The sequence below is a fragment of the Sciurus carolinensis genome, chromosome 1 (genome assembly GCF_902686445.1).
Source record: "Sciurus carolinensis chromosome 1, mSciCar1.2, whole genome shotgun sequence".
NCBI classification, from domain to species: Eukaryota; Metazoa; Chordata; class Mammalia; order Rodentia; family Sciuridae; genus Sciurus; species Sciurus carolinensis.
In genome coordinates, this window is record NC_062213.1 from 136223132 (window position 1) to 136282796 (window position 59665).

The following is a 59665-nucleotide window of genomic DNA, read 5'->3' on the forward strand; positions in this document are numbered from 1 at the left end:
GGAAGGCTTTCAGGCAGAGGCCACTGTGCACAAGTTGAAAACTACTGTGCTTAGTGGATCTAAACCAGGTCCAACTTAGGTAAAGATTCTCACTTGCATCACTTGAGAGGTTTGGGTTTCCTTGCTCTGACTGGGTCAAGGAAGAGCTTTGAAAACGTCATATGTTGTGGATTCATTTTTGTGTGTGACAGAAAAAAGTATGCAACCTATCAAACTGGTGTTCCCCAGATACTACTGGTAAAATGACATCATTTATTTTCTTTTTCCTTTGAATACATTTAAAGAAAATATTTGGGAAATTCTACAGTGGGTATGTACGTGTGCCTAGGCTTGTCATATGTATGCATGATGTAGTCTATGGTGGTACATCCACAATCATTTCCTTCTTTTTAAACATCAAATACAATTTTGTAATAATGTTTAACTATAATATCGGAATTCCATTATTGATTAACTTTCTCTGTGTTCATGTTTCCAGTTCAGAAGATTATAAAATGTTGGGAAAATCTTTCCCTCATGCCTTTACCAGTCCCAGAATTATAAATTTAAAATCATTTTTGCAGCTTTTAGTGGTTATTGGTGGTACTCACATTTCATTAATTTATCTTCTTTTATTTTTAGTCATTGCTTTTGTTACTTTTTGATTTCTAATATAATCCTCTAACTGCTTTCCCAAGTTAATTACTTAACTAATTTATTTTTGTTTATTTTATTGTTGTTTGGAAATAAAGTTAAAACAAATATATTGAGTACTATTTTGGCCACAGTGTTGCCCATGAGTTTTACTATAACATATTCCAGGGTTGACAATCTCTTTTATTCACTGATATACTTAGCATTTGATTCCACATAGTTTATAAGGTGAATTCAATTTTGATTTCCTCTCTAATTCTACCCTAGATTTGGGGTATTTGGTGCATTTAGTGCGGAGGCTATTTTGCTAAAATCCTCCCAGTCACCTTGAATATCATACACAAATTCAAGTTTGATTGTCCTCATTTTTATTTCCTCCTTAATAGTATCTTTAGGTTTATAATACAATATTACAAAATTGGCAAATGCTTATTTTTTCAAACACAATTACTTTGCACTATTCCTACAAAAATCTTTATTATGTATAACCCATTTATTCAACTTCAAGATATAGTTTTTATTATTTAGTTATTATTATAACTCCAAAAGGAAATCCATTTGTAAAGTTAAATTAATAATTGATTTCAATATGATCAATGCAGTCTGTATGCATGTATAGAAATATTATAGTGAATCCCATTAATAGGTATAATTGATATGTTTTAATTTAAAAAGAAAGGAAAACTGATTTTAGTAGGTAACAGAGTCAATGCTATATTAGTAACAGATTGGTTGAACACTTAAGATCTTAGGAGAACTTCCCTTTACTCTGTTAATAATTCTCTTTTCTACTCTTTTTTATAGCTCAAACAGACATTTTATTGACACAATAACACTTTTGTTCAAGAGCCATAAAATAAACGTATTTGTATTTTCCATGATAAATTCACCTTGAAAGAATTTCCTTATATATTCTTCACAGGGAGTATGATTATGCCAGGTACAGAAAATGAGGTGCTACATTTTTGTTCTTCTTCTTTTTTTTTCTTTTTAACATCCTATACCAGTCTTCTCTGGGGCTTCAGATGAACAACTTGAAGTCTCTGGGGAGTGTCACAACTTCTGATTACCTTGGTTTCAGTGGGTTCTTCTCTCATGGAACTTTAAAACCATGGGTCAGTCACAAGCTAGGAGAGTAATAGCAACTTTCTTTTATTACGACAGGAAGATTTATATTATTATTGAAGTAGGCATGTGGTTTATGATTTCATTTTTCATTCCCCGGAAGGAATCATACTTATAAGATTTTTAGTTTAAAAAAATGGGAAGAGTTCCTCTTTGCAAAACTGAGTTACTCACCTTTACATGTTTTCTGAAGGTGATACTGAATTTCAGTTATCATAAGTTATTCACCATTACCACAGAACCTCAGATATAAATGGGCTGGAATTAATCTAAGAAGCTTAGTTTCTTCCTCCTTCTCTTTGGATCTGTCCATCTTCAGTGTGTGCATTCTGCTCTGAATTCCTTGGGCTGAGCACACATGGTCAGGGTCCTTTCCTGCCTTTGAGAGGCAGATCTGAAAACCAGTTTCTCTTTGTCCTACTAGTGTCTAATTAATGTAAGGTATGATTCCCTTTGTACCTAGTCAGATAAGTGTCTTCCTGTCAGACAATGCCTTTGGGGTGATAAAGGGAGTGTATTTCTGATTTCCAGACATGAGGAGAATCATTAGAAATCCTAAGTGTGACTTTAGATCACACCACACTTGTTAGTTTAATTTCACCATATATACAACCAATGTTTTCATCATCTGCCTAACTTCTATGTCTAACTTCCAAATTAGTTCCAAACTCTGAAAGAAAATGGCCATGTTTTGTTCTTGCCAGTTTAAAACACGAATACACTAACATAGGGAATAATAAGACATCACATACTTTTATATATTCTTAGGACATGCCACCATTAAGGATTGCTTGTTGGCCTTTCAGTTTTCTTAGTCTCTGTTCCCTCTTTCCTTAATTCTCTTCTTCCATCTTGGATTGCTAAATTCCTGGAACTCTAAATACCTTCTATCTATTCTACAAAATCATACTTCAACTCTTGAATGTTCCTCCCAAACTTGCACACTCAAGCCCACCAAGGAGAGGTGATTATGTTTATAAAGAGCTTCTTAAAAACTCTTGGAATTACTTGTGAAATTGCAAAACATTTTCAAAGGGTTTTAACATTCTAGTTCAGAGGATCTTAAAGTGAGGTCCTTGGACCAGCAGTACCTATATCTCCAAAAATCTAGAGATCTTTTGAAATGTAAATCTCTCATACTGCACTGAGAAATGCCTCAGCATTCTGTATTTTGACAAACTCTCCAGATAATTCCCTTGCATGCTCAAATTTGAGAATGCCTACTATAAGCCATTGTTAATCACTAATACCTTCTTGAGTAAAGGCATCTCAAATTCACTATTTCCCAATTAGCTAAATATTCATCTGGTAAAATGCTAATAAGTCAAACAAAATCTAGATAAGTTATAATGTTGTGTAGATGATTTTGTGAAAAGGGAAAGAAAAGTCAACATAGTTGTGGAAGTATTTGCATACCCGAAGAAGGTATTGAGGGGCACCTCAGAACAAATTGCCGACTCTAGGTGAAGACAGAATTATAAAAGGACTGAATAAATTTCATTGTGAAAGGTACTGATAGAAATCTGTAATAATTCAGATGTGTCTCAAATTGCTTATTTCCTTGCTCACCTCTTTCTTTATTGGCTCTTTTTAGTTATACATGACATTACAATTCATTTTACTATAATTGTACAAGCATGCAATATATCTTACTCTAGTTAGAACCCCATTCTTTTGAATGTACATGATGATGGGATTCTCTATGATGTATTAATTTCAGTACATAGGAAAATTATTTTGGATTCATTCCACTATCTTTCCTTTTCCTATGTCCCCTCCCTTCCCTTCATTCCCCTTTGCCTAATGTACTGGATATCTATTTTCCTCTCTTCCCCTTATTGTGGGTTAGAATCCACATGTTAGTGAAAACATTTGACCTTTGGTTTTGGGGAACTAGCTTATTTCACTTAGCACCATAGTCTCCAGATCCATTCATTTACTTGCAAATATCATAAAGTCTATTTTATTTGTGACTGAGTAATATTCCATTGTGTATATATATCACAATTTCTTTATGCATTCTTCCGTTGATGGGCATCTAGGTTGGTTCCATAGCTTAGCTATTGTGAATTGAACTGCTATAAATATGATTTGGCAACGTCACTGTAGTATGCTGATTTTACACCTTTTGGATATAAACCAGGGAATGGGATAGTTGGATCAAATGTGGTTTCTTTCCTAGTTTTCTTCATACTGCTTTCAAGAGTGGTTGCACCAAATTGCAGTCCCACCAGCAAAGTATGAATGTACCTTTTTCCCCACATCCTTGCCAACATTTATTGTTACTTGTATTCTTGATAATTGCCTTTCTAGCTGGAGTGAGATGGAATCTCAGTGTAGTTTTAATTTGCATTTCTCTAATTACTAGAGATTTTGAACATTTTTTCATATATTGTTGACTATTCATATTTCTACTTTTGAGAATTGTCTATTCAGTTCCTTTGCCCATTTATTGATTGGGTTATTTGTTTTCTTGGTGCTAAGTTTTTTGAGTTCTTTATATATCCTGGAAATTAATGCTCTGTCTGAAGTGCAGGTGGCAAAGATTTTTTCCCATTCTATAGGCTCTCTTTTCATGTTCTTGGTTGTTTCCTTTGCTGTGAAGAAGCATTTTAGTTTGATGCAATTCCATTCATTGCCATTCTGACTGGAGTGAGTTGGAATCTCAGTGTAGATTTAATTTGCATTTCTCTAATTGCTAGAGATTTTGAACATTTTTTTCATATATTTGTTTTCCATTCGTATTTTTTCTTCTAAGAATTGTCCGTTCAGTTCCTTTGGCCATATATTGATTGGGTTATTCATTTGTAGCTTTTTTTTTTTTTTTGGTGCTAATTTTTTTTGAGTTCTTTATATATCCTGGAAATTAACACACTATCTGGAGTGCAGGTGGCAAAGATTTTCTCCCATTATGTAGTCTCTTTCTTTACACTCTTGATTGTTTTCTTTGCTGTGAAAAAGATTTTTTCTTTGATACAATCCCATTTATTGATTCTTGATTTTACTTCTTGCACTTTAGGAATCTTGTTAAGGAGGTCACTTCCTGAACCAATATGTTAGAGTGTTGGGTCTATACTTTATTCTAGTGTGTGCAGGGTTTCTGATCTAATTTCTATGTATTTGATTCACTTAGAGTTAAGTTTGTGTGGGGGGAGAGACGGGTTAAATTTCATTTTACTTCATATGGATTTCCGGTTTTCCCAGCACCATTTGTTGAACAGGCTGTCTTTTCTCCAATGTATGTTTATGGTGCCTTCCCCAAGTATGAGGTAACTGTATTTTTGTGGGTTTGTCTCTGTGTCTTCTATTCTGTTCCATTGATTTCCATGTCTGTTTTGGTTTGACTACAATGCTCGTTTTGTTACTATAGCTCTGTAATATAATTTAAGGTCTGATATTGTGATGCCTCCTGCTTCACTTTTCTCACCGAATTTCATGACTTCTTTTTCTATTTCTATGAAGAACATCATTCGAATTTTTATGGAAATTGCATTGAATCTGTTTAGGATTTTCAGCAGTATGACCATTTTGATAATATTAATTCTGCTTATGCAAGAACATAGGAAGTCTTTCCATCTTCTAAGATCTTCCTCTATTTTTTTTCTTTAGTGTTATATAGTTTTAATTGTTAGAGGTCCTTTACTCTTTTGTTACACTGATTCCCAAGCATCCTTTTTTTTTTTTTTTGAGGCTATTGTGAATGGGATAGTTTTTCTAATTTTTCTTTCAGTTGATTCATTGTTGGAATATAGGAATGCAATAAATTTCTGGGTGTTAATTTCATATTGTACTATTTGATGAATTCATTTATAAATTCTGTAAGTTTTCCGGTGGAGTTTATTAGGTCTTTTAAACATAGGATCATCTCATCAACAAACAATTTGAGCTCATTTTTCCCATTTGTATCCCTTTGATTTCCTTCTCTTGCCTAATTGCTCTGGCTAGAGTTTCAAGGACTATGTTGAATAGCAGTGGTAAAAGTGGGCATCTCTGTCTTGTTCCTGTTTTTAGAGGGAATGCTTTCAATTTTCTTCATTTAGTGTGATGTTGGCTTTGGGTTTGTCATATACAGATTTTACAATGTTGAGGTATGTTCTTTCTATCCCTATTTTTTATAGTGTTTTAAACATGAATGGATACTGTAGTTTGTCAATGCTTTTTCTGTATCTATTGACATAATCATGTGATTAAATCTTTAAATCTATTTGTGTGATGAATTACATTTATTGATTTCCATATATTGAACCAAACTTGCATCCCTGGGATGAGCCCTTGATCATGATATACTATCTTTTTAATGTGTTTTTGTATGTGATTTGCCAATATCATATTAAAAAGTTTGCATCTATGTTCATCAAGGATACGGGTTTGAAGTTTTTTTCTTTAATATATTTCTGTCTGGTTTGGGTATCAGGGTGATACTAGCTTCATAAAACGAGTTTGGAAGAGTTCCCTCCTTTTCTATTTCATGGAATAATTTGTGAAGTATTTGTATCAGTCCTTCTTTCAAGGTCTGATAGAACTCTGCTGAGAATCCATCCAGTTCTGGCCTTTTCTTTGTTGGTAGGGTTTTGAAGGTGTCTTCAATTTCCTTACTTGAAATTGGTTTGTTTAAAATTTCAATATCCTCCTGGTTCAATTTGGTAGGTTGTATGTCTCTAGGAATTGTTTGATGTCTTCAAGATTTTCTAGTTAATTGGAGTGTAAATTTTCAAAGCAGTTTCTGATTATCCTTTGTATTTCAGTAGTGTCTGTGGTGGTATTTCCTTTTTCATCATGTATTTTAACAATTTGAATTTTTTCTCTTTTTCTTTTGGTTAGCTTGGCTAAGAGTTAATCAATTTTGTTATCTTTTTCCAAGAACCAACTTTTTATTTCACTGATTTTTTAATTGTTTCTATAATCTCAATTTCATTTATTTTGGCTCTAATTATAATTATTTTCTATCTTCTACTGATTTTCGTGTTGGTTTGTTCTACTTTTTCTAGGGCCTTGAGATGTAATGTTAGATTATTTATTTGGTTATCTTTCTATTCTATTTTTTCCCTTTGGTACCGGGGATTGAACTCAGGCTCACTCAACACTGACCACCAGTCCTTTTTTGTATTTTATTTAGAGACAGAGTCTCACTGAGCTGCTTAGCACCTTGCTTTTGCTGAGGCTGGCTTTCAACTTGCAATCCTCCTGCCTCAGCCTCCTGAGCCTCTGGGATTACAGGCATGCCCCACGGCACCTGGCATTTTTCTGTTCTTTTAATGTATAAGCTCAGTGCTATGCACTTTCCTCTTAAAACCACCTTCATGGTGTCTGAGATTTTGATATATTGAATCTATTCTTGCTTGCTTCAAATATTTTTTATTTCACTCCTAATTTCTTCTGGTATCCATTCATCATTCAATAGTGAATTATTTAGTTTGCAGTTGCTAGAGTAGTTTGTATTTTTTTGTCTTGTCGTAGAGTTCTAATTTCTTACCATTATGATGTGTATTATCTCTATTTTTTTGCATTTGTGAAGAGTTGCTTTGTCACCCAAGATGTGGTCTATTTTAGAAAATATTCCATGTGCTACTGAGAAGAAAGTGTATTCAGACATTGGTGGATGAAATACTCTGTAAATCTGTTAAGTCTAAATTATTAATTGTATTTTTTAGTTCTGTAGTTTCTTTATTTTTTGCTTAGAACATATATCCAGTGATGAGAAAGGTGTGTCAGTTTCACCTGATATTATTGCATTGTGGTCTGTGTGATTCTTTATTTTGAGAAGGGTTTGTTTTATATATGTAGATGCTCCATTGTTTGGTGCATAAGTATTTATGATTGTTATTTCCTGTTTGCATGGTTCCCTTAAGCAGTATGAAATAACCTTATTTGTCTCTTCTGATGAACTTTGACTCAAAGTACATTTTATCTGATATGAGAATAGAAACCCCTGCTCATTTTTCAGAACCATGTGAGTGATTTTTTTTTTTCCCATTCTTTCACCTTCAGTTATCACCTTTCCCTAAAGTGAGACTCTTGGAGATAGCATATTGTTTGGTCATTTTTTAAAATCCAGTCTGCCAGCCTATGTCTTCTGAACTCATGTTCAGTCCATTAACATTCAGTGTTATTATTGAGAGATGATTTTTATTTTCTGTCATTTTGATTTATCTAGTTTTTAAGTTGAATTAGACTTCCCTTCGCTTGACTCTTCTAGTGCAGTTTCTCCCTCTGCTGATTTTTATTTTTAATCTCCATTTATTCTTCATGAAATATTTTATTGAGTATGCTTTGTAGTATGAGTTTTCTTTTAACTTTTGAATTCTTTTAACTTTTGTTTATCACGGGAGGTTTAACTTCATCTTCAATTCTGAAGCTTAATTTTTCTGGATATAGTATTCTTGGTTGGCATTTATTTATTTATTTATTTTTAGAGCTTGATATATATTATTCCAAGACTTCATAGCTTATAGGGTCTGTATTGAAAAGTCAGCGGCCGACCGGATTGGTTTACCTCTAAATGTGACCAGTTGTTTTTCTATACCAGCTTTCAAAATTCTATCTTTATTCTGTACAGTAGGCATTTTCATTATAATGTGTCTCAGAGGGGCTGGGGTTTGGCTCAGTGGTAGAGCATTTGGCTAGCATATATAAGGCACTGGGTTCAATTCTCAGCACAGCATATAAATAAAAGTATTGTGTCCATCTACAACTAAAAATCTATTTTAAAAAAAGATAATAATGTGCCTCAAAGTGGATCTGTTATAATTTGGTATGTTTGGAGTCCTGTATGCTGCCTGTATTTGATTTTCCATTTCATTCTTAAGGTTTGGGAAATTTTTTGATATTATTTCATTGAAAAGATTGTGCATTCCTTTAGTTTATACTTTGGAAACTTCATCTATCCCTATGAATCTTGGATTTGGCCTTTTCATGTTATCCCATATTTCTTGAAAATTTCTCATTCATGTCTCCTCCAAGATCAACTTTATTTTCAAGATTATATACTTTCTCTTCATTGCCTAAAACTGTATCTTAGAAATGATATAGTCTATTGGTGATACTTTCCATTAAATTTTTAATTTGGTTTATTGATTCTTTTATTTTGAGCATTCCCAATTGATTCTTCTTCAGGATATCTATCTCCTTATTGAAGTTATCTTTTACTTTTAGTCAGTTTTTTCTCTGTTGTGACTAAAGGACCTGACCAGAACAATTGTAGAGGAGGAAAAGTTTATTCAGGGGTTCACAGTTTCAGATGTCTCAATCATAGACAGCTAACTCCATTTCTCAGGGCTTGAGGTGAGGCAGAACATTATGGTGGAAGAATGTGTTGGAGAGAAGCAGCTCACATGATGATCAATAAGCAGAGAGAGACTCCATTTGCCAGATACAAAATATATACCCCAAGGGCATGCCTCCAATGACCCACCTTCTCCAGCCATACCTTACTTGATTTCATTACCATTCAGTTAATCCCATCAGGGAATTAATTAATTCACTGATTGTGTTAAGGCTCTAATAACCAATCATTTCTCCTCTCACCTTCTTGTTTCACACATGAGCATATGGGGGATGCCTAATATCTAAACCATAACGTACATCTTGTATTTTCTCCCTGATTTTATGCCTTACATCATCCTTTACCTTATAGATCTATTTAACTAGGAACTTTCTAAATTCCTTCTCTGACATTCCTCTTCTGTGGTGTCAGTGGAGTCTTGTTGGGGTATTCTGGATTGTTTGGGATGGTTCATTCCCTTGTTTTTAATATTGTGTGTCTACCCATCTATCTGAATAGATTTGAAGCATCAGAGTTTCTACCCTATGAACTTATAGTATTCCTTTTGATTTCTAGTACCTCACAGTTTAGGGGGAGCCAAATAATAGCAGCAACCTATGTAAACAATATATAGCAATAAACTAAGTACTTGTTTCCTATTATGACATCTACAATGTTAATTGGCACAATAAACAGAATTCATAGGATCAATTCCCATCAGTAAGAACAGTAAGTGATCATGTATTGTATCTGGCATAAAATCAAACATTAGGTGTTATCTCTGACTTCTGTAGTATTATTATGACAACTTTGCTGGTGGGGTCTGGCATTATATATACCAATTTGTACTAAGAGATGTTAAGAATATAGTTAACTAAGAGGAAAGATGAAGGGATGAGGATAGAAAAGAGTTTGCAATTTCAATAGGTGAATGTGGAAAGTACAAAAATGATGCAGAATGTGTCAGTAATGTGGAGGGATGAGAAAAAATAGAAGTAAAAAATTAAAAGAAGAATTTTAAAAAAAGAACAATAGAATTTGACTGTTAGCAAGAGATAAGGGAGAAAGAAACAAGGAGAATCGAATTTTGAAGAAGACAATACAAAACAAAATCAAAGTACACTAATTTAAAACCCTAATCTCAACAGACAGAGCAAGGAAAAATGACTAACTTCAAATGGTAGAAATGAGGAAATAGAAACAAATATGTATGTGTATAAATGTCCATGAATCATTCAGCACACTAGGAAAAAAACAAAAAAGCAAAAACAAAAAAAGGGGTTGTTTCCATTGTGGTGGACAAACAAGTCAATGAGAATGTATGTTCCCTGTTGTAACCAACTGTCAACAAGTCAATGAGAATGTATGTTCCCTGTTGTAACCAACTGTCTTTCCAATTCTTCTTAAGGTATGTACTGGGTGCAAGGGTAGGAGCCACAGGTTGCTGACTCTTTTTTAATTATGTTGCTCACCAGATGCTGGATGGAGTTCAAAAACATCTGCTTCCCTTCTCAACAGTAGGATGAAACTTGGGATGGGAAATACCATCAGCTCTGCCCCGGGGTGAAGCAGTTGAGTTCTGTGAGATGAGTATCTGTGGGTAGAGCTCTTGGGGACAGGGCTTCAGTCTAGTGAGGCCCCAGGTGCTTTGTTGCACAGCTAGTTCTCTGTAGATATTAATTTCATGCACTTTAGAGTCCATCAGATGCCTAACTATACTGGGAGACTGTCTCCCCAGGGATCCACTCACAGGACTGGAAGTCAATCCCACACAGTTTTTGTTGCTCCTGGTTTCTGCCCTTCATGGCCAGTCCTGAGCCAATCACACTCACAAAATCAGGTTCCCAACCTGTTGCATCTGGTCCTGTGTTCTTCCCAGCCTCCTGGGATAAATCTCTGGGGACAGATTCTTGACTCCTGTCTTTCCCAGCCCCAGTCAGTTCCTGAGCACTGAACACCCACCCATTCGAATTCCCAATCCCTCAGCTGGTCCTCTGAGCCACTGGACTCAAAGCAGGAGGGTGCCGGATTCTTCCGGGCCTCTCCAACTTGATTTCCCACACACAAAATACATTCTGTATGCCTGATTTTTTTTCTGGATTTTGCTAGGCTCACACTAGTTCATGTGGTTGGTTTCTGCCTGTACTGTGTATCGGAGCTCTCCCTGTTTTCTGGTTCTGGGTTCTCAATTCCAGTACCTGCCAGCCATGTAGTGTGTTTGACTCAGCATGGATCCTGCCTCTGCTCACAGTGGACTATTGTTAAACACGGGACATAAATCCTGTACCAATTTATTGTGTCCAACAGCCTCCAGATTGTCCTAGGGCAGGCTACCACTCTGATCTCAGGATTTTCCACACTAAGACCATTCATTGAATTTTTCAACTTTTCCTGTCCATGTGTGTTAATTCTGCTGCTCCCACAAGCAGCTTATTTTTATTTTTGTCCCTTTTTCCTTGTTTAATGATCCCAAAATTTATGTCTCTAAGCCCTCTGGCGGTCCATTGTTGAGTTTTAGTCAAATCCCTTTCACTTAACCACCCAGAGAAGCAGTATTGTGGTGTTTGAATCCCCTGTTCTGGAGCTAGGAGACATGCTGCTTCCCTCTAGTCTGCCATCTTCAAATACTCCATTGCTTTTCTGTGAGAAATGTCTAATCAGATCCCTTACCCACTTCAAATCATCATTACTTTACTCTGACGTGGTTTGGGCTTCTGACATATTTTGATATTAGTCCTTATCATATATATGGTTTTTATTTTTTTTATTCTATTCTGAGGCTCTATTTTTCATTCACCTTTCTACCACAGCACTTAGTACTGAGTCTCTGGTAAATAGCAAGAATCAATATGTCAATTGAGTGATTGATGAGCAGATAGTACACAGTGCTAAGATACCTGAACTTCAGTTAGCAGGACAAAAGTTCTTAACATAAGAACTTCCATAAATTGAGCACTAATGATATATAGGAACAGGGCCCCAAAACTGCCGTTATTTAATGGAATCTATACAATACTTGGAGTTAGGCACTATTATCCCAGTTTACAGATTACAATATTATAAGTCTGAATCCGAAGTCTTATTTTAAATTTTTAAATTTTTTGTCTGTTTCATATGGAGAGAGTTTAAAATATAAAATACTTCTATAATACTTACAATAGAATTTAAAATTGCTCTACAAATAAAGCCTCTCTTGGCTTCAAACATACTAATTTTTATAATATCCACTTTTCTATACTGTACTTCACACTCAAGATTCTGAGAAAATCTTTGTTTACTGTTTCCATTCTTTCTTTATGAAATTACACTTATTAAGATTATTAATCACTTTGTGTTGATAAATTCAATGACCATTTCTCAACATTAATTAGAACCATCACTTGCTCCTTCATTGTTGCTTCCTTTTCTGCCTGTGACCTCACACTCTTGGAAAATCTCATTTGTCTTCAAAGATCTTTCTAGACTCTTTCATTGTTGTGATTGGGTGGGGGATAAGTCAAGGGACAACTCTTCCTCCCTATTCAATCTCAAAAATACATCTATCAGTTAGAAGATGCATGAAAATGGCAACTTCACTTATTCTGAAATTGTTTTTACTTGGGCTCCTTACTGAGCCAACAAACAAGCTTTACAAAAGATTTACAAACCTGAGATTAAAGTGAATACATAGACTAGGCCCCAGGGCTCTGCAGCTCAAAAAGGGGTTGGGCCAGAAGTCTGTAATCAGTGCCACTAGTGTGGAGTCAGTGTCACCACCTCATAAGAGCTCTGAGCTGCCAGCTTTCTGCTTCTGTAAATTATTAGGCTGAGGACAAGGACCACTCACTACCACTTTAGAATATTCCTTGCTCTTCCATTATTTGGCACAGTCCCATACTGCTGTGATTATAGTGGCCAGGATTCCTAAGGCAAGTTGGATATATTGAAACTGGTTCTGCCAGAAACTGTATGATTCTGGGGTAGAAATGATGAGAAGTTCCATGTTCTGTGGCATTCATACTGGGTCTGTTTTCCCAGTGGAATCTGGACTGATAACAGGAATCCGCTGTTTTGCAAATCAAGTGTTGTGGACTAAATTATCCCAAAAGTTAGTAGCTTCAAACAATAATCATATTTTCTACATGTTCTGTTGGTTGACTGGGCTTAAATAGGAGGTTCATTTTCTGGTAATTCTTCAAGTCTAGTGATTGCAAATGGAAAAAATCAAGAGGCTTGGGCAGAACTCTGAATGCAGGTGTTTAGCTTGTGACACTGTGACTGGCCAACTCCAGAGCATCATCCACTTGGATGACTTCTGCTACAGGGTTTTTCTATTCGGGAACCTTCTGATAACTGATTCTCTGAGATTGGTACAGGAACTCTTCTTTCCCACATAGGGTTAACTCTCTTCCTTACTGGGAAACCTAGATTTATTTTCCATTTTTAGATTTCTAATCAGAGCTGATGGGCCTATGAGTCTCTACCCAAATCTGATAAATTTTCTTGGTTAACAAGACCTATGATGAGATCATGAAGGGTGCTTTGTGACTTTAATGAACCATGCAGAGATTCTACACAACTGGTGCTATTGCTGGTTTTCCTGCAGCATAGGTAGGGCTGGCTTTGAGGGTGTGGGATCCATGTAGTTGTTCAGAGCTCTGTGCTCAGTAGGCTCTGAACTTGGTTTCATTGTTTTTATCATTGCTTGAAATTTCGCTGTTGTCTTGAAATCCTCAATAATTTTTTTTAAACAGATTCCTCTCATTTTCATTTTGTACTGGGAAACATGAATTATGTAGCCTGTCCTGACTACAATAAAAACAATCATTTAGTTTTCTTATTCTTACTACTTCACAAATAGCTACTTCTGCAGATCTGGTAATAGAACTCAGTCAGAGCCTGCTCTTGGAGGGAATAGACCAGTACAGGGACCAAACTGAGCCTAGTTATTGTACTGAAGCATCAGAAAGGGAAATAACCATGCTGATAGGCTTTGACTTCAGAGCTATGGGGTGACTGGGTGGGCAGGGCACAGGGAAATTCTGACTATTGCACAGTATCACTATTGTCAACACAGAATCTCAGGCCTTCATTGCCCTCTTGGTAAAAGTCCAGGTGTCTAACACCCCTTTCCTACATCTTCTCCACTTTGACCTAGATCTCCCTAGCCATTAGTGCTGGTTGAACAGGTGCTGACCTGCTAGAAGAACTAACAGTGCAATGGCCCTTCTTCCTCAACAGCACAATTCCTGTTATGGTTTGGATGTGAGGTGTTCCCCAAAAGCTCACATGTGAGACAGTGCAAGAAGGTTCAGAGGAGAAATGATTGGGTTGTGAGAGTCTTAACTCATTGCATTAATCCCCTGATAGGGATTAACTGAGTGGTAACTGAAGAGATAGGGTGAGGGTGAAGAAGGTGGGAATTGGGGGCATGACTTTGGGGTATATATTTGTATCTAGCAAGTGGAGACTTCTCTCCCTGGTTCCTGATCATCATGTGAGCTGCTTCCCTTTGCCACATGCTCTACCATGATATTCAGCCCTACCTGGAGCCCCCAGAAATGGAGCCTGCATCAGTGGACTGAGACCTCTGAACTGTGAGCCCCTAAATAAACTTTGGCTCCCCTACAAATGTTCTGCCTGGGTCCTTTTCTTACAGCAGTGAAAAAACTGACTAAAATAGTTCCTAAGGCCCCATTGCACAACTCATTTCTGCTGAATGCCATTAGAATAAATCAAACCCTCTCAGTACCCTCTCTGCTTATCTTCTCCTCCCTTGATCTTTTGTAACTTCCAATTTAAAACACAGGCCCTTTTTTGTCAACCTTGCTAATCAGACCAAATAAATAATGACTGGTCAAAAAGTCTAGTCCGTGCTGAGAGATTGTTAGAAGTGACCCCTGGACTCAGCTTATATGACTTTCATTTTAGCTTACTTCCATATCAGCAAACAATTCCTGCCAAAGGTATATGAGATAAGGATATAAATGAGTGCATATGCTTTAGTTTCTCTCCAGTTCCTCTGTTGGCTGAATCATGGCAGTATAACTCACTGTGCAAAGTGAGAAAAGCATCAGTTGGAAGAAAAGGAAGCTATTCTTGTAAACTTGGACTCATATGATAGGCTTGTGAATATGTGAACCTGCTCTTGTCAATACACATTGTCACCTTCATTGTTCTTATTCATCAATATGATTTCAACTCCTAGGTGTGACTCTGAGTGATGAATGAAAATGTTTTTAAAGTATTTTATTTTCTATCTCTGAGAACAGTCAATAGATGGTAGCTTTAATAATTCCTATGGTGAAAGAAAAAGTGTATGGGGAGGTATGGCGTTTTAAGGGAAAAGACATGTGTTTATATTGAACTGAAATGAGGAAGAACTGTGGTTTGACAGGGGGTATCTGATTTTTTTTTTTATGGGTACCTTCTGTATTTCATCGATTGCAACAATTATGATCATAGCAATAGCAGTGCTTTTAGGTGACTATAATGCCAGCAATTTACACCAATGGCACAAAACCAATTCCCACAAATATGGTTTATTTTCTTTTTTTTTTTTTTTTCATTCAACAACATTTTTAATTAAGTCCTACACAATAAGACCACAAGTTGAAAACCTTCTCATTCAAGTCATTTTCTAACTTGTGCTGTAAGTTCCTATAAGCCCTACCTAATTTAATCTTAAGAAAAGGCTTCCAAAGTGGGGGATGGGGAGCCCTCAGGACAGTAGGCTAAATACCACTGGGCAAGCAAACAGCAGAAACAATCCTGTGTGGGCACAGTCATGGAACACAATGGGCCCAAAACAAATTTTGTTCTCAAGAGGGGGCCAGAATAAGTATTTATGAATCTAACATCTACCCAGTGGCCTCTAGGTTTCATCCTCTGGCTTTAAATTCAGTACTGGCTGAAATTCAGTCATGGAGCCCAGATACAGGAAAAAACTTAATCAAAGACTGTGTTATTACTGCTGCTGTTGTTAACACCATCATTATTACTATTTCATGAGAGCACATTGCCCCTAACCACAGGGTTCATGAAGGTACTTAAGCTGCCCTCTAATAATAGCAATAATGGCACAACAGCTAATGTTTACTGAGCTCTTGCTTAGTATACTAAGCATTTTATTTTCCGTTAACACAAAAATAATGAAAATGAGGTATGTACTATTATCACTATCACGGTAAGATAAAGGAAACTGAGGCTTAGCAAGATTAAGTCACTTACCCAAAGTGACTACTTACTATTAGTCAGCAGAGCTGAGATTCTCAGAAACTCTGGCTTTGGGGACTCCCATTCTTTATTTTTTTTATTATTATTATTATTTTTATTATTATTGTATACAAATGGGATACATGTTGTTTCTCTATTTGTACATGGAGTCAAGGCATACCATTTGTGTAATCATACATTTACATAGGGCAATGATGTTTGATTCATTATTTTTTCCCTTCCCCCCACTCCTCCCACCCCTCCCACCCCTCTTTTCCCTCTATACAGTCCTTCTTTCCTTCATTCCTACCACACTCCTTATCCCTAACCCTAAACCTAACCCTAAACCTAATGCTAGCCCCTCCCACCCCCCAATATATGTCCTCATCCACTTATCAGCGAGATCATTCGTCCTTTAGTTTTTTGAGATTGGCTTATCTCACTTAGCATGATATTCTCCAATTTCATCCATTTGGCTGCAAATGCCATAATTTTATCATTCTTCATTGCGGAGTAATATTCCATTATATATATATGCCACAGTTTCTTTATCCATTCATCAACTGATGGGCATCTAGGTTGGTTCCGCAATCTGGCTATGGTGAATTGAGCAGCAATGAACATTGATGTGGCTGTATCTCTGTAGTATGCTGATTTTAAGTCCTTTGGGTATAGGCCAAGGAGTGGGATAGCTGGGTCAAATGGTGTTTCCATTCCAAGCTTTCTGAGGAATCTCCATACTGCTTTCCAGAGTGGCTGCACTAATTTGCAACCCCACCAGCAATGTATGAATGTTCCTTTTTCACCACATCCTCGCCAACACCTATTGTTGCTTGTGTTCTTGATAATTGCCATTCTAATTGGGGTGAGATGAAATCTTAGGGTAGTTTTGACTTGCATTTCCCTTATTACTAGGGATGTTGAACATTTTTTCATATATCTGTTGATTGCTTGTACATCTTCTTCTGTGAAGTGTCTGTTCATTTCCTTAGCCCATTTGTTGATTGGATTATTTGTATTCTTCGTGTAGAGTTTTTTGAGTTCTTTATAGATTCTGGAAATTAGCGCTCTATCTGAAGTATGGTTGGCAAAGATATTCTCCCACTCTGTAGGCTCTCTCTTCACATTGCTGATAGTTTCCTTTGCTGAGAGAAAGCTTTTTAGTTTGAATCTATCCCAGTTGTTGATTCTTGCTTTTATTTCTTGTGCTATGGGAGTCCTGTTAAGGAAGTCTGATCCTAAGCCAACAAGTTGAAGATTTAGACTACTTTTTCTTCTATAAGATGCATGGTCTCTGGTCTCATTCCGAGGTCCTTGATCCATTTTGAGTTGAGTTTTGTGTAGGGTGAGAGATAGGGGTTTAATTTCATTCTGTTGCATATGGTTTTCCAGTTTTCCCAGCACCATTTGTTGAAGAGGCTATCTTTTCTCCATTGCATATTTTTGGACCCTTTGTCTAGTCTGAGAAAATTGTATTTATTTGGGTTTGTGTCCATGTCCTCTATTCTGTTCCATTGATCTACCTGTCGATTTTGGTACCAATACCATGCCGTTTTTGTTACTATTGCTTTGTAGTATAGTTGAACTTCTGGTATTGCAATACCCCCTGCTTCGTTCTTGCTATTTAGGATTGCTTTAGCTATTCTAGGTTTTTTATTCTTCCAGATGAATTTCATAATTGCTTGCTCTATTTCTGCAAGGTACATCATTGGGATTTTCATTGGAATTGCATTGAATCTGTATAGCACTTTAGGTAGTATGGCCATTTTGACAATATTAATTCTGCCTATCCAGGAACATGGGAGATCTTTCCATCTTCTAAGGTTTTCTTTAATTTCTTTCTTTAGTGTTCTGTAGTTCTCATTGTAGAGGTCTTTCACCTCTTTTGTCAGATTGATTCCCAAATATTTTATTTTTTTCAATGCTATTGTGAATGAGGTAGTTTTCCTAACTTCTCTTTCTGAGGATTCATCACTTATGTACAAAAATGCATTGGATTTATGAGCATTGATCTTGTAACCTGCTACTCTACTGAATTCACTTATGAGTTCTAAAAGTTTTCTGGTGGAATTTCCAGGTTCCTCTAAATATATAATCATGTCATCAGCGAACAGTAGTTTGAGTTCTTCTTTTCCAAATTGTATCCCTTTAATTTCTTTGGTTTGTCTAATTGCTCTGGCTAGAGTCTCAAGGACGATGTTGAATAGAAGCGGTGAAAGAGGGCATCCCTGCCTTGTTCCAGTTTTTAGGGGGAACGCTTTCAGTTTTTCACCATTTAGAATGATATTGGCCATGGGTTTAGCGTAGATTGCCTTTATAATGTTAAGGAATGTTCCCACTACCCCAATTTTTTCTAGTGTTTTGAGCATGAAGGGGTGCTGTATTTTATCGAATGCTTTTTCTGCATCTATTGAAATAATCATGTGATTCTTAACTTTAAGTCTGTTGATATGGTGAATGACATTTATTGATTTCCAGATGTTGAACCAACCTTGCATCCCTGGATAAAACCCACTTGATCGTGGTGCACTATCTTTTTAATATATATTTGTATGTGATTTGCTAAAATTTTGTTGAGAATTTTTGCGTCGATGTTCACTAAGGATATTGGTCTGAAATTTTCTTTCCTCGATGTGTCTCTGTCTGGTTTAGGTATCAGGGTGATATTGGCTTCGTAGAATGAGTTTGGGAGGGTTCCCTCCTCTTCTATTTCATGGAATACTTTGAGGAGTATTGGAATGAGCTCTTCTTTAAAGGTTTTGTAGAACTCGGCTGAGAACCCATCTGGTCCCGGACTTTTCTTTGTTGGTAGGCTTTTGATGACCTCTTCTATTTCATTGCTTGAAATTGGTTTATTTAAGTTGTGTATGTCCTCCCCGTTCAGTTTAGGTAATTCATATGTCTCTAGAAATTTGTTGATGTCTTCGAGGTTTTCTGTTTTGTTGGAGTATAGATTTTCAAAATAGCTTCTAATTATGTTTTGTATTTCACTCGTGTCTGTTGTGATGTTTCCTTGTTCATTCCGAATTTTAGTAATTTGAGTTTTCTCCCTTTTTCTCTTTGTTAGTGTGGCTAAGGGTTTATCTATTTGTTTAATTTTTCAAAGAACCAACTGTTTCTTTTGTTAATTTTTCCAATTGTTTCTTTTGTTTCGATTCCGTTGATTTCGGCTCTGATTTTAACTATTTCCTGTCTTCTACTACTTTTGGTATTGGTCTGCTCTTCTTTTTCTAGTGCTTTGAGCTGTAGTGTTAAGTCGTTTATTTGTTGATTTCTACTTCTTTTTTTGAATGCGCCCCATGAAATAAATCTTCCTCTAAGTACTGCTTTCATAGTGTCCCAGAGATTTTGATATGATGTGTCTTTGTTCTCGTTTACTTCTAAGAATTTTATTATTTCCCTCCTGATGTCTTCTGTTATCCATTCATCATATAATAGTGTATTATTTAATCTCCAGGTATTGGAGAAGTTTCTGTTTTTTATTCTGTCATTTATTTCTAATTTCAATCCATTATGATCTGATAGAGTACAAGGTAGTATCTCTATCTTCTTGTATTTGCTAGCAGTAGCTTTGTGGCATAAAATATGGTCTATTTTAGAGAAGGATCCATGTGCTGCTGAGAAGAAAGTGTATTCGTTCTTTGTTGGATGGTATATTCTATATATGTCCGTTAAGTCTAAATTGTTGATTGTGTTATTGAGATCTATGGTTTCTTTATTCAATTTTTGTTTGGACGATCTATCCAGTGGTGAGAGAGGTGTGTTAAACTTGCCTAATATTATTGTGTTGTGGTCTATTTGATTTCTGGAATTGAGAAGGATTTGTTTGATGTATGTGGATGAGCCAATGTTCGGGGCATAGATATTTATGATTGTTATGTCTTGCTGATTTATGCTTCCCTTAAGCAGCATGTAATGTCCTTCTTTATCCCTTCTGACTAGTTTTGGCTTGAAGTCCACATTATCTGAAATGAGGATGGATACTCCAGCTTTTTTGCTGTGTCCGTGTGCATGGTATGTTTTTCCCCATCCTTTCACCTTTAGTCTATGGGTATCTCTTTCTATGAGATGAGTCTCTTGCAGGCAGCATATTGTTGGATTTTTCTTTTTAATCCAATCTGCCAGTCTATGTCTTTTGATTGATGAGTTCAGGCCATTAACATTCAGGGTTATTATTGTTGATATGATTTGTATTCCCAGTCATTTGACTCATATTTGTTTTTTGACATGATTTGGTTTCTCCTTTATTTGGCTATTCCTTTAGGCTAGCGCCTCCTGTTCCTGATTTGCATCGTTGTTTTTCATCTCTTCCTCACGGAATATTTTGCTGAGAATGTTCTGTAATGCTGGCTTTCTTTTTGTAAATTCCTTTAGCTTTTGTTTATCATGGAAGGATCTTATTTCATCGTCAAATTTGAAGGTAAGTTTTGCTGGGTATAAGATTCTTGGTTGGCATCCATTTTCTTTCAGGGCTTGGTAAGTGTTGTTCCGGGCCCTTCTAGCTTTTAGGGTCTGAATTGAAAAATCTGCTGATATTCTTATTGGTTTCCCTCTGAATGTAATTTGATTCTTTTCTCTCACGGCCTTTAAAATTCTGTCTTTATTTTGTATGTTAGGTATCTTCGTAATAATGTGCCTTGGTGTGGGTCTGTTGTAATTTTGTGTATTTGGAGTTCTATAAGCCTCTTGTACTTGACTTTCCATTTCATTCTTCAGATTTGGGAAATTTTCTGATATTATTTCATTGAGTAGATTGTTCATTCCTTTGGTTTGTTTCTCTAAGCCTTCCTCAATCCCAATATTCTCAAATTTGGCCTTTTCATGATATCCCATAATTCTTGTAGATTCTGTTCATGATTTCTTACCATCTTCTCTGTTTGGCCAACTTTGTTTTCAAGATTAAATATGTTTTCTTCAATGTCTGGGGTTCTGTCTTCCAGGTGTTCTACCCTATTGGTTATGCTTTCTATGGAGTTTTTAACTTGGTTTATTGTTTCCTTCATTTCAAGTATTTCAGTTTGTTTTTTTTTTTTCAGTATCTCTAACTCTTTATTGAAATGTTCTCTTGCTTCCCGTATTTGGTCTTTTAACTGTTGATTGGTGTGATCATTTAATGCCTGCATTTGCTCTTTCATCTCCTCCTTCAATGCCTGCATTTGCTCTTTCATCTCCTCATTTGCTTCTCTGATTGTTTTAATTATGTACATTCTGAACTCCCTTTCAGACATTTCTTCTGCTGTGCTGTCATTGGGTTTTATTGATGTAGTATCTAGGTTTGTTTGGGACATTTTCTTTCCTTGTTTTCTCATAATGGTCAGATGTCAGTGGGAATCTGAAATATTGCAGATTTCCTCTATTGGCTTATAGTGTCCCAGTAGATTTCCAGTGTATCAACTCCCAGCCTTCAGTAGCCTGAAGTCTTGGAGGAACTTGATAATGCAATGCTTCTGAAGAAAGCTGCCCCTAGCCCCTACTGGTTCCAGGGCTTGGAGCTGGCTCTGTGCGGAAAGGCTCTCACTGGGGGCCTGCACCGTGCAGCTGGCCGTGTGGAGGGAGCCCACTGCTGGAGTGTGTAAGGCTACCTTGGGAAGACTCTAGCTGCCCTACCCTGCTATGATAAGCCACCCCTATCTGTGCTTGCCGCCCAGGCCAAGTTTCGCCCAGTGGGGGAGACTCACCCCGTGACTCTATTTTTGTCCAAGTCTCTCAATGCCTCCCCTTCTTGAGTCCTGGGTTCTGGAGTGACTGGAGATGCAGTCACCCTCTAGGTCGCCATCTTGGATCGCCCCTTGGAAAGAGCCTGTGGCCGGAGTGGGCAGAGCCGCCTGAAGACGTCTCTGGCTGCCCTGCCCTGATCCCAGAGGCTGCTTGCGGATCAAAGCTCTCAGTTGGCTCGGGGACTTGTGGCTGTCTCTATGTAGAAAAGCTCTCACTGGGCGGTCTGTTCCGAGAAGCTAGCCTTGAAAGGCACCTCCCACCGCAGGGGTCCAGGCTGCTTGGGGAGGTTGCTGGCTGCCCTGTCCTGGTTCCTGAAGCCGCTTGTGGGCCCGAGTATGCCACGCTGGCTCCGGGACTTGGAGCTTGTTCTGATCAGAAAGGCTCTCAGTAGGGAGCCTGCTCCGAGAACCTGGAGCAGCTGGCTGTGTGGGAGGGGCCCAGCGCGGGAGTGCGCCGCAGGGCTGCCTGTGGAAGGCTCTAGCTGCCCTGCCCTGCTCCGATAAGCCACCTCTATCTGGGCCTGCCACCCGGGATGAGCTTTACCCAGTGGGCAGACTCACCCGTGGCTCTATTTTGGTCCGAGTCTCTCAATGCCTCCCCTTCTTAACTCCTGGGTTCTGGAGCGACTGGGGATGCAGTCCCCCTCTAGTCCTCCATCTTGGATCGCCCCGGGACTCCCATTCTTACACTATCCAATGCTGCCATTCCACCTGTTAGGTAACATGCTATTTACCCACATTATTTTATTAAGTACTCTAAACTCTAGAGTACATGATCAGTCACAATGATGAAATTATAACACAGTGCAAGATCTAGAACAAGTCATCCCTTTGTAGAAGATGAGAGCTAAGGTAGTGAGTTCAGTTCTGGCACCTTCTTCCTGTTTGGTTGGGCACAACTGGGAACACAGTCCAACTCTATGTTGGCTTTATCACCTGTTCCCTCACCCTGAACCTTGGCTTGTGGACATTACTTCTTGAACTTATGTTGGTAAGATACACCACAACCATTTTTCTAACTTATACTTCCTATTAATTCTATCTGCACTGAAAAATGACAAATACTAAAATGTGCACACCTTAGAAGATTAAAACAAGCTTTGAAACACAAGAAAACACTTGTTAATAGTAAGAACATTTACATTCACTTTCTATTGCAAGATGACAAAAATTTCAGAAAACTTTAATAGTTCATTGAATGGTCTAATCTTTTCACTGAAATATAGAAAATATTTTCTATGACCTACAAAAAAGGTAATGTGCAAATTATCATATTGTACAGAAAAATAAGTCCATCCTCAATTTTTTAAAAAATTATCTAACTACAACTTTCAGGTCTAGTGGGAAAAGTTCATTTTTAAACCCCTGTGTCTCTGCTGCCTATGCATTCAAATGATGGGGAAAAGTTTTTAGAATTCAGTTTTCAACCTGAATTTAACCCTTACCTACTGAGCCACATCCCCAGTTCTTCTTTTTTTATTTTATTTTAGTTTTTTTTTTTTTTAATTTTGAGACAGGGTCTTGTTAAGTTGCTTAGGGCTGTACTAATTTGCTGAGGCTAGCTTTGAACTTGCAGTCCTTGTGCCTCAGCCTCCTGTAGTGGTGGGATTACAGGAGTGCACCATCAGCTAATTTTTCAACTTTTGAAATAAAAACAAGAAAGAAAAATCAGTTTGCAGTCAGACATGATATGAAAGTCAACTCACTTCTTATAACTGATCAAGAGTTGCATCAAGTAGAACTCAAAGACCAGAAACTCCAGTTTTCTTCTTCCTTCAATCTTGTTGGTAATGCCCATATCCTGCTTCCTTATGTTTCTTGTCATTTACACACTGAATATAGGTCTCACAGTACATTGTACTCCACACATTTTGATGGATCTGTAGGAAAGTGTTTCTGGCAAATAGTTATTAACCTCTTCAATTCTGGAATGGGTTTCTGCTGAGTTTCATCATTGAAAACATGTGCAATGTGCTCAGAAAAAATCTTTTCCCTGCCAGTTCTGGCATAGATACCAACCCTAGTGACACAAATAGGCCAGGGAGCATTTCCAATGGCCATCTGAAGGTAACCATCATTTGCCTTCACATATTCTCTCTGCAACATGAATTTAATAATATCTGTTATTGATTCTTTAATGTCAGCAGGAAGATTCCTTTTCTGGAGCTTTCTGAAAAGTGTTCTGAGATAGGATTCAGTCTGCTTCTGAGTAGCACTGTTCAGTTTACCCTGCACAGTGCATTTCACATAATCTGCTCTGGAATTCATTTCTGAAGCTCAAATGCCAAGGAGAAACTTCAGGAACTTGGTGATGATGTCCATGTCCTATGATCATCACCTTTGCCCAAAGACTCCCCCTGTGCCTCTAATTCTTCGATTGCGGTGTTTTCTTCATGAACTTTCAAATCATTTTGTGTGTCTTCCTCTCCAGGTTCCTGACTACCCACAATTTCATTGAGGTACTGTTGATCAATCCTATCCAAAGCTGCTTTCAGATCATTCCTCAAGCCCTTGTGAAGTTTTGGTGTAAGGATCTCTATTTTTCTTAAACATTGAAAAGCAGTCTAATACAAACAGTCTAATTGGTTCACCTCTTTCTCTTAACCTTCTGATAACCTCTTGCCTAGAAAGAGTCATGGATAATTTTTCCTCTGCCAATTCAACTTCTAATATTGGATTTGATGAAGTTAGTGGCTTCTGATCCTCCACTTTCAGCTGTATCTTGTAGCCACATCTTTCAAAATATGCCTCCTCCTCTTTTTTCACAAGTTCACTATGTCTAAAATATTTTTTTATTTTCCGCCAACAGGTTCCTCTTTTCTACCAGTTGCAGCTTCCGGGAAATCTCTGATTTCAGAATGTCCATCTTGCTCCTCCGGGATAAGCTCCAGATCTCCTGCCTGGTTCCTCAGAACTAACCTCAGTTGACTCGCCACCATACACTCACTACAACAAGTCCAAATACCAGAGGACAAGCTATTTGCTTTTTTTTTTTTTTTTTTACTTTGTTTTAACTACTTAAATTCACAATTTTAACTTCTTCATGAAATTTGTAAATGTATTTCTGAAGTTTCTGCATTAGGAAAAAATACACAACTGGGTATCAATATGAAAAAGGTCTTTATTCATCACTATTTATAATAAATTAATGAGTGAATATAACTATTAAACTTTAGTATTAGCAGTTTTTCACAAATCCATGGATGTTTATATTTAATCAGAGTATCCTTTCCAGATCTCTTAAAGGTATCTTTTAGAAGTCAATTATCATACAGAATGAATTTTAAAATTCAGAAATATCCTTTACTTATATTGTTTTAGTTTTTTAAAATGCTGTTGTAGGTCTTCGTGAAGAGTTTCTCTTCGTTAAGATACAAATAGTGGTACTTAAAATAATACTAACAACTGCAACAGACCCCACCACTGACAGCACTATAGTAGAAATATTTACTCCAGAATTCTGATTAGGATGACTTTCACCAGGATTAGGATTTGGTTGGCTTTCATCAGGACCAGGATCTGCTTGAGGGATAAACAAAGCCACTTGTGCAATGTTGGATACTTTTGATGTCAAATTGCTTTTGTCAACACTTTGAATGGCAATGTATATGTGGGTTACATTTTCTTCAGAGACATTTCCTGGTTTAAATACAAAGGTTTCCTTGAAGTTGGCCTCTTTTGGTAATAGGTCGGTAGTGTTAACTTGAAGTGCGTCGTCAAAATTGTCTCTTAGATCAATGAGACTTCCACTTGTTCTTATGATATACTGTTGAACTAAGAAAAATGTTACATGCATTTTAGTAACTGTAGCATAGAATACCATAGTAAATTTCATTCCATTTACTCTCAAAAATATTGCTCAGTTATGCAGAGTTTATACTCAAATAAAAACATTATTCATTTTTAAATAAACCTTAATTCTGACTTTTAAACTCTGCCAAATGCTACAATGTTTGCATGAGAAGTAAAACCAGGTTAAAATATCTCATGTTTGATTGATTAAAGGTGCCAGATTATAAACTTAAAAGTTCAGTGAGCTCTCAATTGAAAACTATTCTCCCCTAACCCACCCTTACACCCTTGCTTTTGCAATGAGCACTTTTCGCTTAAGTCGAAAACACATGATTCCTTAGGCTTACCTTTTCCAACATCAAAATCATCTCCTGGTGCTGTCCATGTTAGTTTGATCTGATCATCCTCTGATGTGGCATCAAGGTCTGTGATTTGACTTGGAGGGAATACATCAGGCAAGGGAACATTTGGAGTGTTTGGAAATTGTGATACCACAAATGCACCTCCAGATGCTGTTCTGCTGAAATTCTCCAATATTGCCTGAGTATCCTCATCATTTTCAGGTCTTGATGGGTTTCCTTCAATTACCCCTGTATTAAAAATTCTCTAGTTTCACATGGGAAAGCAAAACACCTTCTTCATTGCACTAGTTTCCTCCCCTTATTTTTTTCATATGTATAGTCAAATTTTTACTAAAGCCTTTTACTATGATACAATCATAAGCGCCAATTGGTAGGAGAATTCATCTTTTAGTATCCTTTAGGATAAAACTGGTTAACAAATTACTTTGGAATGAAGACTGTAGTAAATGAGAATAATATTATTTAAGAATTCACTATATGCCTTAAAAAATGTATTGCTTTACTTTTCAAATTATCTTCAGGCTGAAATATTGGTGGGGAAACAACAGTTCCTTCCAACCACTCCATTCTGCAAGTGCTAGGGAATAATAATTGTTATTAATTTGTACTGTTGCTTGGAAAAATCCCCTAAATGTCACAAGAGAAGCCACTATCAAAAGAAAGCTAGCAAAGATAGCACTCTTCCTGCTTATCATTGCCTTGTTTTTCACATTTTTTTTCTTTTCTTTCTTTCTTTTTTTTTTTTTTTTTTTTTTTTTTTTGTGGTGCTGGGAATTGATCCAAGGGCCTTTACATGCTAGGCAAGCACTAACCAACTGAGCCATAACCCCAGCCCCACATTTTTTTCTTTTGACTTAACAAAAACATTCCAGTGTATGACAAAAGTATAATTAGTTAACTAATACTCAGTACACTTTGTGTTAGGAAGGATTGTTCTTAAAACCCCTTAGGAAGTGAAATTGTTAGCATTTTCTCTAAGCATTACAATGTATAAATCTGACCCCTGGGATGTTAAGAGATAAGGAAAGGGGTTCTAGGCCAGAATGTTACTGTTTGGAAGTCACTTTCAAATTCTAATGCTTAAAAAAAACAAAAACAAAAACAAAAACAAAACCAGTGGTTTTGTTGTTTTGTTTTGTTTTGTTTTGTTTTTTGTTTCCTTGCTTCAAAGTCTAGCCTGTGTTAAGTAAGTGTGTGTGGTTTATTCAGTTCTACTGTATGGACAGTGGGAAACTTAAGTACTTTCTGGATATTTAAAAGTCCACAACTCATGATAAAAGTGGAGAGCTGAAGTAATGCTCTTTAAGTATTTTTTGTTACTGCATAGGACTGTTCCATTTAGGGGAATGGAATTGTTAAACTTGACATTTTGGATTGTGTTGACTGTTCACTGGGTGGTGGGTGGAGAGAGGAAAGTATGGAGCAAGAAGCCTTCCGTGCCCCTTAGATTAGTTCAGGTTGTCTATCCACTGTTAGTTGCATAACTTAGTTAACATTGCTGGGTGTTACAGGATATGTCCTAATGCCCGAAGTTACCTTAGAAGTTGCAAAATAATCTCTATATAATTATCCCTTTGTTAGTTTTTAGGAAGAACTGTTTTCTAGGAGTGACCTTCATTAGTCAGTCTACCTCTTAGACCTAGGGTTAGTCCTGAACTTAGTCGCTGGAATGGTAAAGAGGGAGAAGAGGAAGGGGGAGGGAAAAGACTCTTTGCTAGTATGTCCATATCTGGAAGTCTGTTTTAGATCATAATCATAGATCTATACGTATATGTTTAGTAAAGTACTTGTGCTTATTGTTTACAAAGTTCATAATTTATTTATAACATCTAAATTTTCTAAATGCCTGAGGTGACAGGGTATCACAAAAAGTAGAACTAGTGAATTAACCAACTTGTAAATATCTTTATGGTATAATCGATAGGAAAGATGCATCTTGAACATGTAATTGTTTTACCTTTGGGAAGTGCATATCAGGACCTCTTCCTTAGGCTGACAGCAGAGGAGCAGAAGGAAGCACACAGGTAAAGATGGGAGCAAGTGCTCAAGGATCTATGTTTTGGTGGGAGCTATTGATGTGTGTGCACCTTCTGGCTGTACTATAGAAATACTTCGATTCACTGGGAACACGTTTTCTTGCTAATATTTTAGTAGTAGAAGTCTGACAATGAGCCCTCTGAGAAACATTATGCTTGGTGTATTCTGTTGCTTCATGGCTCACTTTAAATTGAGCATTTAGAGAATGCATTATTTTAGTTGTAACTGTGGCAATACATCTATCTAGAGGCCTGTTGCCATTTCTGCCTTCAATGAAAGTTTAGTCCCCAGGAAAGGCAGGATTATAATTTTGTTCTAACAGAAGGTATTGCTGTAGTGTATTTTTGGTTGTCAAAAACACCCATTAGCTTTGGGATTTTGAACTGGTGAATATTTATGATGTGTAGAAAAGCATGATTCACACTACTATCTCAATCACACACAAGGGGATGTTGTATATGTACATGTAGGTCCTGGAAGGACATGTCCACCTAGGCTGCTTATGATAGGATAATGTTTTTTTGTTTCCTATAATGTGCATATTAACTGTTAAAATAAAATCTATTTTAAGGCAAACAAATAGAAAACACCATTACAAATAAATGTTCATTCTTAACAGGACATGTAATTGGAAGGATAAATTCTGCTTATACTTAGGCTTATACCATATTGATTTGTTTTCATGTCCTAAGCTGAAAATTTGGCATATTTTTGTTGGTATCATGAAGATTTCCCAAAGGAACATAATACCAGCTAACAGTTATTGAGTACTTACTAGGTGCCAGGCATTATTCCAAAGCTTAGATTAATTTGGAGGCAATTAGCCAAGAACCTCATTCCAGAATTGGGGAAAAAAAGCTACATTTTGAGTTGTAAGATGTTTTAAGCCTTACTTATATCAAATCCCAAATATTATTCAATCTGTGCATGGATTTCAGACACCATGAACTACTCACCATCTACTACCCAGCCAGGTATATACGCAGCCCTATTCAGTGGATACCGTGAGCTTCGCCTGGCAGAGTTTGTTCCTCCGTGAGCCCGCACTTTCAAGTTATATCTGCCATTTTCTGAGTAGGATGTAAAATACCTGGAGTAGACCCCATCATCTTTGAAAGAATCAGCACCTTATCAGAGAAACGAAAAAATAAATGATTATTGTAAATACAAAGGGAAATTCATGCATTTTCTAAAACATCAAGCTTTGTCCTCTATACATGTCCTCTAGACCAGGTTTCATATTTAGGGTTTGACCTTCTGGAGAATCTTGTTATTATGCTCTGTCAGCTCAATATATTGTTGAACTGATACTTGAATTATTCTGATATCTCTATATTTATATAACACATATACACACATTTATATTTATGTATGTATAATAAATATTTAAATACCTCATAATTCTCTCCATCAATTTACATATAATTTATAGTACTCTTCTTACCATTTCTCTGCCATTTGCTTTGATTTTACCTTAATTTTTCTAGTCATATTATGTTATCACTGTGTTTAAATCAAAACAGGTACTCACTAGGAAAAAAGAGTGACTTTATATACGATCTAATTCTCACTCTAGTCAACTACAATTACTTGTTTTGCTTTATCTTCAACAATTCTTCCTCTTTCTTTTCTCTGGCCTTTGTTCTCCTGATCCATTAACTTTCTGGGCTGACAGAGGAAAACCCCATCTGTTATTAGACAAAAAATTTGGAGAGTTTTAGAACTATTATATCATAAGTAAACTTGATAACACTGGCATTGGGGTCACCTGTTAAATTTCAAAACAGTTGTGGCACAGTTTGTAATCACAGTAGCTGGGGAGGCTGAGGCAGGTGAATCTCCAGTTCAAACCAGCCTCAGCAAAAACTGAGGAGCTAAGCAAGTCAGTGAGACTCCGGGTCTACACAAAATATAAAATAGGACTCAGTGGTCATGTGTCCATAAATTCAATTCCCAGTATGCTTCCCCTACACATAAAAACCCCTCTAAATCAGATGGTATTTAAGTGAGGTCCTTGAACCACCAGTATTTGTATCTCTAAAAATCTGGAGATGTTTAGACATGTAAATTTCTCATACTACCTTGGGAAGGGCCTCAGTATTCCATCTTTCATCAAACTCTCCAGATGATTCCCTTGTACATGAAAGTTTGAGAATACCTGCACTAAGCCATTGTTAATCAAATGCCTTTTTAGGTAAAGGATTTCAAACTAGCCACTTTTCAATTAACTAAATTTTCATGTAGTCAAATTCTAAGAAGTCAAACAAGATACAGATAAGTTTAATATACTGTAGATGGTTTTGTGGAGAGGGAAAGAAAAGTCAAGGAACAGTTTTATAGATATTGTTATGCCTGAAGAAGGAATTGAGTTACACCTAAGAACAGTTTTCTAACTCTGGTTGAAGACTGTATTTATCAAAAGCCTGAAGAAATTACATTGTGAAAGGTACTGGTAGAAATCTGAAAATTCAGATTTGTATCAAATTGCTTCTTTCTTTGCTCACATAACCCTTGCGAGAATGTTCAGTTATCTAGGGTCATCCAGACTCTGGAAAATGTCTTTAAGCTCCACACACCAATACAGACCAGGAAAACAGAAAATGGCCAGCACAGTTCTTTGTTTCCTACCAGTAAGACCCGGTATCTGATGCCTCGGCGATGAGCCCTCCTTTCTTGTGGTAGCTCCTGCTTCCTCTAGGGTTTGGCTCTCAAGACTTTCCCTTGTTTTCCAGCTGTTGGGAGTTACTCTTGCTTCTCTCCCTTTTCCTCCAGGGGCCCAGGTTCTATCACTAGATCCCATCTGGCTGCTTGTGCTTCACCCTCTATGAGCAGACTTTCTTGATGATGTCCTCAACCTCCTGAATGAGATCTACTTAAAAGGTGATAGACATTGGCTGACAAGTCAATGACAAAAAATAATAATGACAATAAATTACATTTATTTGCAACATGGATTGTAGGTTTTATGTGATAGAATTTTCTGCTGGTCCTGCTGTTCCTCCATCCCTTTCATACCTGTCTTACTGCCGGTGAAATGATTGGGTTCTGAGAGCTGTAACTAATCAGTGCAGTAATCTCCAGACAGGAATTAACTGGATGGTACCTGTAGGCAGGTAGGGTGTGCTGGAGGAGGCTGGTCACTGGGGACATGCCTTTGGGATATATACTTTCTCCCTGGTGAGAGGAGCTCTCTCTGCTTCCTGAGCTTCCTTCCTCTGTCACACCCTTTGACACTGATGTTCTGCCTGCCCCATGATGCCACTGGGACCCTCAATATATCCGGAATTTTGAAAATATAGACTTATTCATAAAACTTCTGAATTACCTGCACCATTGTCCAAAAGTTCTAAAACTTCCATTTTTCCACTCTTTGATTCAATGAAAGCAGTCACATTGGCTCCAATAATGGGGAGATACCCTTGGAGAACTTGTGCATACACAATCATCGGGCTGGGGAAGCTGTTTGTGTCTTTGTTCATTTTAGCATTCACCGTGATGGGAGGCACAGAAGAATTTGATGCCCGAGAAGTTACTGTCATAGTCAGGATTTCTGGGTTTGAGTTGGCCTGAAGGCTGTAAGTCCAAGTGCCCACCTAAAATTTCCAGTGGAAAGGTAGTAAGTATAGAGGATCAAAGGATATCCTGGTTTCCATTATGCAATAAGTCTCAGAAGTGTGAAATATGATCAACAGGCATTTGAAGTTTTTGAGGTTTTAAAAGAAGTGAGTTGAGGTTCAGGCAGATACCCTGATTATTGTCATGCATGGTGTCTGTATTTTGTGACATCTCATCTGGAAAAAATAAGTATTGGAAAGTTTGCCATTGACTTTATTCATTGACCTCAACAGCAATCTGCACAGTAACTGCAGAGAGTCTTCCCATTTTTTCCTGAGACTTCTTGTTAGACTTTCTCCTGATGCAAGAGTTGTTTATTCCTTTTCCCTGCCATCCATCACAGTCTTTAGAATCACAAAGGCAAGGAGGGTGCATAATAAAGTAACTTTGTAGATGATACAATCATCAGCATTCACATTTATGACATTAAACAATTTATTTTCTACTTTGAAAAAATTCATAGGAAGTGTAAAAGCTGGTCACTTACCTGTGCAGTTCCTGGAATACTGAGATAGGCCATTTTGGAAAGAGTGTCCTGTGTGAAAGCTTCTGTCAGTGTCCCACTGGGATTCCAGAGAGAAATACTGGGAGGCTGTTTTTCCCATGTGACAAGAAAGAATGTGTCCTTTCCCACAGTGCTATCGATTATTACAGTGTCGTTCATCCAGGGATCATTGTTCAGGGTTAAACCCTTACTTTCAAGCTGTTTAAATAGATTTTAAAAATTAATGACTGTAGTATACAATAATTTTATTCTTTACCATTTAAGGATCTACTCATATTTTCACCTGAATAGAGGCTTATATATGGCATACTACCTTAGACTTGGGATCTTTCTGAAAGCTTGTTGGTATGCAGCAGTTATCAGTTAGAAAGTGTGGAAATAGAGTGTCTGAGAGAAGAACAGGATATAAAAAAGCCTTGGAGCAGGAGAATGGATTTACAGTTGGGGGCATGAACTGATAAATTTTTTTCCAGTTTTTTGGATAAATACCCATACTAGTCTTAGTATTAAAGGATGCTATGGACAGAGAAAGGCTATTGGGAGTGTGTGTGTGTATGTGTGTGTGTGTGTGTGTGTGTGTGTGTGCGTGTATGATTACCCTCAGTTTACCTATCTTCATGATGATCCAAAATATAATGCTTATGGGTCATTAGAGCATTTGAACAGAGAGAGTGAGGACTTTACAAATAAGGACCAGTAAACCATTGGAAAAAAGCTCGCATGGATATTTCCATGATCTGGAATCTTGAAACAGTTTTTCACAGAGGATAGAGAGTGAAGCTCTGGACTGTAAATACAAAAGGAGAAACTGGTATGTACAGGATGGTAATCCTTAGAAAAGACCAAGTAAAACACAGGACCTTCTCAGAGAGTAACTTTAAAGAAAGTATTCAAATCTTTGTGGATAGCACTTAGTCTAGGAGAGCCAACTCTTTTGCTTAATTACCATTTTTTAAAGTTACAAGAATTAATTGTGTACAACATGATGTTTTGAAAAGTGTACATATTATGGAATGGCTAAACCAAGCTAATTCACATGAGCTAATGCTCATGTAATTCTTGCATGCTTCTCGTTATTTTTTGTGGTGAAAGGACTTGTTTCCAATCTGAACAATTTTCAAGGATATAATACATGTTATTAACTATCATCACCATGTTTGTATGATAGACCTCTTGAACTAATTTCTACCATCTAACTGAAATGTTTGTTATATTCTTGTCTAACATCTCTCCAAGTCCTAAACCCGACCAACTGCTGGTAATCATCATTTTACTCTTTGCTTCTCTGAATTCAACTCTTTAGGATCATGCACATTTGTCTTTCTGGACCTGGCTTATTTCAGTTAACATAAAGTCTCAGAGGATCCAACTTGATCCACTTACTACATACTTCCTTATTGGAGCCTTTCCAGAACAATAAGAAATCCCATTTCTACTTCAACTTACTCCTTAATGCAAAATACTCTCAGGCTGATAAAAGTGAGTGAATTCTACTTTGAAGCATCATTGTTATAAAAATCTTCATCTCCTGTTAAGTGAATGTCTTTGATTTAAGAAAGTATTATTATTATCAAGTTAAATCTCCAGAACAATATGTACATATTCTAAGCCACAGACTATAGTATCTATGCTCTCCTTATTGTTGGAAAATAGGTATGTCTAGGTGATCGCGCTAAGTTTTAATATAGGTAGTGACTTAATGAATAGAAAAAGTGAACACAGAAGGCTTGACATAAGGAGGTATGACACAGACTTTTGGGAATGGAGAAAGAAGAGAAATAGATTTTTGAAAACACATTTTGATGGAAACAGAGTATGTTGACATTGTATGTGGGATCTGAATTAAAGAACCAATGTCTAATCAAAGTTCTTGAACCTAAGTAATAGAAAGTGGTGGTGCTATGTGACATAGATGAGCAAAAGATTTGAGTTCAGAAGAGAGGCGATTAAAATAAAATGCCAGTGAAAAATGGGTTGAAGAGATGGGAGAAACCCTAGGCTTGTAGACACACAAATAATCATTCACCCTTTCTTTCTCCTGTTTTTTTCCAAGATACATTTCTTCCATTTCCAAATTAGGCACTTGAGTTCATTTATCTAAATTTATTTTATAACAGCGAATGGTAAGGAAAACTTGGAAACATGAGGGTTTTTTTTTTTATGCATTCATTCAAAAATAGTTGCTTTATTTTGGACGAAGTCTTTTGGTGGAAAATAAATACCATTAGGTTTTAACATTAACCCTTAACCAAATTCTATGGGAATAGGAAAAAAATATCTTGGTTATTTCACCATTTATTTTACTCTTATTTTAGCATTTAATTTGGTTATAGCTAAAGAAAAATTTCTATTTCTGGAAGAAGTTTTGATTTTAGTTAAAAAGTCACTTTGAAAAAGATAAATATAGAACCCCAAACTGAAGACAACCAAATTCTTTTGAGTTATGGTAAATGCAAACACAAAAACCCCAAAGGTGGGAACTCTGACCTGAAGTAACTTCTGGGTGGTATCAGCATTTTCCGATGTAAGGGACGCAAAAGCATCAATGAGGCCATTGTTCTCAGCTATATCTGAAGCTAAAATGTGTTTTCCTCCTAAAATGTAAAAGCGTTAGTTTGCCTTCTATAAAATGAGTACATTTTAGTGATAAATAAGGTAATAGTTTAAACAAAATCACAGTTTCAGTATATATTATTAAAATAGACCAATGTCAGATAACCATAGGATCTAACTCTGAAATGCTAATTTAAAAATGTAACTAGGAAGCATAAGCTACTTTAATACCTCAACATCAAAATCTCTGCTAGCTGAAAATACATCAAATAATCATGGACTATGAAATATGTTACATTTCCACTTGATTAAGCTTACAGTCTTTACACAGCCCTTTAGGGGAGTTATTCACTTTTATTTAGGATATAGTTCTAACAAAGTGGTTTTAAAATTTTACAAACAGGCTAGATCAAACAAAAATTTAGAAAGATAATATATAAATTAGATATTAGAAAGATACTGACAATAATTGACAGGAGACAGAAGAAAAATAAGCAGTGGAGATAAGTTCAAAAAGTATTACTATTAAATGGAATACTTGGAACAGATTTAAATTTTACAATAGCTATGAAAGTACTTTGAACAGGCATGGCAACACAGGGCTGTAATCCTAGCTACTTGGGAGGTTGAGGCAGGAGAATTACAAATTTGAAGCCAGGCTTGGCAACTTAAGAGATCCTGTCTCAAAACAAAAAACATCAAAAACAAAACAAAGCAATAACACATTAAAATTTTGAGTTTGTGCAACTAAAAGCAAGTTTATATTTGTGCCGTTAAAGCCAATTTCATAATATAATTGGTACTCATGTTATGAATTATGTTTTCTCTGCTGTGTTTAGAAGGCATTTGAAACATGTAATCTGTTTTCACCACATCTGTGTATCTAAAATAACAACTGGGCTGGGGATATAGCTCAGTTGGTAGAGTGCTTGCCTCATAAGCACAAGGCCCTGGGTTCAAATCCCCAGCACCACAAAAAAAATAAATAAATAAATAAATAAATAAATAAATAAAATAACAGCTACCATAGTTAATGTTTGTAGAAACTTCATTGTTGTTTGGGTCTTTTGGCTGAGCTTCTGTCAGTCATGGCCTCCCACCTCACAGCTTGCTTCACAGATGGTCACCTATCCTCTGACCTCAGAGGAGCACCATTGTTTCCATCACATTACCTCACATTATCACACCCACATGTTTTTTTTTTTTTTTTTTTTGGCTCATGGCCTGACTTATCTTCTCTCACCCTCTTTCCTCTTTCTAGGGAAATTTAACACCTTGTTCAAGGTCCAGTTCCAAAGTCACCTAGTTGCTCAGACTTCCATGCCCCTATACTCTACAGCCTTAGGAGAATTGATGGCTTCCTGTGCACACGTAGAATTTTATTCTTGGATAGTCTTCCTGTAATGAAGGAATATTATCTGATTATGTGAGCTGATTTGCAGTTTTATTTGCCTCTTCAGACAACTGAATTCTGAATACTGTGAGAACAAAGACTGGGTCTGGTTTGACTGTGATTTCCAACTCCTGGCACAGGACCTGCAAACCAGGAGCTCAAGAAATTGTTGAGTTGTCTGCCACTATATTTACATTGCTATTAAAGGTCTGGAATATATAGATCATGTTTTACCTGTTATATTGCTCATCTCTATTACTGCTTCATCTGCAGATGGTCCCAAGGCAATTAAATGAATGATGGCCCCACTTTGTTTCACAGCATCAATACACCTCCCTGTGGTGCCATCTTCCCCATCAGTCAGCAGCACTATCTCAGATCCATCTATTTGGGAGTTTAGCTTTTCAATCACCTGCAAGCAAAATTCAGAACACAATTACCATCCTAGATCCAAAAGACCAATGGGAAATCAGAAAAAAATACAGAAAAATTAACAACAGTGTGAAGACTAGAAGAGATAGTCTCTTTTAAAATCATAGAATCTGAAATCAACAGTCCCGAAGGAAACTTAAACATTATTTTTTGTCCCCCGACCCCACCCCACCCACTGCAGGGAATATTTACTCTAATGTAGGTTGGTGGGAGCGATACTTTGGAAAATCTCACCTAGACCAAATGACAGTGATATGTCAGCCTGGGAAATTCAGGTTGACCAGAAAATATAATTGTGGAATGTGGCAATAAATGTTTTTCTGCTTTCTTTGATTGGACTATCCTGTAACAAAGCTTCAGTGTATAATGTGTATTGTACATTCATATAGATGCATTAAGAATCTACCTCAAAAAAGGGAACAGAGGGAGGGAGGAGGGAAAGGTAAGGGGAAGTACTGGGACTAAATTGAAGCAAATTATATTCCATGCTCATATAATTCTGTCAAAAATAACAATAATATTATATATAACTGAAATGAATTAATAAAAAAATAATCCACCTCAACATAAAAGAAGTCACTAATCATTACCCTATATACATGTATGAGTACACAAATGGTATGAATCTATATGGTACACAACCATAGAAATGAAAATTTGTACCCCATTTGTGTATAATGAATCAAAATGCAGTCTGTAAAAATAAAAAAATAATAAAAAAAGAAGTCATTAATTTCAAATTAGGAAACTCTTAGCATGCTTCTAAAAAAGATAGGTTAAATTCTAAGCATGTCGAGTTTAGGGAACTTGTATAACTTTATTTTAATTTTAATAGTAACTGGCACAGACAAGGCATATTAGTGGTATTCAAAGACTACATGAATAATATTTATTGAATTTTATTTGCAATTTGAATTGCTTTCCTAAAAGTCCAATAGTTTGAACCTTGAAGTTCTGAATCTAGATGGCTGTGATAGAGGATAAAAAGAACTTAACCTAGGATGGCAATTATATTTCATCTTCTCTGTCAGTTTTAATTAGTAGTGGCTTCTTTGAGCACCATTTTGGAAAACTGAGTCCAGACCACAAGAAGAAAAAAGTCAGATTATCAGGGGCTTTCTTTCTCATGGAGTGGAGGCATGTATAATTTTACAGAAGAGGTTTTAGAATATAGAAATCCCTAATAGAGCTGGTAGTAGGAAAAATCACCACCCTCATTACAATTTGTGTATGTTTTGAGGCAAAGTGACATACATATTTCAATACATGGAAAATATGCTCTGACATGCATTGAAATAAAACTGAAGTATAGAGCAGGTCTTTTACACACTTATGACATTTACACAGCATTCAAAAATCACCCCTCCCACACATGAAGACAAAACAAAGATCCAAAGATGAAGTAACATTCTCTGTCCTTCATCTCTCCCTTTTTATTCACTGAGCCCTTGCAATGGGTCAGCCACTGTGCTGGAGTTCAGTAGGAACTAAATAGTTCCTGCATTCATGGAAATAATTCAATTCAATAATCCTTACTGAGTTTTGTGTCTGAGATTGAGGAAATGTGGAGATGAATAAGAAAAAAATACAACAAATATCCACAACAGAGTACTCTGTAGTTCAAGAGAGATGAAAAATTATACAGCTCCCATTGACTGAACAGTGAGTGGGTTAACTATGTTTTATGTCACGTAATTTAATTCAAACCCAAACTCCCAAACTATCTCCCTAGTACCACTCTTACTTTCTACACTTTGTTTTACATGGGGCAACCAGATCACCTTCCTAAAACATAAATTAATAACCAGATTCTGATGTTGTAAGCCCTTCAGTGGCTATCTGTTATACTTAAAACAACTTATGATTCTTATATTTTTGAAGCTGAATGAGTTAGTTATCATCTAATCTTCCAAACCACATTTCATACCCCCTCATTTGCTATTCTCCAGTGCCATCAGTTTCTACCATTTCTTGAACTAATCCAGTTTTTTCCCACATCTTTGCAAGGAACTTTGGGCTCTCCTTTCTACATGAAACTTTGGATCCTTCTCATCCTTCAAGTCTTAGTTTAGATATCACTTTTTAGGGAAGGCCTCAGTGGCCTTCTTTCCTAAAGTAATTCCCTCCTTTCCCACTTACTCAGAATCATAACACCCTCTAGGATCCTTTCACAACACTGTCTCCCTAATGTGCATTACTGTTTGTATTCACTTATATGGTAATATCTGTTCCTCATGAATACACCAAACACCACAGAAGGAAGCAGCTTTGATTGGCCCATAACAGATAGACATTAAATACATGTTGAATAAATGAAAACATGAACAACCTTATGTACTAGCTTTCATTACCCCATTTTACTAATGAGGAAATGAAGGACTAACAAACATATGAAAAAATGTTCACCATCTTTAGTAATAAGAGAAATGCAAATCAAAACTACACTAAGATTCCATCTCACCCCAATTAGAATGGCGATTATCAAGAATACAAGCAACAATAGGTGTTGGTGAGGATGTGGGGAAAAAGGTACACTCATACATTGCTGGTGGGGCTGCAAATTGGTGCAGCCACTCTGGAAAGCAGTGTGGAGATTCCTTAGAAAACTTGGAATGGACCCACCATTTGACTCAGCTATCCCACTCCTTGGTCTATACCCAAAGGACTTAAAATCAGCATACTACAGAGATACAGCCACATCAATGTTCATAGCTGCTCAATTCACAATAGCCAGACTGTGGAACCAACCTAGATGTCCTTCAATTGATGAATGGATAAAGAAACTGTGGTATATATATACAATGGAATATTACTCAGCCATAAAGAATAATAAAATTATGGCATTTGCAGGCAAATGGATGAAGTTGGAGAATATCATGCCAAGTGAGATAAGCCAATCTCAAAAATCCAAAAGACGAATGATCTCACTGATAAGCGGATGATGACACATAAAGGGTGGTGTGAGGGGGGGCAAGAATGGAAGAAGGAGGGATTGTATAGAGGGAAAAGAGGGGTGGGAAGGGTGGGGGGAAGGAAAAAATAACAATGAATTAAACATCATTACCCTATGTAAATGTATGATTATGAAAATGGTATGCTGTTACTCCATGTACAAACAGAAACAACATGTATCCCATTTGTTTACAATAAAAATAAATTAAAAAAAAGAATCATGCTTAGGGTCACAAAGCTAAGAGTGACAATTGTGATTTGAATGCAGGCTTTCATTTGATAAACCTACACATAAAATGCTATGTAATTCATAAAAGAGAATTTTAGGACTGTGGAGGGTCGGAAAAAGCTACAAGAAGAGAGGATTTTGAAGAACTAATAGAAGTTTAGCATGTCATGATGGGGAAGAAGGAAGCATTTTAGGTAGAGGAATTGCATGTGCCCAGAACACACAGGGGGCTTGGAGAATAATGTGCATAGTATGTTCTTGGGGCATAGAGCATCAGGAGGGGAGAACTGAGAAAAAAGACTAGGAGATCGAGGAGGGCAATCTTAGCATTAAGAGACTTTGGAGTAACTCAGACTGAGGAATTCAGACTTAATTTTATAGACTGTGAGGGAATAGAGAGTTTCTAAGCAGGATAATGACACAATTGATATTAATGATGTTCAAGATGACCATTTGGATAAAATTTACTCTATAATAAAGACCATTCTATGTATGTAAGTATGTAACCTCACTTCATATTCATAAAAATCCTATGAAGTAGGCATTTCTGTGTCTTCTATTGTATAGATAAGGCATATAGAATCCATAGAGACCAAAAAGTTTGCCTAAGGTTACAAAGCTAGTAGGTGACAGAGCCAGTATTCTGATTTGAAAGTTCATTCCCTAAACTCACATGGCTTACACTAAATATGATTAATAGTCCCTAGTACGTCTGCTTTAATAGATACGCATCAGTTTGCCCTGTCTGAATATCACATAAACTAAGGAGAATTGGCCCAAGGTGGAATCACACCAAGTAATTTGCTTCATTGCCCCAAAGTTGATGGCTTTTGTGCCAACACACTATTATGTACTTAACTGCCATTTATTAAGCACCAACTCTTCTATCAGAACAAGAGCAAAATCCCTGGACTTATTGGACATATAACGTAGTGGCATTTTTACACTTATTTAATTCTCTACATTTTATTCATTGATTCACTGGTCCATTAAAACATCAAGTGATTTTTTTTTTCTGTGTGTTCTGTGCCTCTTAGGATAAATTGTTAAAATTAGACAGAAAATATGTGCAGCAGCACTTCATATTAAAATGTCCTGAAAACAAACAAAAAGAAAAAATATATTTGCAGTATGCTTTCACCTGAAATGCAGCTTCAATTCCAGAGCAGATGGAAGTTCCTCCAAGAGCTTGTGTAGGTAAGCTCTCCAAGAGCTTGTTTCTTTCGCTGTCACTTTTTATTTGGATTAACTCACTTTTAATAGTGGCTGCACTGTCAAAGTGGACCATCCCTACCCAGGATCCATTTTCAACAGTCTGTAGTAGGAAATATTGTGCTGCTTGATTCATTCGATTGAGTCTATTAAAAGACTAAAAAAAAAAAAGAAAAAAAAAGACAATAATCGTATAGTTTTCTGCTGGAAGATAATAGCAAATCACACAAAATGAGTGGATAAACTTTATTGGTAGGAAATTTCTATGACTATTAATTGATATTATTGTAGAAAGAAATTATTCAATTGGTAAAATGAAAACTATGGTTATGCGTATTATGGAACACATACAGCATAGTAAGGAGCTTATACTTTTCAACGAGAGCTGATTCCTGATGCTGTACACCCAAGTTAGAGGTGGAAGTTAGGGTGGAGATTGAGTTGCAGGTGATGATAAACAGTTTAGAGCCTCTCTAATCACTCCTGGGAGCCTCTGTGCCTGTTTTCCTAGGATGAATTCATACCCCACAGTTCACAAATCCAACCAGATTATCTTGACCTCCACCCAGAACTGAATGGTCCCTTCACTGGGAACTAGTCTACCCAAAATGTGAAACTTACTTGAGCTACAGTAAATGCTGAGGAGCCCATCCCTACCTCCCTCTCCTCTTCTCCTAACCTTCCCCACCACTTCTCCACCAATAGGTTAATTGGAATTGGTTCTTTGGTAACCCTTCAGGACTCATATCCCTCTTTCCTGGTATTGGATTTTCAAAGATGTAAATCTCTTTATACATTTGTCCTTTCCATCCCCCCTCACCACACTTGGGGGGTTCCTCCCCACAACCATACCCAAGTTTCCCTCTGAAATTCCTGACCAAATTATAGAGAAAAACTTCTATACCCCCACATTTGAGTACTCTCCACCACTTTTCTTCTTCGTTTTACCTTTAACCTGGATTTGCCAGCACCCTGTCCAGGGGAAACTCCTCATCTGCCAATCAGGAGCCTCTTCTCTCTTCAGTGACATTCCCTGACCATTTTATGAGCTGCTCTTTAGCACTTTGCTGCCTTCTCTGAAACTTGCTGTTATTGTGGTTCATTTCTTAATTGGTATCATTTTTGGCCCTTTTCAATAATCTCCCATCTCCCATTTGCTGAAGTTTTTATTCCTGGACTTCAGCATGCTCTGTTCTGCTTCAAATGTGCCATCCTCTGGGTGCTTTATCACATTGTATCTGCTTGTTAGTAGTCCATTCGCTTCAACAATTATTATTCATCACCTTATGTGATGAACTCTAGGCCATGGGGAAAGGTGCTTTAGACAAGTTTCCACCTTCTAGATGAGCTCCCAAGCTGGTTGGGAAAGACACGTGTTGTTTCAATATAATATATAGTAATGGATGTATGCGCAGGGCAGTGTTGGGAATCAATAGAAGAGTCTACAGTAGCTGATAAACCCAGCCCATCTCCTGAGTGAGTACCTATGTCAAATTTTGTAGAATAAATATGATTTATCCAGGTAACAGGAAAAGGGAGAAAAAAATTTCTCTATTGAACTCTGAACTTATCAACTACATTAGCATACATTCTCAAAGCCTAGCACAATGATTTCCATTCACCCAAATAAAATGACTGAATGGCTGCATTCTTTCTTATGATGCTTTTTCGTTTGTGTCTTTGAGCACAGAGGGTTCACTTGCACAGTTGGTACAAATAAGATGAAGCCATGTTAGGAATTCTACTGATTCCTTGAACTGGAATGGGGTTTTGTATCCACTAATCCACTCTATCTTCATGTTTCTCAAGCATTTTCAGTACAAGGGCCATGGATAAAAACAATTTCATATTTCAATGTCTATCTTTAATCTTCCAACTAAATCTTGATTAAAGGACTCAGAGTTTTCCCTAGTAGTCATCTATTTTCTTGGAAAAAAATATGAGACCTTTAACTTAGGTCTTCTTTACTGACATCTTTCTTTTGCCATAATATTTTGTTGCAACATCTTGGGGTCGTTATCATAAAAAGTGATGATATTTTATGTCATCATGTCATTTAGAATAATCCAGGTACAGGTAGAGTTCAGTTTGTTCTTAGCATTCAATTATTCCCATTCCCACATTCAGAAAAAATTGACCCATGAACTTACAGACATGCTTCCAGACTTATCAAGAACTAAGCACAGAATTCTTTCACTGATCCTCAACAATGAGAAGACAGGTGGAGGAGGTGGTGCTGCCATGGGTGTGGTGTTTTCAAAATCCTCAGAACTGCTGATTACCTCCCATGTACTTCTATAATTGCACTTAATGTTTTGTAAACTTGGAGCTTCTTGGTTATGGTTTTCTGCATTACAGAATTCAAACACCTAAAAGATTAATAAAATAAAAATAATAATTTACATACCCTGCACTAAACATATCTAACATCAAAACTGAGAAGAATTTAAAATATGTTCTGCAAATATGCTTTTATTGAAGAAAATATAATTAATGAGAATCAAGAATCTTGACAATAGTGATAGTAATAACAAGTTACAATATTTGTGTGCTTACCATGCAGCAGCCAATGTTCACAGAACTCTATGTTAATATATTTAATCCTTACATCACCTGGACAGATATTTTAAAATAGGATATGTGGGGTTTGGGATGTAGTTCAATTGATAGAGTGCTCATTTTTCATGTGTAATGCCTTGGGTTTGATCCCTAGCACCACAAAAAAATAAATAAATAAAATAAAAATGAATAAAATATTGGACCCAATTTTAATTTCCCCAACTACTTGTTCTTGATCTTAGAATCAAGAGGATAATCTTTTATTCACTGTGATCCTAGATTGATTGATCCTGAATTGAAATGTCCTTTGATTATAAATTCTGGAACTAGTGATTGGCATACTTACTGAATCAATGCTTTGCATGAACATTATAGATGCTTTTTCTGTTTGAACTTTATCTGGGAAGAATTGACAGTCCTTTTCATATAATTTTGTTGTAGAATTAGTTCTGCATGGTCTAGTTGCACAGCTGCCTGCTTGACACTTATGAACTCTATTTATGCCAGAGATACCTATGGAACACCTGAAAAATATGTAACAGTTAATTTTGAGGCAATTTAGTTATTAATAGTTTACACTTGCGTGACAAGTTCCCATCCCTAGCAGGACATGTATCATTGCTTGGGCACACAATTTTAAGTTAATTTCCCCAACCACTTTGTTCTCTTGATCTTAGAATCAAGAGGATAGTCTTTTATTAACTGTGATCCTAGATTGATATTCTAAAATGACCTCTATTAATTTCCAAGATGTTACTAATTGACTTCTTGGAGTATTTGGTGTCTTACTCACCCCACATGTAGCAGTACTCTAACCATTTTAAAGAAATAATTTTGGTCAACATGTAGTCCATCTATGTAATGTACAATTTTAGGCTAAATGAGTTCTGGAAGTTATGGTAGACAGCTAGGTGTAAAAAATACCAATCAAATAATTTGCATCAAAGCTATGTGTATTTTAAATAGACAATCAACTGCTTTAAGATAAATTTCCCTATAATAGAGACAGTTCTGTAATATAGCACATGTTATTTGCATTGAGACAAAAATGGATAATTGTCATTTGAAAGAAGAAAATACGACCAGTTAAAAGCCTGAGGTCATCTAAGAGAATAGAAGTAGCCATGCCTTGTTGCTTCAATTTTCTTTGATGTAGCACTGTAGAAAGGTTGATCTTCATTGTACTCATCAAACACTCCCCAGCGGAGATGAGCCCATTCATGGACAAACAATTTACCTGTAGGAAAATATTTCAAATGCATGATCATTATTTAGGTGACAAATTTCATATCTCAAAATTTTAAGATCTTCCCATTACAACATATATTTTGATTGAGGATTTCCATAACTCCTAACATTTTAGTTTATAAAAAGATCCCATGTGATTAAATGACTATATTGTTAAATAGTACATTATCTTTTTATTCCACAACATGTTAAATCGATGAAACATTTATGGAGCATATGCTATTGTCAAAATAGACAAAGATTTGGGGTTTGGTAGTTAGGGAGCAAAAGATCTTACATAATGCAATGGTTTATGGCTCTCTAAACTTCAACTCTACCAACAATATAATTAGGTATATAGTAATTATTTTGTATTAAGATACCATATGATGTAATCAGGAAAATTTGTCTAAAAATGCTCTTGATGAGGTGGTAATAAAAAAAATTGAGAAAAAGTATTATAGACCATAGAGAATTTGGGAGGTATCAAAATGAAGTGATACATTTATGATACATGTAAGCATTAATTATATGAAATTATTATTATTTTTAGTTATATACATTGCATGCAATTCTGGGTGTTAACAAAATAAAGACCTCAAAAGAAAAAAAAAAAAAAGACCCAAAATGTGGTCTTGGACCAACAATATCAACATCACTGGGGAGTTTGTTGGAAATGCAGAATCTCACTCTAAACCTATTAAATCAAAGTCTGGATTTTAATAATATCCCTAAGTTATTGTTTACACATTAACCTTTAAAATTTAAAACTATGAATTTCAGGGCAAATGGGACCTGGTTAGTGGGAGTAGAATTACAACCTTCAGTGTGGGAGGGAAAAGCCCTCATATCAAGTACTACTACAGGATTTTGGTGAATTTTAAGGAAATTTAAAACTTCCTGCATCTGTGACTATCTTCTTGGACAGGTTCACTCTCAGACTTCTGCCTTCCTCAGGTTGCTCTACCTCCCATCCATACCTTGAAAGCAGCCCTTCTGACCTAGGAGTCTGTTGCCAGTGACATGTGTTATTTCAGGTTACCTTCTTTTCATTTCTAATAGAATTCTACTCTGGGTGTGTGTGTACACATATGTGCACTTTTAATATCTGTGTGGCAGCCTTTAGTCATACTGAGTTGCTGCGTGGAGGGTACAAATGATCTTTTTAGGCACTATTATCATTGTTATTATGAAATTATTTAGATTTTGAGGGCTCCCTTCCTCATCTTATTTTTCCAAAAGCCTTGTTGTTTTTAGGGCAAGGTTTGGAGAATGTGAATTTTCTTTTTACAAATTCTTATATCAAATGACATAACAAACACCTGTCTAAGAGGAAGAATGGGACTGTCAGTAATAGAACAGGTCTAAGTTATGGTATATGAGGAAGGATCAAGAGCTGAGATGGGGACACTGGATGTAAAAATTGTAAGTTTTCCTTTTCTATGACAAGTATATGTATAGGAGGTAAAAGTGGATATGAATTTGGATGATTAAACAAAAAAGGTAGGCTCTTCAGTTTGCTCAGTCAAGGCATCATAATTGATGGGAGTGAGGAGTGGCTAGAGATGTTGAGAAAAATGGTAGAAGTTTTGAAACAGCTACTATGGGAAATGAGAAAGGGAACCAAGAAAAGGCAGTAAGAATATTGTTACATAGCTTTGAGGGTTTTACTGAGTTCAGAAACTATGTTTGTAATCATGCCAGTTAGTGTTATACACTTCTTCAACAGTCTGGGAAACATGTAACAGGAGCCAAAAAGAGATAGGCAAGATGGTGCAGTACAGGAGATGTAAGTTAAGGATAAGAGTGACTGGGGAATTGAGTTATTTGTATTTGTGACTGAAGCAACTAGGTTTGCTGGACATGTCAGGGTAGTAAGAAATTACAGTTAGGATGGTGTGAAATTTTGGGGGACAAAGGAGAGCAATTCTGATCAGGATAATGTATGGGAAAGAGGTAAGAGTGGAATTGAGGGGATGATGGAGATTTCAGGGTAGGAAAGGGGAACTGGTCCAGGTACTGATGACTAGGGCTGGCTGTGTTGGCAGGGACAGAGATTAATGAACATTCACTGAATAGGCAACAGGATAAGGAGAGGCAATTTTGTTGTCTGGGGTTGCATGATAGTTTTCACTAAATAGCGACATGTGAATTGAACTCTCCTTTAATAGTGGTTTTCATTTTTGTCTGTAAAATAATTTCTTTCGTTCATCTGAACAAATAATCTTAACATTTAGATTGAACTAGATGAAATTTCCATTTTTAATAAGCCCAAATGATCAGCTATAGATAATTTCATCTGATACAAGCAAAGAGTTTAAAAAGTAATATCAGCAACTAATAGCCTATGAATTTTTCTCATGATCAGTAACTGGCATCATGGCTCTCTCCCGCTTGCTACACATCTTTTTTCCATGGAACTTATGTGTGGTTGGTTAATATCCAACTGTGGAGAAATGGAAGTTGAAATCTCAAAGTATGCCTTAAGAGAACATTAATTATTTCTGCTATCTGTCCAAATTTCTGAAACATTATTGACAATAGATTGTGTACCTTTGCATGGATTCTCTAGTTGTTGTTCACAAAAATTCCACAAGGTAGAAACTCCACTATTCATCATTTTTCCAGAAATAAGCAGAGAGGGTGGGTCACTTATTTAAGTTCACACTTAGCTAAAAACAGAGGAGCCAGGATTTGAACCTACAGACTTTGGTTCCAAGATCTGCCCATGAAAGCTGGGAACAGAAATACATATTTAAAATGAGATGTTTTAGCCAAATTTCCTACCTGATGGTCCATATTCATTTTGTTTTTTTCCAAGTACATAGTCAGGAGTAAAATGAATGTATTCTGCTTTCTCTCCACAGTCTGTGAACTGCCTGGTGTATGGTTCATCTCTGCCTGGGAGGGCTGGTGCTGCAATTCTAACATCAGCCTGAGGATGTTTAAAAAGATCATTAAAACATGAAGAACAGAAATGGTAATATTTAGTTAGAAATACTCTGAAACAATTTGTGGCAAAACTGGGAAGCATCAAAAAATATTATTTTTTTGTTAGAAAATAAAGAAGATTTTGACACTTACATGGTTGTAGCTCTCATGTTTTGGCCTTGTATATTCAGGCCTTCTTTCCCAATTCTCAGGAATTAATATAGAAACATTTTTGAAAAAAAATCTTTTCCTCGTGGCTTCAAACAAGTAAGTAGATGCTGTAGTGACCATGTCCTATTATCAAAGGAAAAGAGTATGAGGGAATGGCTTAGTGAGAATGGACTGACAGAGTAGGGCTCATCTCTGACATCTTCCCCTGTACCTGTCAACACAAAAGCAACTACCTGATGAACAGTCTCCACCCACCATTCTGTTTCTGCAAACTGTCAAACTCAAACTATTACTTTGTCCCGCACATTGAAAAGCTTATCAGTCTTCTTTATCTTACTCCAAAAACCAACTGCTTATGTTGGTGTTTAGAATATCTACATGGACTTTGGGGTAATTTTCTTGGTCTCCATACTGGTGTTAGTACTTTCTGGTTCACAGATTTTGGTGATTTATATAATGCTCTGAAGTTCAGTTTCCTCATCTCTTTAATGGATCATTGCTACACACCTATTTTTATGGTTTTCATAAATATGGGATGAATTACAAAGCACTCTGCCCATAAGCAGCCCTAACACTGCTTTATCATTACTAAAAATCTGAGTCAAGAACAGCTTTAACTGATGTAAGCTGAGGAGGACAGTCTGGGAAAGAATATTTTGGTTTGGGTTTTTGCCATCTTTTTCAAGCCAGAACTAAAACCCAGGTCTATTGGTAATTAAAGCTCATGAGCAGGATTTCAGTTCTGAGTGTACTTAGTATGACCTGGGAAAAATCATCTATCTTTTCAGAACCCTAGTTTTCTCTTTCTGTGTAATGTTGATGATAATATTTCACACTGTTTCTTGATATAAATGTAAGAAATTTGTTGAGGGCCGAGGGAATATCAAGAAATATTGTGAAATCTAGAAATGTCTGTAAGGAATTGAATTTATATTTTTAGTGTTCATAGAGGATCATGTTAAGAAAATTTTACCCCAATAATACATTTATCAAATACTGAGTTCAGAAATGCTTGAAATTGATTGATTAACCCTGAACACTAAGAACCTATCATTAAGAATTAGCTGTGCTATCTGCTCTTCCAACCCACATTTTCTAGTAAAAGGAATATTTGCCTTTTTTGGAATACAAAAGGTACCAATAAGCAAACACCTCTATGCTGCAACAGAATTCATAAGGAATAAACAATAAATAGCTGCCATAGAATCACCAAAGAAGGCTTCAAAAGTGAGTATAAGGACACGTCATGGAAGTTGAATACAAGGAATGAATACAGGTAGATGTCAGGCAGAGAGAAACAACTCACGTCACCGTAAGCCCAATCTCTGTATTATGTGAGATTTTATGGTTGAGAGAAACCTTTATTTAAAATGGTTGAGAGAGTCCTTTATTTAAAATCAAGTTCCTGGTGTCTTTCTCTTCTCTGTTTGCACTTACCTAGTGAACTCATCATCCACACACTGATGACTCTCAAATTTCTATCTATACACAAATTTTCACCCTAAATTCAGTTTCTTGTCTCTTCTACTTGGATGTCTAATAAGCATTTTAATTGAAAAAAAAAAAAAAAAACCCAAACTCTAAACTAACTCCAGATCTCCATACTGCCAAACTTTCTTACTCACAGCTTTACCCTTCCCAATTGATGAGAGTCCCATCCTTCCAAGTATTTAGGCAAAAGTTTAGGACCTTCCTTGATTCTTACATTTCTTTCTTACCTTTCCCTACCACATACCTATCTAAATCATCAGGAAATACTGTCCATGATACCCTCAGAATATGTTCAGAATCACACATATTAACTACCTCTACTACAATCTCACTGTTCTTGTCACCATCACTGCTCAACCTGCCACGGCTTCCTGCCTGGGTCCTTCTACACCTCTAGGCTGCAACAGTATTTACACAGGATGAGCAGTAAGTGCCAACCCTCCACCATTTCTTCCACACTGCTGTTGGAACAATCCTATGCAGGACACACCTCCTCTGCACAAACTCTTTCATGGATTCTCGTTTCAAAGTAGAAGTCAAAGTCTTTCCTGTGATCTGGTCTGCTTCCTTTCCAACTTCAGATAGCCTCACCCTTCCTCCTGTTCATCCATATAATTTCCCTGGTCACAGCAAGCATGCTGTTTCCTTCATGCTGTGTCTATTCCACAGGTTGTCAGTGGGCTCTTCCCTCACTCATCTCTCTGTTAAGATGTCACCTCATCTGTGAGGTCTACCCTGACTCTCCTACATGAAATTAACATTCTCCCTTTATTCAAGTCCCACCCACACTCTATTCTCCTTCTCCTGATTGGATGTATTCCACAGCCACCTGCTAACATCTGTCCTGCTAATTTACTCATTTTTATATTTAGATCTTTGAAAAGAATATACACTCCATGAGACCAGGGTCTTTTCATTTAAATTGCTTCTTTCTCCCCTAGCATAGTGTAATTGTTCAATAAATACTTATCAAAGAACAGATAGTTCAAATACTGATTTACAGATGAGGAAACTGAGGATCAGTGTGCCTTGTTGTTGGTGTTGTGGTGAGACGAGCTAGAACCCCATCTGGAACCTCTACCTCCCTCTGCCCATTTCAACACTATCCCCACTGCAGTATACTGCTTTTAAATTTTCTGGACATTTCAGAGTTTCCATAATAATTATTCACTATTAACATTTTTTTCTTTTCCATAATTGAAACAAAAGAAATCACAGCTATCTTACCTTTATTTGTTCAATTAATCTTCCATCTTCTGGCACACCAGGATCTATAGCAATGAGAAGGTCTTCATAACCATTGTCATTCAGTTTCACAAGGGAAGTGTTCGACCTCTGTATCAGGAATAGAACTAAGAGGAAGACCAAACCTCTGAATAACCCCATTGTTCTTCTCTGGTACTTCCAAAGGCTTTTTTCACCTTGTGTCTCTCCATTTATATATACCTCTAAAACTTATCAGTGTTGGCTTAAGCGATGTTGACGATGTTGACTGTTTAAAGGTCAATTTTACATATATGGGGATATATGTGACATTAATTTACGCAACAGTTTTTTATTGTATGTCACTGTAAAAGTGATCAAGAATCACAATAGAAGTCAGATCTTTCTATAAAGTGTCCTGCACCTTTTTCTCTTGAGACACATTTTTATTCTTCCTAAATTTGGTTAATTTTTTAAATATAGACATAGACTATATTTTTTGTGAAGTGGAGTGTGAACATTCATAAAAACTAGTAATAAAATAAGCAGACACTGGAATGCTAATGCTGTTCTTCAGAGCTACAGGGCAACTGAATTATTTTGGTTATTTAGCATCTAGGAATAATGGTGTGAACAATGGAAGAAAATATAAGATCATTAGATGTAAATAAGCTCAAATTAGGTAAAATAGACTTGAAACCCAAATTAAAGATCTTGAAGACTTTTATAAATTAAAGATTTTGATAAAGTCATTAACATGAACTAAAATAATCCTGTAAAGAATGAAAAGAATTTGTTTTGATCCAAACATACTAAAAAGACCAGGTACTTTGCTGGTTACTATTTTGGCATATAAATAATATTAATAGTTAACATTTATTCATTGTTTACCACGGCACAGATTCAGTCCCTTAGTCCTCATGACAACTCTCTAATGTAAATATGTATATTTTCTTATATATGGAGAATCGGAGGCATATAGAGTTTAAAACTTGCCAAGATCACACAGGCAGTGTATTTCAGAATCAGAATCTAAACCTGTCATTCATACACCAGGTACCAGGGATTTAATCACTCCATAATGAGGCAAATAATACAATAAGTTTTTTTAAAAAGGAAAAAAGAGGTCAGGTTAAGAGTTTTGATGGTAAATCCAGAGGTTTTATCCCAAAGTAGAAGGATCCAGGACATATCAGTACCCAAGAGAGGACTGAAAATAGACTAGCAGAGAATACCTTCAAGAGTTTGAATATGAGGATACAATATTGGATTCTTGGCTATATTCCTAAGATTGAGGCTTTGTTGCCTGTGCCCATATTTTACCTTCTCAGGTGGTTCCCATGCCCTCCTTCCATCACCTTGGAATACTGCTGGATAATTCTACATTCATAGAATTACTGTGTTGTGAAAGTTTCTGGATGGACCTGTTGCAGTGACAACAGTGGAAACGGTGATGTAGGTAGAGGATGGGGTATTAACAATTATATCACATACAGGTTTGCCCTGGTCCCTACCTAAACTGCTTTCCTATTACTCCCTACCTCTTTCTCAACTTGCTGCAAGCAAACCAGGTTTGTTCTGAGCCTATGGAGTTGTTACAAGTGGATTGACTGAATTAGTAAATGATTATCAGTTAAGCCAAAAATAACAACACATCACAATGCCTAAACAGAAGCTTGTCCAGGGTCTTTGAAACACCAGAGACACACTGGGGGACATGGATCCTCTCTGTTTGGTGGATTATCTAGTTCCTTTGAGGAATTGCTATTACTCCTTCAATAAATTTTGGAAGATCTTCATAATAAGATGGGAATGGAGAGACTTCCTCTTTACCAAAGCTGTTGGGAAAATCTCCCTCCAAGCCCTGGCACAGAGTACATGCAGTCTGGTGAATATTCATAATTGTTGCCTTCCACTAATTCCTTATATCACAGGAAACTTGGACTTGAACTTGACTTATTTTCCATCCATATCCCTGGCTGAGTTTCTACTCTCGTGATAGAGAGGGAGGCAGGGAGCTGCTCCAGTGCCATCCAAGGCATTCCTGTTTGTGACTAGTCCACTTCTGACATATTCCAGGTGACTGGTCCAGCTACAAGCCCACTGTCTCCATCAACCCAAACTCAGGAAGGCATTCAGGCCAAGGTCAACTCCTCATAAATTAGAAAGGACTGTGCTGAGTGGGTCTAAACCAGATCCAACTAAGGTAAGCAGGCTCAATTGCAACATTGACAGGGTTGGGTTTCCTTGCCCTGATTGGATCAAGGAAGAGCTTGAAAGCATCATTGTTGTGGATACATTTTTCTGTGTGACAGAATCCAGTATATCAAACTTGTGTTTCTACAGATACTACTGGTAGAATGTCATCAAGTTTGTTTTTTTCTTTTAAAGTATGTTGATTTAAAGAAAATATTAGGGAAATAGTATAGTGGATACAATAGTATGCCTGAGGTTGGCATGTATATGCATGATGTTAGTCCATGGTGGTACATATACAACCATCTCCTTTTTATACATTAAATAATATAATATAGATTAACTATAATTTAAGAATTCAATTATTGATGAATATTTATTTGTATTCATGTTTCCAGTTGAGGGTATTATAAATGTAAGGAAAGCTTTCCCCATGCCTTTACCAGTCCTAGAAATTATTCATTTTTGTAGCTTTTGGTTGTTATTGGTGTTTACATTTCATTAATTTCTTCTTTTATTATTAGTCATTGCTTTTGTTATGTTTTGATTTGTAATGTAATTCTCTATCTGCTTTCCCAAGTTAATTGCTTAGCTAATTTATTTTTGTTTTATTATTCTTTAGGAATAAGTTTAAAACAAACAGAACACTATTTTGATCACATCCCACAAGTTTTAGCAGAGTGTATTCCAGTGTGGGCAGTTTCTTTTGTTCACTGATATACTTAACATTTGTTTCCACGTGGTTTATAAGGTGAATTTCAGTTTTGATTTCCTCTCTAATTCTACACAAGATTTGGGGTATATGGTCCATTTAATATTGAGGCTATTTTGCTAAAATTCTCCCAGTGTCCTTAAATATCATGTACATATTTAGATTTGGTTTTGCTCATCTTAATTTTACCTTCAATAGTATCTTTAGGTTTATAAGTACAATATTCCAAAATTGGTGTTTAATTTTTTCAAATATAATTACTATACATTCTGTCTATATGAAACCTTTGTTATATATAATCTATTTTTTCAACTTCAAAATATAGTTTTAGATTTAGTTTTCAGATCGTAACTCAAAAAGGAAATAGTATATAAAGTTAAATTAATAATTGACTTCAATATGATCCATGTAATCTGTATGCTTGTATGGAAACATTACAGTGAATCCCATTAATGTGTATAGTTAATGTGTGTTAATTTAAAAAGAAAGGAAAACTAATTTTGATGGATAACAGATTCTGTGATACAGTACTGACAGATTGGGTGAACATTCAATATTTTAGGAGAACTTACCTTTACAGTGTTAATAATTCTCTATTCTACTCTTTTTGTAGCTCTAACAGACGTTTTATTGTCTCAATAACACTTTTTTTCAAGAACCATAAAATAAATGTATTTGGACTTGCCCATGTTAAATTCATCTTGAGAGAAGTTCCTTATATATTCCTCACAGGGAGAATGAAAATGCCAGAAAGTACAGAAAATGAGGCGCTACATTTTTGTTCTTTTTCTTTTTGACATCCTAGTCCAGGTTCTTTGGGGCTTCAGATAAACAACACTGATTCTCTTTGAGTATCAAAACTTTTGATTATCATAGCAACAGAAGGGTCTTCTGTCATGAGACATTAAAATCATTGATCAGTCACATGCTAGGAGAGTAATAGCCACTTTCTTTCATTATGACAGAAAGATTTATATTATTATTGAGGTAGACATGTGGTCTATAATTTCAGTTTTCATTTCCTGGAAGGACTCATATTTGTGATATTGTTAGCTTTCAAAAATGGAAAGAGCTTCTTTTTGCAAAGCTGAGTTACTCACCTTTATATGTTTTCTGAAGGTGATACTGAATTTCAGTTATTATAAGTTATTCACAATTAACACGGAAACTGAGATATAAATGGGCTGGAATTTATCTAAGGAAACTTAGTTTCTTCCTCCTTCTCTTTGGATCTGTCCATCTTCAGTGTGTGCATTCTGCTCTGAATTCCTTGGGCTGAGCACACATGGTCAGGGTCCTATCTTGCCTTTAAGAGGCAGATCTGAAAACCAGTTTCTCTTTGTCCTACTAGTGTCTAATTAATGTAAGGTATGATTCCCTTTGTACCTAGTCAGATAAGTGTCTTCCTGTCAGATAATACCTTTGGGGTGATAAAGGGAGTGTATTTCTGATTTCCAGACATGAGGAGAATCATTAGAAATCCCAACTGTGGCTTTAGATCACACCACACTTGTTAGTTTAATTTCACCATATATGCAACTATTGTTTTGATCATCTGCCTGACTCCTATGTCTATTTCCAAATTAGTTCCAAACTCTGAAAGAAAATGTCTATGCTTTGTTTTTGCCAGTTTAAGGCTCCAATACGATTGTCGGGGTTTCTGAGACCCCCAGCCTTAGGCATGGTCAAGATGGCGCCTGACGCTGAGCCAAAAGCGGCCAGCTATACAGTAAACAACTAGCGAATTCCAATGATTGGCTAGTTAACGATGTGACTAGAGCATGCCCCCCTCGTGTACCCATCCTATGCTTGCAGCTGTCCGCGTTTATCTCGTGTACTCTCCCCTGATTGGTTGAAGTGTATATAAGCCTGGTGGGTGGGAGAGTAAAGGGGGAGAAGCTGAGGAAGAGGCAGAAGCGGCGGGGGCTGAAGAAGAGGGAGAAGCGGAAGAAGCGGCGAAGGCGGAGGTTGAAGCCAAGCTGGAAGCTGGGAGTACGCGGGAGCTGGAAGAAGCTGGGAGAAGGGAAGCTGGGAGTGCGCGGAAGCTAGGAGTAAGAGAAGCGTAGGAGAGGGACTGTGCACAATAAACTTCCAAAGCTTCAAGACATTTGTCGTGTCTCTCTCTGCGGCCAGAGGGGACGTGATATACGATAACATGGGGAACAGTGTGAAATCACATTATTCTTAGTGTCCATTTTTCCCCTCTCTTTCCTTTATTCTCTTCTTCTTCCCTCTTGGTTTGCTAAATTCCTGGAACTCCAAACAATTTTTCTCTATTCTACAAAGCTCTTCCCTGTTCCTCCCAAATTTCCCCTCTTAAATTCACCAAGGGGAGGTGATTATGTTTATAAAGAGCTATATAGTCTTACATAAACCAAAGGAAACCCACCTTCCTGTAGGTTTTCTTTGTGGGAATAGACAATTGGAGGTGATCCCATTTTTTCTTTGTTTGTCTCAACTGAATGGTACAAAACCCTCAACTTTCAAAGATTTTTCATCTATAACTGGGCAATTTGTCAACCTTCTTAAAGATCTCGCTCTGACTTACCTTACACATCACCCAGTTGTCCTATGTACAATGACATCTTTGTCAAATTCTTCAAGAGCATATCATTACTTTAGGTTGTCACAATCTCTTACTTGCTATTCAAAATCCAACACAATCTGGTTCCAACTTAATATTTCCAGGGTTATTTCCTAATACTACATATAATAAACCTTACCCCGCTGTCATTATACCTCCTGGTATATTTACGCTTTGAGAAAATTATTTTAAAATTTCCCATTGTAATGTCATTGAACACACTTGTGTTTGTAATGCTGCTTTATTTTCAATGTCCAGTCTAAGTTCTACTTCCTTATGAACCTTTCTGAGAAATCCAGGCTGTCATTTCCCTTCCATGAACTTCTGTACCATAAAGGGATTTTTCTACAGAGGAAATCCTCTAGATTCAGGATAATGATTTGAGGTTTTAAACAGTCACATGATACAGTTTTAGCACTAGAAATTACCTTAGAAAGTATCTAGGGCAAACACTGACTTGGAATTTATCCAAGGAAGTGTCTGACTGAATAGCAAAACGTAGACTGAAGACATGTGACTTTTAGCCCAGTGTGGCCTCCTCTCATGGCTTCCTGCTGGTCTGTGCTGCACCAGCTCCTCCTGACTCTCCCTGGCTACTCTTTGCTCCTTCTATCTGTTACACCTACTGTACCCTGAGTTCAGGGTATTCATTTCTTCTTAGAAACTGTAAACTAAATAAGATACTGCAGAAATATTGTAACGTGAGTATTAAAGAATTGCTCTTCAGATAACCAAAAGAATGAAGAATAAAGAAATATCCTTTGAATAAACTTGCTTTAAACAGAGTTTGTCTGAAGAAATTTATACCAGGAGTGAGTACTTACAAATTAATTTATTCACCATGGTCTCTATAATCTATTCTTGGGATTGATCAAGAATCTTGCAAGGATTAGAGAGAACTAATATTTACTGAGCCTATCTGAGTATGTCAGGTACTCTGATAGTTACTTTACAAATATTTATTTAGTTTTCATTAATTTTTCCCCTTTTTATAAATGGTGAAACAGAGACTCAGAGATGTTAAGTGAACTATTGAAGTTTGTATGTCCAAGAAAGTGGAGGAGATGGGATCTGAACCTGTTTATCTGTCTCTATGCCATGCTATAGCTAGTTATATTATGCCTGATTGCTTATACCTTGGGGTATGGTATTCTACCCAAGTCCCTTCATATCCTCTTTCCTGTTTCTGCATGTTCTCTACTTAAATATGCTTTTGCTTCCATACCTGCAACTCTTCTTTGAACAATGAACCTTAGGCTACTAAAACGGCTTCATACAGAGAGCCAAAGGTAACTTACTTCATGGAGGTGGTACTTAACCAGTGACAGAGAGTACAGGAATGTGAAATCTTAGTGCCTTTCCTTTGGGTTGGGACAAGTTCTAAGGTGTGGATCAGCCTGTGGATCAGCCTGATGCTACCTCAGTTGGACTTTGTAATCCCATCTCTGATTGACTGTTTCCTTTACACTGACCTTTTCCCCAACTCCCTATTTTTCCCCTGAGAACAGCCCTTGTAAATTGTTTATGCATAAATCCTTGTCTCAGAGCCTGCTTCTGGTGACCTCAATCTAAGATAGGGTGTCATGTCTTAACAAATCAAACAATATTTCTTAAGCACATATTGTATGTCAAGCACTGTGTGACACTGGAAGTTTTAACTCATTTGATTCCTCAAATCACTCCAGAAGTAGACACCATCTCTCATTTGAAAAATGAGGAAAAACTTGCTCAGAGTCATACAGACTAGTAGTTGTCAGACAAATGGAAATCCTAGATTGATTTGGTCATCTTTCACCCATTGTGCTGCATTCCTTGAGGACACATCATTTCCCCTGGTAAGGAGTTCAATGCATATTTGGTCAAGTCCTCTCTCTGAAAAAGAATATTAAAAACAAATTATTAAAATTCCAATACAAAAAACAAATTCTCAAAACTTTATAAATTTCTTTTTCTTATTTAAAAGATCAACAATTTTGTAACTGGGAAGAAATAGAATTCTTGTCTGAGGAAAATATATATAACAGGTCATGTGCACTTGAGACTAATCCTTTGAATATTTATGGAGCATATGTTCTGTGATAAGTTCAGAAGATAAAAAGTTCTTTCCCTTAAGGAATGTGCAATTTAGTGGAGGAATCTGGACTATGAAGACCTATCACATAAACTGGTGAATACCATGATAAAAATATATAACAGCAAGGAGAATGGAACAAGGATTCATACCCCAGTGATTCCTTGGGTGAGTCAGGGCTGGTGATGAATTTGAAAATGATGATTTAAGCTGGGTCATAAAGAGTAAACAGAATTTTGATATTTTATCAAGTGTCTTATCATTGTTCTATTCTATTCTTTTATGAAAGAAGAATGATACCCAAATTGTACTTGAGTGACCAAAATCACAGAGTTAGAAAATGTCCCATATCTCTACTTCTTCCAACTAAAATTGTAAGACATAATGTCTAGATTCCAAAGTACTTTCTTTGATGAGTGAAATATCAGTGCTTCTTTCTCTAATTGATTGCTAGAATGGGCAGAGTCACTGTAGTCTTTAAAATGACTCAGAATTATTTCACAATTAGCATGTTTATTTCCAAATAGTGATTGCTTATATTCATAGTTATTCATAGCTATAGCAAATGTGTGATCCTAAAATTGAGGTTTCAAATTTTCAAATGTTTCTAATATGGAGATGAGAAATTGGAGATGTTAATGGCAACAGTGGATAAAGGAGAGTGATTCCTAGTCTGTGGATTAAGAGAACTTGGGAGACTCAAGTTTATTGAAATTGGTATTCAAATTCAAACACATATGGGGAAGTGGATCCCCATCTTTTTTACATTGAAAAATTACTAGATTATTTCTGAAAGAGCTGCAGATTGGCATCTGTTTTGGGTCTGCATGCAAGGAGTTTAGAAGTTTTCACTTGTTAGCAGAATGCTAAGACTAGAAAATCCACATTTCTTCTTGGCTCTGTAAGACAGGGTAGGACACAGAGCAAACTGCTGTCCCTAGAGAGGAAAGAGACAGGTGAACATAGTCTTCTTACTGGAGCAGAGATGAGTGCAAACCACCTTGCAAACTGATGCTGAGGTGGGAAAACCTGAACTGTAATTGACAAAATACTGGAAACCCAGTGTGACTGTCTGAGAATTGAAAACTCCTGGGTCATCCCGTCATAGAGGAACCCACACTTTTATAAGTTTTGCCTTGGGGATTCTGACCAAGTTCTTACAGTAAATACCTGGGGGGAAACTCTCATGCTTCAAAACAACCATTTTGAAAGATGCTAGAACACGTGTTCTTAACAAGGCCTGCCCTCAGGAGAAACTAGTTATCCAGAGCCTAACCTGCTGGGAGCCCTATCATATCCTGTCAGGGAGAAAGGCCAACATCCAACTCCAGTCAGCCCTAGCCTTCAATTGGAGAAAGGAAATACACAACTCAGCTCACTCTAGCCATCCTGTCCCACCAATGGTGGAGACAAAAAAGCCTGAGGCCCACTTGTGACATTCACAATCCAGAGGCAGAGATAGGCTCTAAAATACTGAGGCCTAATCATAGGATGACAGTACCTCTCGC

At 36.6% G+C, this 59665-nt stretch overlaps 1 protein-coding gene and 1 pseudogene across 1 annotated transcript; both read right to left on the reverse strand.

Moving 5' to 3' along the window:
- Positions 1 to 23775: 23775 nt before the first annotated feature.
- Positions 23776 to 24796, reverse strand: LOC124962005 (pre-mRNA-splicing factor 18-like; annotated as a pseudogene).
- A 459-nt stretch (positions 24797 to 25255) lies between these two features.
- On the reverse strand, positions 25256 to 50777 carry LOC124960022 (calcium-activated chloride channel regulator 4-like). The gene is made up of 14 exons (XM_047518577.1): positions 50619 to 50777; positions 47883 to 48023; positions 47586 to 47733; positions 44700 to 44808; positions 43918 to 44095; positions 43163 to 43381; positions 40942 to 41169; positions 36422 to 36599; positions 34729 to 34835; positions 32224 to 32439; positions 31447 to 31714; positions 29078 to 29248; positions 26070 to 26312; positions 25256 to 25704 (listed from the first exon to the last, which is right to left on the reverse strand). The coding sequence occupies exons 1-14, from the start codon at positions 50775 to 50777 to the stop codon at positions 25256 to 25258; spliced, it is 2814 nt and encodes a 937-aa protein (XP_047374533.1).
- Between the last annotated feature and the right edge of the window lie 8888 nt (positions 50778 to 59665).

What these genes read in the sequence shown, in the direction of transcription:
- LOC124960022 (XM_047518577.1), bottom strand. Translation starts at nt 50,777, where the DNA reads ATGGGGTTATTCAGAGGTTTGGTCTTCCTCTTAGTTCTATTCCTGATA. An exon ending in AAATGAATATGGACCATCAG is followed by an intron (nt 44,809 to 47,585) that starts GTAGGAAATTTG and finishes ATTTTCCTACAG; the next exon opens with GTAAATTGTTTGTCCATGAA. An exon ending in ATAAGTCTGGAAGCATGTCT is followed by an intron (nt 41,170 to 43,162) that starts GTAAGTTCATGG and finishes TTTTTTTTTTAG; the next exon opens with TCTTTTAATAGACTCAATCG.